At 43.4% G+C, this 72089-nt stretch overlaps 1 protein-coding gene across 4 annotated transcripts; it reads right to left on the reverse strand.

The window, feature by feature from the left end:
• Window positions 1-17278: 17278 nt before the first annotated feature.
• Window positions 17279-55339, reverse strand: LOC147021855 (ETS translocation variant 1-like). Of its 4 annotated transcripts, none has more exons than XM_085892272.1 (12): window positions 55156-55339; window positions 54570-54650; window positions 54180-54276; window positions 54006-54053; window positions 53273-53326; window positions 48618-48738; window positions 48005-48223; window positions 46366-46634; window positions 32089-32166; window positions 21752-21921; window positions 21086-21187; window positions 17279-20094 (listed from the first exon to the last, which is right to left on the reverse strand). In XM_085892272.1, exons 2-12 carry the CDS (start codon window positions 54612-54614, stop codon window positions 19837-19839), a joined length of 1461 nt encoding a protein of 486 aa, XP_085748398.1. In that variant the 5' UTR covers window positions 54615-54650; window positions 55156-55339; the 3' UTR covers window positions 17279-19836. The 4 variants fall into 4 exon arrangements, with proteins under 4 accessions (XP_085748398.1, XP_085748399.1, XP_085748396.1 ...); XM_085892273.1 differs by lacking the exon at window positions 55156-55339 and adding an exon at window positions 55026-55045; XM_085892270.1 differs by lacking the exon at window positions 55156-55339 and adding an exon at window positions 54877-55001.
• Between the last annotated feature and the right edge of the window lie 16750 nt (window positions 55340-72089).

A 72089-nucleotide genomic window follows, 5' to 3' on the forward strand; every position in this document is an offset into this window, starting at 1 on the left:
ATGCCAGATGATAGAAAATAATGCACATTCCAAAAATCTTATGTGCATGCTGTACTACCCTTGTGTTCTTAGGAGGAACCAAGTAATGCTGTAGAAAAGTTCATATAATTTTCTCAACAAATTAATCACACACATGCACATCTCATGCACACATGCACATGCACATAATCACACATCTTATGTGTTTTCGTTTTCAAGGTACACAAAAAATTTAACATCCTGACGTGTTTTAACCTATTACATGTAGGACGCCTTTATCCACTTATCTTATCCAACCAAGATATTCGACTTTTTTATTTTTAATAAATTTTCTGAAATTTGTAGATTTTGTTTTTCACTTGAAAGTTGTGTTACGATGTGTAAATGAAAGTCGAAAAAGTGTGATTTAATGAAATTTAATTCCAGGCTATAAGGCAACAAAAGGTGAAAAATTTGAAAGGGGGTGTAGATGTTCTCCAGGCACTATATATTATTGCGGGCCAGGGTCCGGTGGGGAGAACAACCACGAGGTCGGGGAATTTACGTCGATTCCCACCAGACTCCCCGGAATTGTAGGCCGTCGCTCACGGATAATTCCGTGATGCAGCGGGTCACTTAACCGACCGTGGACGCCAATACCTCAACCGCGTGGCGTAGGGTCCTTCTGCCTAGAATCAAGTTACCTAATTAACCATGCAGTTTCAACTACCGGGGAACCACGCCCTCGGTACGCCTTGCCCGAATCGGATCACTCTACCGACTACAGTAGAGTACCAATTACCAACTCTACCAACTACCTTTCCGGATCGGATGCAGCCGAGCGGAACTGCCAAGGACGTACCGGCTCGAAGTAACGGATTATCAGGAATAAAGACCTGGCTAAACTCAGATCCGATCCATGCTGGACCAATGGAGGAAAAGACAAAGACGAGCTGGGAACTTTTCTACAATTATTTATTTCCACTAAAGCGGGGAAAAGCATGTGGCACAGAAAAAGGTTTATTGGGTGTGTTACGCAGCGGAAGATTAGAGAGATGTGGTGCGACAATTATGCAAGCAACTTATAAAAGCAGACACAGTGCAGACTTGACGTGAGACTAATAAAAGCAACAATTACAACAATAAAGGTCTTAAACAGGCTTATCTAACGGACAGGCCCCACACACTCAGACACACATTCAGACAAAATAAACCCAATGAAAAGAAAAGGGGACCTTTTGCAGCCAGGAAGGGAGGGAGTTGAGGTCACAGTTTCTGGTACATGAGCATTTCGGGGGAAAGGGTGCTCCATGGTGCGGCACCTGACAATGGTTGTGCGGTTCGGTCCACAGCCGCACGTGTGGAGATCGTGTCTGTCAAGGAGCTTGAGTGGAGAGAATGGAGTTCGAGGCAAGAAATGGAGCAGTTGACAGGACCAGGCGAGAGACCCGGTCGAGGTCGGGTGTGCGTGGACCAGCAGTCGGGCCGTCGAGGCGGGACGTAGTCAGAGCCAAGCACACCTTCCCGGCACACCTTCACAATGACCCCGTCAATAACAACTGCAACCTTACAATCCTTCTCCCACTCCAACAAACTCCTTCCCACTCTACTCTGAGGATTGCTTCGTATTTTATAGATCACGGAGCTAGGGGGTGGAGCCATGACAAAGCCGACGTCATCGTTCATCCTGATTGGACCGGGCCTTCATGCGGTCCGCCTTCCTGGGCGGGTCTCACCAGAGGCCGGCAAGGCCCGCCCACACCACGGTGTGTCTGGGTTTGGGAAGGTAGAAGCCGAGATGGAACTGCCACAGCGAACGTCAGGATTCTGACTCGGAAAACGAGTCTCTGGGTAGGCGCTTGTCACGCTGTGGTAAGCGAGGCGAGGGTGCGAGTCAAGCGAGATGAAGGTACCGTGGTTCATTTAAAAGGGGAAATAAAATAAAAGGGGAGAAAATGATTTATTAACCTAACTAAAAGCCCATCGCATCGCACCCTTGTGTTTCCCACTAAACACAAGGAAGGGATGTATCTGCACGTATACTAATGGAATAACTGACTTCGGACACCTGTATGTTGTATGCATACGGTTCCGATAACCGTAACAATATACTGGCTATTGATGCCCCACTGACTGTGATTGATGAGGCCAAATTGCATTTCGACCCAACACGTGCCATCTGCCTCTTGGACATATTAGTCTGGCAGTTATTGGCTAAAGTGTGTTTTGGAGTACATACACAATTTTATTGCAGATTCTGGTAACATAGACTATACTAAACTCAAATCCGAGTGATGCCACTTTGTCACGCTTGAGCAATTTTTTCTAGGAGCAAAATTCAAAATGGCCGCCATCAAAACCGTTTTTTAGCCGTAACTCAGCCAAAAATCGAGATATGAACCCAATTTCAGTGGCAAACCCTATGTTTTTGGGGTCAAGGAATACACTGATATGTTTAAATAAACCATATCATCCATATAAATAGTCCATATTGCAATATTGGTATATCAGATACCATATTTTGACTAAAATTGTAATAAATTATTGACAAATTGTTGAAGTTTAGACCTATAAAGCTTGAGCCAAATAATATCAAGGGTACATACGATGAAGACACTGAAAGGTTACTGATGTGCTTTTATTGCGCTTTTATTGTGTTTATATATAGCTGTAGCATGGTTCCAATTCAGTTTCATGGTAAAGGGAGAAAAGTGTTAAAAAATAATTTTTCACAGACCAGTTTTTCCCCAGTACAGTTGTGACAAAAATGGCTACCATGAAGATCAATGAACTGTGTCAACAGTTCAAGTAAGTTACATATGCTTGGATAGTTTTAAAGAAACATGCCAAATTGTGTGTTAATTAACAGTAAAATATTGTTATCAGTAGACAAATAAACTTTCTTTTGAAAGCAAGACGTTTTTGTATCTTCATATCATGATTGTTTTGATACCATAGCAACCGTTTGTGTTGATGATGTTTAAAGTACACATGGTGGGAAAAGGTTTTCTAATTTTTTTTATACATGTATTTTACAAATAAATGAAATGATGAATTTGTTCATTACCCCTTATAAATATCTTCCATTTAAGAATGCATCGGGGTGTTTAACTTTCTGAACAATTAATATAAGACATACAGTTATTTCATGATTGTCTTGTATTATATTGATCTAACAACAATTGGACATTTCTGCTTGTCTTTTTCTTTGTGACAACGTTCGACAGCTGTGATCTTGAATCCGCTTGAACTGAACGATGGCATCACAGCTTAACATTTCTTGCCTGCTCAATAGTCGCATGAAATGCAGTGCCAGTAAACAGCCAATGAGTGTGGCTGGACCTGAAAGGCTCAACACCATCGTAGAAGCGAGCAAACGTAGAGGTGATGGGTGGCATGTCGCTCTAGAAACCCTGTTATAAGACTCTACTGAGACACTCAACACACACAAGAATTGCGTTGCAACATACACTTCCAAGACGCACATTAAACGTTTGTTGCAGAAGAAAGAAAAAGATGAAGAGCCTGTCGTGAAGAGAACGCACCGAACAGATGCCATATCGTTCAATTTTAAAGAACAATGTCTCATTTGTGGTGAGAAGTGTGATGCCATCCCAGAGCCCAAAAAATCCATCTCGCTGGCAGTGTGTTGTTCAGTGCAGAACTGCTGATCGAGGACAGAATCAGGATACATTTAAAGATGTGATACTGAAGACCTGTAAACTGCGAGATGATGAGTGGGCTCAGCAAGTGCGACTTCGCGTTGAGGGGGGCAGTTATTAAGGTACAACAAATGGTCCTTCTCGCCTCATCAGGAGTTCCGAGTATCCGGGTAATTTCAGACGACACAGATGTATTCATATTGCTGTTGCATTTTTTACCAACTGAAGGAACTGGCATGCAACCTTGTGATGGCTGGTACAAGTCGTGACAGATCGTCTGTTGACATCAAAGCGACAGTGCAGAAGCATGCACATATTGTCACCCAAGTTCTGGCAACACATGTGGTGTCTGGATGTGACACAGTTGCCTACCTGTGGGGTATCGGAAAAGGCACAATTGTGAAACACCTCAAAGATGGTCTTCAAATGATTATCTTGGTGATCTTGATGCAGAATTACCAGATGTCATATCTGAAGCAACTGCCTTCTTTTCTGCTTGCTATGAATCCCAGGAAACAGAAGACATGTCAGCTATTCAATTTGATGTCTGGTCTTCAAAGATGGCTAACAAGAAGCTGACATCAGCACCAGAGATAAAAACTCTACCACCAACCACTGTGGTTTTCATCCAACACGTTCTCAGGGCACACTTGCAGGCAGAAATATGGCGGGCTGCATTAGATCCAGACCCACCATTGATCGACCCAACGAGTCATGGATGGTCACATGAAAAGTGTCGAGCATGTTGCTCCCTGTGTCTCTGCCTCCGGATGTCATCAGAGCTCCTGATAATCTTCTCAAGATGATCAGGTGTGGGTGCAGCTCAGTGTGACCCTGTGCAACGAATAGATGTAGTTGCTCTGCTGCCAGGCTCTCCTGTTCATTGTTCTGTGGCTGCCATGGTATGGAGGAATGTCAGAATGACCAAACATCAGTTTGGCTGTGGAACTTGAGTGATCACTAGTTATTTGATTTATGCAGCTGTCTTGTATGTGAGATTGAATGAAAAAAAGATTGAGTGAAAGCAGAATGAAAGAAGTTCATCAGCAACCAATCAGTGTATTCATAGTTGATAGCATGTACAGACAGACCCCTTTTTGGATTTGAATTTGTGTAAAATTTGTTTATGTGTTAATATAATTAATTATAGTTTGTAGTTACCTAATCATTGTATTACTCAACTGTACTGTTGGAAATTAAGATATACAATACAATACAATATACTGTTACAATACAATACAATATACTGTTTACCACTTAAATCAGGTTCATATATATTTTGGGCATAGTTACGGCTGAAAATAGTTCGGTCGATATTTTTTCAGTCAAAATATTATATCTAAATATAAAAATTGCAATATAGACTATTATTATAAGTTGTATGGTTTATTTGTAACATATCAGTGTATTCCTTGATCCACAAAACATAGGGTTTGCCACTGAAATCGGGTTCATATCTCGATATTTGGCCGAGTTACGGCCAAAAAACGGTTTTGATGGCGGCCATTTTGAATTTTGCTCCTAAAAAAATTGCTCAAGCGTGACAAAGTGGCATCACTCGGATTTGAGTTTAGTATAGTCTATGTTACCAGAATCTGCAATAAAATTGTGTATGTACTCCAAAACACACCAAGGTTAAAATTCCAGTTCTGCATCCAGACTATATTGTGTTATGTCCACCAATCACAACTCGGAAGCACCATTGTTTTTTGTTAAGCAGTTGGAGAATGTATTAATGGAAATACTGAAATTCTCCTAATTTGGCCAAACGCCGTGATGGTGACAAGCTTTCGGGCAAATAAACCTTCTTCTGGTCGAGAAGAACAGCAGGCATGCATGTGAAACAATGGTACGATATCGATTCATTAAAATATATAGTATATACCAAATATATAAAATATATACCAAAAGGTAATGGGCTGCAACGGCCATAACGGCTCTCACCTTCCTCAACAAGAGCGTACATACAATGGGAGCAAATACACACATGCATGTATGCATACACACACTGCCTGCATCTATCAATATGAGAAATGAAAAAGTGAAAAGGATCGTATTCTGAAAAAGTGAAGTGAATGAGTAAAAGTGAACGAGTTGATGTACCTTAGAATTAATAAATTGGAACATGCATTGATCATCAACATTTATACCATGAGGGAACTTTGTTTGATGTTTGTTTATCCAAAAAGGCAGGCGTTTCAGGATCATGGCATGTGATTGATTTGTAATTGATTCGATGGCAGAGATTTTAAGATCTATTGAGTGATCTAGCATATTAAAATGTAATGTGTAGGTTAGAGATTTCACCTGATTGGTCTGAAATATATAGATTGTGATGGCGTCGATGTGACAACATCCATGACACGTCGAGTTCCCGAGTCAGTTATATCATTAATATGTGTGCCCAGTCAAGGCCCCACCCATTGTCTAGAGGAGAGCTGAACAAATGCGTTGTATGGGTTTAGATAGGTCTTCTTCCTCTTCTATGCCCTCCTGTTCTTCCTTTATTCCTTCTTTGAAAAGGAGGCTTTGACTGGTGAGCGCACCAATGAGAAGGCGCTGTCACGCATCAAGGGGCAAGCGGTGACCTTTGCTCCCGGGAAGTCCACTTCCGATGAACTTTGATCCCCGAAGTCTTCGCCCTGCTCGAGATGCTTAAAAGCAGAAAGCCAGACAGATAGTGGCTGTTGAAACGCGCTTGGAACCCTGATGAAACAACCTGCCTGCCTGTTTGTGCTGAGGAAGGAGAGACCACCGTGGGAGTCTGTGCTGAAGCCAGGACCAAGAGAATCAGAATTATAAAGAGATGTTGGTGACTTGCCTCTTGACCCTTCCTGGCAAGGCTATACATACACTCCTCACATTTTCCTCTCAACATACATCACCCACATTGTTAACCTCCGCCATCTTCGAAGATGGATGGAGGTTACTGTTTTCACCCCTTTCTGTTTGTTTGTTTGTTTGTGAACAGTATTACAGAAAAACTCCTCAAAGGATTTCGACGAAACTTGTTGGGGGGGGGTTAGGTATGGTCCAAGGATCATGCCATTAAATTTTGGACTTGGTCCCCCCCCCCCCAAAATAATTGTTGGAGAAAATTTTTTTTTACCCCCCCCCCAAAAAAAGAATTTTTTTTTTTTTGCATTTCTACATGTTTTAAGTTATTTCCAACCCCCCCAAATTGTTACTTCCCCCCCAAAAATAATTGTTAGAGAATTTTTTTTTTTGCATTTCTACATATTTTAAGTGATTTCCAGCCCCCCCCAAAAAAATTGTTTGAAATTTTTTTTTTTTTTTTTTTGCATTTTTACATGTTTTAAGTGATTTCCAACCCCCCTCAAACAAAATTGTTACCCCCCCCCCCAAAAAAGAAATTTTTATTTTTTGCATTTCTACATGTTTTACGTGATTTCCAACCCCCCTCCAAAAAAATTTGTTAGAGAAAAAAAAAATTTTTGCAACTTTTTTTTCAACAAAATTTCGATTTTTTTTTGCATTTTTACATGTTTTAAGTGATTTCCACCCCCACCCCCCAAAAAAAAAATGTTGGAGAAAAGAACTATAAGTCTGTCAGCACTGTTGACATATTTAATGAATAAGATATAAGGTCCACTTGAGTGACCCAGCAGTATTGGCGGTGGAGGTTTTGCACTCTCCCGAGTGCTCCCCCTCTAGTTTCACTTGCATCTACACCATTCTGCTTTCCTTACCCCTCCTTATTCCTCATTTGTTTCCCGTTTTGGGATTGGCACACATGCATCAACATGTGCTGCAATGAGCCAAAGGCCGAATCAATGCCTTGCTCTACCTCCATCTTGTTTTCTTCCTATGTACTTTTCCTCAGTATGATTCTGCTGGCACTATGTCATGTGTATAGCCGATTAAGGTAAGATTGTGGAAGGAGAATAATAGTCCGGGAGCCAACCGATCAAAATTAAAAAAAAATTGCCCGGTCTGCTATAAAATTTTTGTGTTGATTTTCATAAAGAGACACCCTTTGAGTATATGAAAACCAATGTTGGCAATGGTGAAACTCTTGCGCAACAACACAGTCAACACTTTTGCGAGCCCCCTCTGATAACAAAATGTTGGCAAAAGCGAAGATGTAGGATGGGGGTAGGGGTAATTCATATTGTCCTAAAATCATAACCACTAAACCTATATACACAAATGACCCCTCATATTAAAGAGGAGTTCATTTCCTATATCACAATTGGTGTAGATTTAACCTACCTTCAATTGACAAGGTTATATGTCAAACAACAAAAGATTTATGTAACTCAGAAATGCTTGACTATCAATGGGGTCAGGAACAAGAACATACTTTTACATGCCATGGTTTTAAGGAAGATAAAATTAGAAATGGATTAACACAATATTGTGACATGAAACATCCTCTTCAGAGGAAGAGTCACTCTCTGAAACAACTCCACCACATGAACCTCTCTGACCAAGGCATATGCATGTCACTCAGCAAGGCACAGCAGCCTTTTTGCATGAACATCGTTTCAGACATTTGGATAATTTGCACATGCAAGACACCGTTTTGTCTATGTTTGGCTTGGCTGGCTTAGACATGAGAATTGGGACCAGTTTTCCATTGATAAGGGTTCTGCCAAATGTTGTGGCTGGGGGAAGTGCTCGGTCACTGAGATGTGCACGTCTATACAGAAGCAATTGATACAATGCTCTTAAAACAAGGAAGTAAAACGCATCTTCTGTTGCTGGCAGTGACCTAAGGTCTAATTTTGAAGAGACAAACATATGCTGCCTGAGGGTATCCAAACAGCTGAACCCTTTTTGGCCATGCAGAGCAGTCCAGTATACTCTGGCCTCATCAATGACACATTCTGTTGCTGCCATTTCACTATCTCTTCCAAAATCAACAAGGTGGGGAAGGTTTCCTATCAGTCCCAGAGAAACCTGTGCCGCTCTTCTTTTCACAGGAACACAGGCATCATCCCAACTGACTGGAAGAGGGGCCTTGTTGTCCCTCTCTGGAAAGGGAAGGGTCATCGCCAAGACTGCAAAAACTACCGAGGGGTGACGCTGCTCTCAGTGCCGGGCAAGGTCTTTGCTCGGATAATTCTTGATAGGGTTTGCCACCATCTGCTTGAGCACCAGCGTCCAGAGCAGTCAGGCTTTACACCAAAGAGGTCAACGATTGACCGTATCCTTGCACTTCGTGTCCTCACCGAACACAGACGAGAGTTTCGGCAGGGGCTGCTTGCAGCCTATGTTGATCTCTGTAAAGCGTTCGATTCAGTGAATCGGGATGTCATCTGGAGGATTCTTGGTCTTCGTGGGGTGCCACCGAAACTGATCGATCTGATGTCTGAACTCTAATCTGGTACTGAGAGTGCTGTGAAGTGTGGTGGTACCATCTCTGACTTATTTCCAGTTGTTACTGGAGTTCGTCAGGGATATGTACTTGCCCCCACACTTTTCAGCACTTGTATGGACTGGATTCTAGGGAGGATGTCGGAGAGATCAAGTTGCGGTGCATCGTTTGGCAATGTCAAGATCTCAGACCTTGATTTTGCAGATGATGCAGTCATCTTTGCGGAGACTTTAGACATCCTCTTGGGGGCCCTCGAGGTGCTGAATGAGGAGTCGGAGCCGTTGGGATTACAGATTTCTTGGGTCAAAACTAAGATCCAGGCTTTCGGTGACATCTTGGATGCTGCTATCCTGTCTGTGTCTGTTTGTGGTGAGGATGTTGAGGTCGTGGAGAGATTCACTTACCTTGGCAGTGATATTCATGTCTCCGCAGGTTGTGAGCCGGAGGTCAATAGACGTCTGGGTCGGGCCTGGGGAGTCATGGATTCACTGGATCATGGGGTGTGGCGCTGCCGGTACCTGTGCGGGAGGACGAAAGTCTGAGTCTTCAGGTCCTTGGTACTTCCAGTCTTGCTCTATGGGTGCGAGACTTGGACTTTGACCAAGGATCTGAGACGGAGACTTAATTCCTTTGGTACCAGGTCTCTTCGGAGAATCCTTGGCTATCGCTGGTCGGATTTTGTGTCCAACGAGCGGTTGCTGAGAGAGACTCGGATGAGATTTGTTACCTGCATAGTCCGTGAGCGTCAGCTGCGGCTGTATGGACATGTGGCTCGTTTTCCTGACGCTGATCCTGCTCACCAGATTCTCTCAGCGAGGGAGTCTCATGAGTGGGAGGCCAGTGGGCCGACCACGTGCCTCATGGTTGCAGCAGGTTGACCATCATCTCAAGGAGATGGGGATGGGCCTGGCATCTGCCTGGGGGATGGCCAGACGGAGGCCCCTGGAGTACCGGCGGAAAGTGGACGCAGCGACGCGCTGTTCTGGCACATGCTCCCATACCTGACCTGACCTCTTCTTTTCCCCTTCTGAATGGGTAGCTCACTATGTCACATCCACACAACACATATGTGCACAGAAGTGTAGCTGCGACATCAAGAGGATTTTCTGGTACTTCTTGCTCAACACTTCTACCAGCTCATGAATAGGTAGGTATTGATTCTGCCGTTGTATCCAGAGTTCTTGCAATGTGTTCAAGCAGCAGAAGTGATATATACACAGCATAATTATGTCTGTATCTGTTGCATGCACAACAGCTCGATGGTGATCAAGATATTCCACACAATACGCAAGATGAGCAATAATCCTTGTGTCTGCCTCTTCATGTTCTTCACAAGGTAAGTCCAGAACTGAACTTGATGCTGATGTGATGGAAAGAGTGTGACCTTTGTTTTCCATCATACTACCAAGAATGATGGTCACTCCATCCGGAATAGCTTCAGGACTCTCACAAAGGGAAGTGCCAATGAAGTTCTGAAGATTTCCTTTATTTCTTGGATTCTTCATGAATAAATTCCAGTCCGGAATTTCTAGACTCTCGGATGGTGAGAATTGTCTTGCCTGGTCTGTCTGGTTTCTCCTCTGCTGCTCATCACCCTTCAAAGTATGGCTATCATCAAAATCATACTGATCACCAATGATGTTGACACAGTTGCACATTTCAGGTTTCAACTGCAGGATACACCTGCTTGCGAAGATACAGCTGGGGAAGTTCACCAAATGTTTTCGCACCCATTTTTTGGTATTTATTTACAAATGCCATTGTGTCTACCAGATAAACTGTGTATAGGTCACTCTGTGGTAATGATGGCAGCTGTAAAACAACATCCTGCTCAGCTTCAGCAATTAGCACTGCCACGAAATCAGACTCGTTGCCTTTGCGCATTACAACCCCCTGTGCTAAGCGTGGATCAACCTCAAACAGGGATGATGGATAGTCTGTCCACTCATGGGAAAATGCAATCTGTCTTGTGACTGGGTCGGCATCTCGATAGAAACACAGCACACGTGTAGTTGCAGTCTCATCTTGATAGATCCTGATTAAACTCTGTTTCCTTGATGGTTTTGATTTCTTCTGTGAGGAGAAAGTTACCAGCTTCAGTGGTTCAATCTTAATAGAGACCACCTCTTCTGCTTTCATAATGGCTTCCATGCCCTTAGCTTGAGCATGGACCAAGTCTTTTGAAGCATCCTTCTCACCAGTTGCTCTATTGAGCAGATCCACTTGGTTGTTACACTGGAATGGGTTTATCATCTGCTGGCATATCACTTTCTTGATCTCCTCAACATGCATATGTTCTTCTGTTGCCTGCTTCTGTGTTTCTCCATGATGAGTAGATTCCTGTTGGCCTAGATTAGCCATAGACTTTATGTTCTCTGATACAGCTGTGAGAAATGGTGCTGTCTTCACATATTTATCTCGAGCAGCTGGTGCCTGAGATATGCGTTTGAACAGAGATGTCTTCCCTTCATTGTTGTATGTCTGCTCCAGGGCCATGTCACTCCAAACACCATTGAATTTTCCTTTGGAAGAGTGAACTGTGAAGTACCCAACCTGGATCCAACAAACCTCAACCGAACTGTGTTCAATAGAGTAAGAGGATTTTGGGGGTAGGGGTAACTTTGGTTGACAAAAATGTTAATTTTCTCTTTAAAAATTGATAGAACTCAATCAAATTTGCTGTTTTAATTAGCCATGGATACCATGTTCATATCACATTAAGAGAAATTAGTATTCTAATGCAGCATCTGCCTATGATAAGAAAAGTTCTAAAGGCCATCTTCAAAAAACGTTATTTTTAAGGCATTTTTCACAAAATTATGTACTTTTACGAGGTTTACTTTCACAAAGGCAATTTTTTTTTGTCATTTTACAATGCACTGATTGAATTCTTACATTTAGTTCACATTTATTTTTCATGAATGTGATTTTTTAATTTTTTTAGAAATTTTATTGACAATTGCTGTTTTATCAAATTTTTCAAATCTTCCTCAAACAAAAACGGCCGCCAAAATTTTTCGCAAGAGCTTATGAATTGCCAACATTGGTTTTCATGAACTGCAAACATATATCTAAACATCCTGGGGGTGTAAAATTTTATAGCAGAGGCTGTAAGGTCCAACCCTAAAACAGCCTCGTACACAGGTTGGCTCCCGGACTATAAGTGTTAAGGGTTAGAATTCGTTTTTTTGTGCCTTTTCTTGATTGTTTGCTGTGCCTGTGAATATGTGCCTTTCAAGGTTGATTATTATCCCCCGCCAACCAATGAAGTTGGCGGGGGATATAGAAATGGGTTCCGTCCGTCCGTCACATTTCGTTTCCAGAGCTAAACGACAAATCCCCTCAAGATATATTTACGAAATTTGGTACACATATCAAGCAAGTGGTGACCTGGTGCCTTTTGATATTTTCTAATTGATAGGTCACATGGTTTGGCAGCCATGTTGGATTCAAGAAAATATTAAATAATGTTTTTTCTGGAATCACATAACCTAACGAAGCGAAAATTTGCAACTATCATCTTCCATCATGTGTACATACATAGTAAAAATTATGACATCACAAGTCACATGGTTTGGCGGCCATCTTGGATAGAAAAACACACCTCATCCGATTAACACGAAACTTCACACACGTATTGCACTGGAGGATTGGAGGCAGAATGTAAATTTATGATATCATAGGTCACATGGTTCATCAGCCATCTTGGATTGAAGATTAATGAATTTTAAAAATCTTCTCCAGAACGGCTGGACAGATTGAGGCAAAATTTCACATACACTTTCCCCAACACATCCTTTCAGAAGTTTGTTAATTTCTAATTGATAGGTCACATGGTTTGGCGGCCATATTGAATTTACCCTAAAACCTTCAAACATCTTCTTCTCCAGAACGGCTGGTCAGATCAAGGGGAAACTTCACATACATATTGCACACGCTTAGGGAATATAAGTTTATTAATCCTCATTTACTTTGGCGGGGGTATCGAAGAATTTGTCTTCAATGGATGCTAGTTGTGCTTGTAAACACGTTTCCTTGTTTTGGTAAATGGTTTGCTGCCATTCAGCCCGTTTTGTCTCATTCTCTTTATTGGCTCGATTTAGTTCTGTCCCATTGAACATTGCGAAGTTCTGTCCCATTGATTACATCCACAATTAGTCAGTGCATACTCACAGCTTTCTCAGGCATACCTAATAAATATATGGGTGTGCACTGAGGGTATGTACCTCAAATAGCATTGCCAAACCACCAGAAAAGGTAATGCGTTTTACAGTGGGGATCCTGCCAGGTTTGGTGGTATCAATCGGTGTCCATAGTTGCTTGACAACCTGATGGACTGCAGAATTATCCACAGTACGGCAGTGCACACATCTGGGAAGAGTCTGAGAAGTCCTCCTCGTGCTGAACCTCAAATGTTTTGAGTGATGTGGGGTTTGATAAATTATCCACAGTATGGCAGTGCACACATCTGGGAAGAGTCTGTGAAGTCTTCCTCGTGCTGAACCTCAAATGTTTGGAGTGATGTGGGGTTTGACAAACAGCTTGGTGTGCACTGAGGGTATGTACCTCAAATAGCATTGCCAAACCACCAGAAAAGGTAATGTGTTTTACAGTGGGGATCCTGCCAGGTTTGGTGGTATCAATCGGCGTCCATAGTTGCTTGACAACATGGACTGCAGAATTATCCACAGTACGGAAGTGCACACATCTGGGAAGAGTCTGAGAAGTCCTCCTCGTGCTGAACCTCAAATGTTTTGAGTGATGTGGGGTTTGACACAAAAGATAAGTGGTGCAATCTCTGCACAGACAACATTGCTAAAGGCCCAGTCACACCTTGACATTTTAGCCAGCAATGGCAACGTATTAAAATGTATGTAAAACGCTGGCTTACGTTGAACTTTTGATGTTTTTTTTAAAGATTCGGACGTATTCATAATGACTTGGTCTTATGCGCAACATATTAGTAACAGACACAGAACGTTTAGTTGTGTTATAGATAACTTATACCAACGAATGCTTAGCCTGTTGTTGACCTTCACAACCTATGCCCAACGATCGTCTAACTTAGGCATAGCGCGCTGCACACATCGCCGACGATGACGTGGCGTAGGTTATGAAAAGGCTGCTGCACAACGATTCAAATCATAACCGCCACAGAAATGGAAGTGTCAACATCGCAGTCACACCTTGGCGATCTTGCCAGCGTATGCCGACCTCTGAAAAATGCGTCTAAAATGTTGGCGCACGTCTAATAGGGTATGGGTAAGTTTGGTATGCGTGAATAGAACGCTAAAGTATGCTAATAATACGTCGTAGTAAGTGGAGTACATCTTGTAATTTTAAATATGTTGAAAATTTTACGATGTACTTGCCGTTTGACACGGGAATAAGTTGTACGCACGATATGCGGTCGTTGACACACATCGACACACGTTACTTGTAAGGTACTCATAAGTCGAAACACGTCAAGGTAATGGTTAGCGTCAGTGTTCCAGACTCCCGGTTTTTTTTTCTTCAGTATGACGGTGTTCAGTGTACAGTGCGGTTATGATTTAAATCGTTGAGCAGCAGCCTATTAATTATATATTATAACCGCACTAGAAATTAAAGTGTCAAAATTACCATCATACTGAAGGAAGGAAGGAAGAAAAAATAAATAAAAAAAATAAAACCATGGAGTCTGGAACACTGACGCTAACCATTACCTTGATGTGTTTCGACTTATGAGCACCTTACACGTAACGTGTGTCGATGTGTGTCACCGATCGCGTAACGTGAGTACAACACGTTACTCATAGGTTAGAAATAAGTTTCGGGTACGCTAAACATTACCTCGACTTGTTTCGACTTATGAGTAACTTACAAGTAACGTGTGTCAACGTGTGTCAACGATCGCATGACGTGCCTACAACTTATGGCCAGCATTATGTGGAACATGTGAGTCATACACTGGCATAAGTCTTAAAATTTCAAGCATGGAAAATTTGAGGACAACCGAAAAGTACAACGTTTAAAGCCAGCGTACAACGACGTATGGCAGTGTTTTTCAGCGTGCTCTCAATGTTTCCAAAACTTACCCATAACGTATTCGACGTGTACCAGCGTTTTAGACAAATTTTCAAAAAAATCGGCATAAGCTGGCTAAAACGTCAAGGTGTGACTGGGGCTTAACAAAGAACTGGTGAGTGATTCAACAGAAGAGTCTCCAGGTTTTGACCTTCCCTGGAAACAGTGGGCTGCACTCAACAGGATCTGCACACTTCATGCAAGGACATCACACCACCTCCATAAATGTAATTTCAAAGACTGCCCAGCTTGTGAATGTGGTCACCCAGATCAGACTGTCAATCACATTGTGAATGACTGTCATCTCCAGAAATCTGATGAAGGATTTAGGGTAATCCACCGAACAGGCAGTGCTGTAACTTGGTTGTCTAACTTAAACTTAGATTTGTGAGCTTTAATTTGTCATCAGCAAGAAACAAAAAAGAAACAAGAATGATATAAGAAGTAATGTTATTAAAAAAAATTGAGTAGTATCTTATGTCATCATCATCATCATCATCATCATCATCATCATCAACCTGTTTCAGTCCACCTTAGGAAGAAGGCCTTCCTTAACTCACATTGGGGTTATTGGCATACTTGCTACTCATGCCAAGTGCGAGTTGACAAGTGAGTTTGGCCAGGAATTCATCACTTGTTCAGGATGCCGGCAATAACTCACCCACCTACAATTCACGAAAGGCACCGTTGGATATTTAATGTCCACAAACAACCATCGCTGGCAGATGGGTCCCCTGGTTTAACGTCAGCACAGATTGCTACAAAACACCAGGATGAGAGTTAATAGCTGGAAAGACTTTCAAACCCAGGCTGAATAGCTCAAACACGAATGCACACAGCTCTAAGGCCTAAGCGATCCTGCAAGTGCCACATCTCATGTAGATTAATGCAAGTAGTTTTAGTACTTTCATGTGCAGAAATACTCAGATATACCTTACAATAGTGAGAAATAACTTGATAAGCAAGAGGAGTGGGTCATCCATGGTTTTGATTTGCTTAAGGAGTCATCTCTTTGCTTAATGGCCATGTGGGATTTTAACTCAGCACCCAAGTATCCCAAGCTTGCCATCCTAACCATTAAGCCAATGCCAGGCATAATACCCTTGATGTTGCAGAGGAAATCAAAATACTGGGAGTATGGATCCAAGATGACCTAAAATGGGACCCAGCAGGTAAAGAAAATGATGTCCAAGAGCAAGATGAGTGTGCTTGCTGAGTCGACAGTAAAAGTTAAATGGAGCAATTTCAGAGATATAGAGGTGCAACTTTTTTTTTGACTTTTCGAAGTTGGCGCTTGTACCATGTGACCTTTGACGTCATAATTATCATTAAAAAAAATTCTACAGGAGCAGCCGCTCATTCTGAAAATTGTGTCCATCGGACTAACAGTTGGAGGGAATTTTTTTTTAATATACTGATCAGATTAAGCGTTGTACTTGTCGAATGACGTCATAATGAAGGCACCAATGACATCTTCATCAACATATCTATTCCCCATTGGGAGTACTTCACAATGAGTCACGTTTCAATTTTTCCATTGAGCAGTCTGGGAGATGAGGTGTAACGTTTTTCCAAGATGGCGTCTGTACCACGTGACCTATGACGTCATAATTATGAATAAAATAAAAAAATTCTACCGGCGGCGGCACTCCTATGGTAAAATTTCACGTCAATCGGACCAACGGTTGCCGAGAAAATGAATTTTTTAATGCAGACATGCATGCACTCACGTACCGGGCGTAGTGGCATGCACCTGTAATCCGGCTACTCGGAGGCTTGGGTTGGAGGATCGCTTGAGGACGGGTGCTCTGCGCTGGGCCGCGCTATGAGAGGGTGTAGGGCAGCCCGGAATCATGGCGAAACCCAATCCTTATCCCTGTGCCATAAGAGGCGACCAGGGTTGCGTCAAGAAGGGCATCCGGCGTAAAACCTATGCCAAATCAGTATGCGGATCATAACGGATGATCCGCTGTGGCGACCCCTAACGCGAGCAGCCAAAAGACGAACAACAACGACATGTATGCACTCACATATGCCACACGTACGCAAGTTGCTCTGGGGGGGCAGGGGGGGGGAGAAGGTGTATGCCTAAAAAAGGTGTAATAAAAAAAAGAAAGAAGGTGTATGCATGCACAGGTGTATGCCTAACCCTGCATTTCACTTTGTGAGCACAGGGTAACAAGTTTATACCAACGTTTTAAGATAAACCACAAAGTCAACTCCCACCATCCCAAATAAACAGCAACAAAGGTTTCCTTTTAATGTCCTTTAATTTATACACTTGAGAAAAGCAAGTGCATGAACATGAAAGGTGAGGCAAGGGTTCAAACGTTTGAGACATGCTTTATTGCCCACATTTGTGACAATCCACCAGACAAAATCACTTTGATCCAAGTTCTTGCAGCTGTGGAAAACCATGTGAGCAAAACTCTCATCTCTGAGATACTTTCCAATGGGAGGCCACAAGCAGCACTTAGGCGATGTTAAACACAAGGCAAACGCATGCAGCAACCTTCCAGAATACATATCGCCTACACCACGACAGCAAGTTACAAAATACCTTCGGTTACTCATACCTTCGTGATCCTGCAGTCAGAATATTTTAAGATCAAATGCAATCGATACAAAGCTTTTCCTTTGAGATCGTCATCGGTCAAGAGCCCTCCAATGATCGCAGTTATATAGCCTTCACTACTATGCCAATTTAATCTTGAACAAATGTTCTGTTGTAAAAGCGAGCATGAAAATATCTCCACCCTGAACCATCATGAGAGCAGAGGTAACCTTTGTCACAAAATAAGAATGGTACGAATATCCTCTTTGATTCCCTCCTCCTCCCCACACAAACCTTCACTTTGGATCCCATCTTATACCACAGGCCTCAAGAAAAAACACAAAATGGTTTCCAAAACTGTACGTCTTTTTACTCCTGAATTAATGTACAAATTATATTTCGTCAAGGATAGTCATGCCCGAAAGCTTAATTATGAGCAAAAAATAATAATAAAACAAAACAAAAAACACCTGAGTGCAATTAACAATGTACAAAGTATTTTTGAGATGAGAAAGTCATGCTGGAAAGTTTATATAGAACTTAACAAGTGTAACAAGTGCAATTAACAAAAATGTCACAATTGTATTGGTAAGAGCAAGCGGGTCGCAAATGTACACAATCTTGTAAAAGCTTAATATCACAATAAAGGATTTTATTTTTACAATAAACAAATGCACGGTATAAAATACTGTACTGCAAGAGCGCACAGTCGCAAAATTTCATACCCTAATGGAATATTTACAAAACTGGAATGACAACAGGTCAAACGTTCACAATTATTAAAAAAGCAGATGGGTGTGGAATTGCAAGGAATAATATCTGAAATATATTCACCATCGTGTGCTGTGAAGAAAAAAATAATAATAATAAAAGGAAGGAAAACGAATAGGTGAAGGTTGGAGTTGGATATCGAATTAGCACCAATCGTGACGTCTTGCAATTGAGGCACTGAGAAATAAACCGGGCGATCCTATATCCCATTAATAGAGTTAAGTGCACCAAAGTGATCTTTCAAGGTCAGTGCACCTTTGGTGCTAATGGAAAATGGCTTTCGATAAAATATTTGAGGCAGATTCTGATCTTGACTCAATGGAACCAATTGGGAACCTGAACTTTGAACCCCATTTTCTCAGCACGTGTACCGTGTTAGATAGGCCAGTTTACTTCTCAGGAGCTAAGAGAAACTGCTTACGAAAGTCAGCAATAAATCTTTCTGAAGCAAAGACAGATATGCTCCATATGTCAAACAAAAAGGAATAAATGCGATTTGGCATAAGTTTCGATTTTCACCAAAGAACCGTCACAATTAATTGTCAGTCTTCCACCAACTTCCTCGAAAGGTAACTCGAATGCCAGAAGCAGCTTTTTAGCTAAAAAATAAAAAATAAAACAGAAATTCAGGTAGGGGTGGTCAAAATATTGCACACCCATCTTGTCGATTGCATTTTACACTGTTGCATCGCTTCCAAGATGCCAAAGTTGTTCCTTCCCCTTCCTGGGTAACGGCACAAATCCCAAATGATTATTTTGGGATAATCAGGCACAAGCATATCACTTGATAAGCCAAAGCAAAGTATAAAAGGGTTTAACCCGACCATATCACATTCAGATACAATGATTGCCATTTGCTTTCTTGAAATAAAAGAAGAATATAACTTGTGAAACCACAAGGAAAATATTTACCTTATCTAGTGATGACGTTATGACCACTTATATCAAAACTACCAAGGGACTGATAAAAATAATCTACAGATGAGTACATAATATTTCTTGTTACAGTACCAGCAGTTTAGTAGAAACACATCTTAATTAAGTGTCATTAGAAGAGGAAAATGAAATAAATTGTACGTGCATTATAAACACCTTGAGGATGACCTAGGATAAAAGAAAATAATGTTTTCAATGCTACATGCAGTTTTGGAGGGAGAGCAAGAGATTAAAAAAACAAACAAAAAAAAACAGGAAATAGGATTGTCATTAGCCCAACCATATTGCTCTTGTACCCGCAAAAACCGTAACGTGCGTGCACAGAATAAAACATCTATTGGGTGCAAACGACCCACCGCCAGGGTTAACAGTCAACAGGAGAAACAAAATTGTGACTTGGACCTCCTTCCTCCTCTTCTGGAAACACCCATTGGAAGGCAAAGTGTGCCAGCACCTGTCTCAGTCCAGTTTCTGACAGCCAGACAGTGTACCGGGAAGGCAACCCGCCAAGCTTCAGGAAAACAAACAAACAGGTAAGTCGTCATGTTTCAAAAGCTGTAGGCTTCAGCATATGTTGTTTGGTTGGGTACGAAAGATGCTCCAGGTTCAGGAACTGCCTTGCAATAGCGTCCCTGTTCGGTGGTGGGACTGCTGGTGGCACTTGCAGTGTTGTTGGTGTTGGTGGTACAATCATCTCTAAAGCGTAGCTCTGATTTCATCAAGGGGCGTGAGCCTTCTGCAAACGCTAGTGAAAATACCACCTCAGGATTGCAGACAAACTTGTACACGTACCGTTCTCCTGCCACCTGCCATTGCCCACATAAATTATATGAAGTATGCAGCACAGCATTCCTGGGACATGCCCACATCTATCACAACTTAATCAATCCATTTAATTTAGATTCTACTAAATCCCATAAACTACTTATAGGTCAAGGTACCAACTTAAAGGCTTATACCACACCCCACCCCTTTCCTCTCACTGTCAATCTCCTCCACGATTATAAACCATATGAATCATGCAGGCACATGCATTAACTGTTTCCAGCAATCTGCTCCATCCTCTCAAACACCAGTTGAAAGTCAATACTTCAATCCATCAATTGCTACCCTTCTACTCTGCCAAGGAGCACAGGAAGCAAAACGAAATTAGACAATTTTCCAAACACTATTAAAAACATGACCAAATTGTTCAAGATGTAGAATTCCAGCTAAACAGCACTAACATACATTACTAGAACTTAACAATTTACTGCAATATCTGTTTACAGTTCACTCGTAACTCAAATACATTATTTTGAAACAAATGCAACAAGTAATTTCTGTACTTGACAAATGATAATTAATTTGCAAAATGTGACTCGAGAAGTAAGAAAAAAAGTGTGTCCACATGGGGGAAGGGGGAAAGTGAAGATTTCAATATCGTAAATAAGTTTGTATTTTATATTAGTGGGATTTTGGCAATACTGAGTTTTCATGGAGACCGTCCCAAGTTGCCTTGAGGGCAGTAAGTGTCAAATCACAAAGTGTGGATGGACTGGCGTCGTATGTTGAGGAGACAAGGAGGGGGTTGGGCAAATAACCCCACTTGCTGAAGGTCATTACTGAGGCAGATGGGGTTTTTTTCCATCGACAACTCCATTGCAAAATGAAAACTGTTGAGAGCGGTTTGATTTTTTTTTCAGAAGCTTAAAATCCTTATACTTAAAACAAGCACCTCTGAATCCACAACATCTAAGGGACCAGTCCAGTATCAACACCACCACGCTACCAGCATTCCTAGAGATCCATGCTCACCTTCTGCATGATTCCCTTCTCGTAGTAGTATCGCAGTGAACGGCTCAGTTTATCGTAATTCATAGCTGGTCGGTTTTTTTGCATGCCCCAAAGCCGAGCAACCTGGGTGTGATAAACAATTACTACGATGAATGATAACAGCATACCTTTGAGAGAAATAATACACTCAAAATTATTAACTTTTGATTACATTGGGATCTTCCCTTAAACAATCATTTGGGAAATCATTGTTAGGCACCATAGATATGTGACAATGCACAAAATGGCACAAGTTTTAAACACCTCCAGTCTGAGCATGCTAGATGTTGGCTCATGCCATGCCTACTTTAAGTTCATCAAAGCTAAGTTTTCCAGACCAGATCAGTCTTGCCCTTCTGTTATTGTCGTCAAGCCTCCTTCCTCTTTCCCTTCCCCTTCACATTCAAATTTTCCATATATTCTACTTTGTTTTGTTTTATAAAAATACTCCCTTGGCTCTTTTATCATTTTAGTATACAGTATGTAGATGGCCTGTAATATTAGGTCCAAGATCTGTCAAAAATGAATCAATAAACAAAATGAATGAATAAGCAAAATGTTCAAAGGTTACAAGTCCTGTTCTGTTTCCCTTTCTCATTGCACATATCACCCAGGAAAACGTTAGTAAGTCTTTGTAGTAGTCCCCACCTCTTCAGGGTCAAGCAGCTTAAACTCCATACCACGACCAGTCCACACAATGGTGTTTGCATGTGTTGGATCCTCAAGCAGAGCCACCAGAAACTGCCAGAGCTGGAGAGAACCACGTCGAGGAAAGGCAGCGACCTCCCTGAAGGGTCCAATTTCAGGTTTGGTTTCACCTGAGAAGGCAGATACAATAGCTCAACTATGTTTGACCAAGATTCCCTGTGTTACAAGGTTGCCACCACAGTTACTGCAGTAATGCATAGCAAAAAGTTAGACAGGTGTCAAGGAGCATGGAAGAGCAGAACAGCAAGGGCACAGGGTCACAGAAGAGAATGTTGGGTGAGGGGAAAACAAGAGGGCAATAATAAATTGATGCCCTACAACACAAGGAGAGGCATGGGAGGTAAAAAAGGTGAGTTATGGCGAAGTGAGTATACAGAAGTTGAAGTAAAAATGAGAGGGGCCATGAGGTGTTGGTGGGCAGAAGGTTTGCAATCCTGGAAAGAAGATGAGACCAAGTTTTAGGAAGACGGTTTCACACGTTCTAGAATGTGTTATAGAAGTTATAGTTATAGAAGCGGGGTGAGGGTCAGGGGGAGGAGGAGGAGGAATAGAGGAATAAATGGAGGTAAGTGCCAAGCTTAGACCTGGGCAGGGAAATGCAAATATTGCCGATATTTGAGAAAAAATAATAAAAAATAATAATAACCCCCCCCCCCAAAAACAAACAAATAAAAAAACAACAAGATAAAACAAACAAAAAGAAACAAACATGTTTTCATTTTCTGTTTCCTGTAGTCACTTAATAAGGTATTGGGCCACCACATGCGGCTAGTACTGTATGGCCTGTATGCAGTGGCATAGAGTCCACCAGTACCTTAAATTCTGCAGGAGGGATGAGGCACTATTCTTCCACGAGAAAGTCAATCAACTCAGAACAATTTAATGGAGGTGGAAAACGGTCTGAGGCGTCATTCCGGAATATCACTTAAATGCTTGAAAGGGTTCAGATTGAGTGACTGAGAAAGGCCATGACATATGGATAACATCAGTGTCATGCTCATCAAGCCATTGGGTGACCACACGTGCTCTGTGGATGGGATCGCTGTCATGGGTGGGGGCAATGCCATCCTGGAAGCCCTCTCCTGGTAGGAAAGAAATGCTGCAACATTGGGTGAAGATGATCACTCAGTATCATTAACTAGTGATTGACATTGACCTTTCCTTAAAAAGGAATGACTGCATCAAAACCATGCCAGGAAAATGCACGCCACATCATTACAGAACCACCAGAACCGTTTACTGTTAGAACGAAGTACTCAGGGTTGTAGAATTCTTTAAGTTGGCGTGACACGTTCACACCTCCGTTTGTTGAGAACATGGTGAAGGATGATTCATCTGACCAGATCACATTTCTCCACTGCTCACGTAGTCCATCGTCTGCTCTTTGTACCACTGGACTCAGAAACGTGCATTGCAAGGTGTGATAAACGGTTTGTGGACTGCAACCAGACTATGGTATTCCGCTCTGTGGAGTTCTCGGCGGACCGTTTTTGATGAAGCTGGCTGCTCACGCTTCAGGTCAATTTACAGTCAATTGATCTGCAGATACTCGCCTGCTTTGCCTTGTACTTCAAGTTAATGCACAGATATGATCCTGGAGTATGCACTTCCACCCACTGTTGCCCTTTGCTGCTGATGTCTTTCCCTCAGAGTTCCATGCTGACATCACCTTCGACACCATTGCTCATTAAATATTAGCAATTTCAGCTGTCTGTCAATGAAGCTCTTGCCAAACAAAACCCAACAATCACCCCACTTTCAAAGTCACTGAGGTCTCCTCTTGCAGCCATGCTAGCCATAATTATAGGCAACCAGGCCTGGACAGCATTTCTATACATGGCCCTAAGCATGCTGGGATGTTATTTGCTTCAATAACACATGGGCCACACCTGTGTGGAAGCTGTTGCTTTCAATATACATGGTGTATCATTCATCCAGGTGTTTCCTTTTTTTTCCCCACCACACACATAGAATAATAATAAAAAAAAAATGTATGTATGTATGTATGTATATATGTATGTATATATGTATGTATATATGTATGTATATATCAAACTACATGGCGAAAAGTATGTGGACACCTGCTCGTCCAACATCTCGATAAAAAATCATGGGCATAAATATGGAGTTGGTCCCACCTTTACTGCTATAACAGCCTCCACTCTTCTGGGAAGGCTTTCTATGAGATGTTGGAACATTGCTGCAGGGATTTGCTTCCATTCAGCCACAAGAGCATGAGTGAGGTCAGGCACTGATGATGGGCGATTTGGTCTGGCTCGCAATCAGCGTTCCAAGTCATCCCAAAGGTGCTTGATGGGGTTGAGGTCTGGGCTTTGTGCAGGCTAATCAAGTTCTTCCACACCGATCTCAACAAACCATTTCTATATGGACCTCGCTTTGTGCATGTGGGCTGAAACAGGAAAGGGCCTTCCCCAAACTGATGCCACAAATTTGGAAGCAGAGAATCGCCTAGAATGTCATTGTATGCTGTAGCATTAAGATTTCCCTTCACTGGAACTAAGGGGCAGAACCTGAACCATAAAAAAGCGCTCCAGACCATTATTCCTCCTCCACCAAACTTGACTGTTGGCACTATGAATTCGGGCAGGTAGCGTTCTCCTGGGATCCACCAAACCTAGATTCGTCTGTGGGACTGCCAGATGGTGAAGCGTGATTCATCACTCTGGAGAACTTGTTTCCACTACTCCAGAGTCCAATGGCAGTGAGTTAAACACCACTCCAGTTGATGCTTGGCATTGTGCATGTTGATCTCAGGCTTGTGTGTTGCTACTCGGCAATGGAAACCCATTTCATGAAGCTCTCGATGAGCAGTGCTTGGGCTGACATTGTTTCCAGAGTCAGTTTGGAATTTAGCAGTGAGTATTGCAACCGCCAACAAACGATTTTTCCTTATGATATGCTTCAGCACTCGGTAGTCCTGTTCTGTGAGCTTGTGTGGCCTATCACTTTGTGGCTGAGCTGTTGTTGCTCCAAGACATTTCTACTTCACAATAACAGCACTTACAGTTAACCTGGGCAGCTGTACCAGGGAAGAAATTTGATGAACTGACTTGTTGGAAAGGTGGCATTCAATGACGGTGCCACGTTGAAAGTCACTGAGCTCTTCAGTACTGCCCATTCTACTGTCAATGTTTGTCTATAGAGATTGCATGAGTGTGCTTCATTTTATACACCTGTCAGCAATGGCAGTGGCCGGAATAGCCGAATGCACTAATTAGAAGGGGTGTCCGCATACTTTTGGCCATGTAGTGTACGAACCAACCACACATTTATATATATATATATATATATATATATATATATATATATATATATATATATATATATATGTACATACTGTTGCAGTTCTCTGAACCACATGCATCCAAAAGACAGTGGTCCCAAGACAGTTATTCCTTTAATATACGTGAAGATAGTCTGTTTCCTTTTGTCTAGCGGGATAACAGGGGTGTGCATTTGGGATGATCTCATAACTAGGTTTGCTGACATCATTTTCTCTTCATTTCATTTCTACTCAACTCTTCTAATTATTCCTGTGGTAAATCTGAGCCATGTGCGCCTTCGCTGTGAGGTGGGCCCTCGCGGAGGCCAGCGCGTGCAGCGCCACTGTGAGGAAACGATGACGCGCGAGCATTGGCAGCGTAGAGCCCTCGTTCCTGGGCGAACCCTAAACCCAATGTGTGCAGCGAGTCATGCAGTGCCCTTAGCAGTGCGGGGTTATCGACTCAAGCTTCCGATGATCTGGGGAAGATTTCCAGTTGCATTAAAAAGGCATGTGAATGAATACCTCTTAAGAGGCTGCACGAATGGTGTTTTTCACAACACAGGAAACACAGCCATCACGACACCCACGCTGCATGAAATGCGTACGGAGGCCGATAAAGGCAACTCCATGCCATGTTTGCGGGATAGGAGTGTGCGAGGTAGAAGGCGACGCGTTCCTTTTCAACCTCAATATCACACATATTGATGTTTGTCCCGCGCACACGCTAGCGGAGTCGTGTGAACGCGGGCGCTGGCCACGTGCGTAATGGCCGAACTCCGTGCACTGAATAGAATGTGCTCGAAGGCAAAAACGTACGCCGCTCACCAAACGTGCATGGATTTATCCATAACACTGTACCTTCGTCCCTCGCTGGCAGCAGCGGATTCCCCATGGATGGTGAACGTCTTCTCGTCTCTACGGCCAGCGAAGCTGCGATCGAGCCGGGGAATGTACAGTGCAGGCCACGTTGGCGCGCGCGCGGAGCGTGCGCGTTGATCGGCGCTGGTCGGACGCCCGAGCGGGCATGCGGGACCCTCGGCCGGTTGCCGGGGTGTGGCCTGGGGATTTTTGCGGGACGATTCGCGTGCCAATTTCGGTGTGGGTGATTCGTGTCATGTCGTGGGGTCGGAGCGGAGTATTGCCGCTGTCTGAGATGGCCTTGCCAGAGACGAAGTGAGGCGGTTTCCGGCCAAAGTTAGCGGGCCACGTGAGGGGTCGGGGCCAATCGGAGCGCCCGATTCAGGTGATGACGACGTTTCGCTTCGGGGTGGCCCCTCCCCCTGCGCTGCAAGTCCTATAAAGGTCAGAGTGGTCCCTCTGCCTCTCTCTTTCTTCTTTCGCTCTCTCGCTATGGCCTCGCCCTCGATGACATCGCCACGACCCGCCTCCTGCTGCCTGGACTCCGCCTCCTCGTCTCCATCCACATGACGTCGACCCCACCCGTCAACCTGGTCCCGCCTACCACTCCGTCCACGCACCCTGGACTCCGCCCCTTCTCCACTCAAGCCCCTCCTTCACAAACACGTCTCCACATGCTCTGCTGAAGCCAGAGACGATGCGCCAGCTGTCGGGTGCTGCACGACGGAGCACCCCCCCGAAACATATTGGTGGTGCGTTCGTGCGATCAAGAACAAAGGTACCGAGATCGTATTCTCAACTCCTTTCCCTTCTTTTTGCAATACACCCTATTCATCGGGCTTTTCTGTGTTTGTGTGTGCGTGTGTGTGTGTGTGTGTGTGTGTGTGTGTGTGTGTGTGTGTGTGTGTGTGTGTGTGTGTGTGTGTGTGTGTGTGTGCTGGTGCCTGTCTGCTTAAGTAAGATTGCAGAGGATCGTTATTGTTATTATTGTTATTATTTTCGCGTTAAGTCTGCTCTGTGTCCGCTTTTGTAAGTTGCTGGTTTATTTACTGCACCACACCTCTCCCCCCTATCTCTGCACAACACACCCCAATAAATCTTTATCGTACCACATACCTTTCCTCGCCCCTTGTTAATAAATTATTATTGAAAATGTTTCCTGCTCGTTTTTGTCTTTTCTTCCGTTGATCCAGAATGGTCCGAATCCTAGTTTAGCCGGGACTTTATTCCCAAGGATCCGTTCGTTTTAGCTAGTACGTCCTTGGCAGTGTCGCTCGGCTGCATCCGATCCGGAAAAGTGATCTGGTTCGGACAAGGCGTACTGAGGGTGTTTTCCCCGGTAATTAAATCACGTGATTAATTAGGTAACCCGATTAACCCATAGACGGGAGGACCCTGGGTCACGCAGTTGAGTTATTGGCGTCCACGGTCGGTTAAGCGACCCGCCGCATCATGGAATTATCCGTGTGCGACGGCCTACAATTCCGGGGAGTCTGGTGGGAACCGAGATAGCTTTCCCCACCTCGTGGTCTTCTCACCCGACCCCCGGCCCGCAACAATACATACATAGTTGCGGTTTTGAGAAAGCGCTCTTGTAAATGTGCATTCACGACACCTGGGTCCTTCAGCTTAGTTATTTCCATAATAAATGTTGAGAATAGTCCCTCACCTTTAGATGGGTCAGTGGGATCCAAAGTGCATTGGAACATGTAGATTTGGCTTCACCCTGTAGTTTTATTTTGCACATGGAAGGTTGGCGCAAGGCGTTGGCCACCATTTGATGCGGGCGTGTGAAGATCCCTTCCTTACATTCCCTTTATCGTTAATTTCATCTGTCTCTGTCTCTGTCTCTATCCACCACACGTAAGTACACACACTTTTATTTAATACAGACTGTAGTTTGACATGATCTCTTCCTACAAGCACGTAGGCAATGAAGACATTAAGTATAGTTACATAACCTCAAACTCACCCGCTCATGCCTGGTGTTGGCTTAGTGGTTAGGGTGGTGGCTTGGGATCCCAGGGTCCTGAGTTCAAGCCCCGTTGGCTGCTGAATTAACACCAGGGGGTTCACTCAGCCTGTCATCCTTCCGAGGTCGGCGAAATGAGTACCAGTGTACTGGTCCCGGTGTATGCCCCGGTTAGAATAGGTGTACCATATCCCTGTGTGTCGTAAGAGGCGACCAGGGTTGGCGTCAGGAAGGGCATCCGGCCATAAAACATTGCCTCAAGAAAAAGCCCAACCCCTGCACAGCAGGGAAAAATGGCTATAAAAACGGTCAAACTCACCCGCTCGAAAGGAGATCCCTCATCCCACAATCCTCAACCTTTAACCCCATTTTAAGCTTTCGGGAGGGCTATCATGTGCTTGGGCGATGTTTGGTATGCATTGACCTGAGAATTATCGGCTCCGTTCATTTCCCCCATCATCGTTCTTGCACACCTTTGATGCTGTGTGCCTCAAACCATCTGAATGCTTGCTCGCCTTTAGTGGTGGCAAGCGATGTCTGGCTCTTAAAACAGCCAGAAGCCCCGACTGAGAGAACTCACTGCAGAAACTCGAATGGGTGGGGCTAGGGAGGCGGAACGCCAATCCGAGCGCAGACCCCACCCAATGACGCACACATTCTTGAAGCTTCTAGGCAAGCCATATAAAAGAGCGAACCCCAGAGCATTTGTTCTCTCTCAACGGACGCCCGCCTGTTCCCTGAGGCACAATGTCGTTTGCTCTATTTTTTCGACGGGCGCTGGACATCCCTTCTTTCTTCGGGGTCGGACACGCTCGCTCTGTCCTCTCATTGGACCACTATGTTGCTCGCTCTGTGGAGGTCACACTGCTGGTTCTTTGCACTTTTATCCCTTTGGTTTATACCTCATGAACTGTCATCACGAGCGAGGAGCCGAGGCTGCGGATGGAGCCAAGCAGATTAATAGGACCGAAATCAAGCTACACGACAGACACATCTGGTAGGATCTCACACTTAGGCTGTCCCTCACACATCTTTTCTCCACATTTATTTGCTGCACCTTTCCAAGTCTCCCTTTTCACATACACACACACACGAATGCCACTTTTCTTCACACACCCTAGACACCTCAGTCTTTCTTCCCACTTTTCGGCGGTTGTTAAGTTTGCTCTGTGTCTCTTTTCTCTATCTCTGATCTCATTGCTGTACAAATTGCTTTACCCTCATTTCTCCCCATGCCATTAAACTCCTTACTTTCCCTCCCCCCCCCCTTTTCTGCTCCCCACTTGTGTAAATAAACCTGCCCTTGTTGAATCTATTTTCGATCTGTCCGTGTCAGTCTTTTCCACCATTGGTCTCACACTGTCCACATGTAGATAGCTTGGGAAGTTGAGATCCCCAATTGTTCGGTTTGCAGGGTCTAGCATGCCCGCGGGTGCTCGTGGTACAGCTTGGCTGCATTCAAGATCACCAGCTAAGGAAAGAAGCACATTTGCCAAGGATGCACTCCCAGGTCGGGGGGCCAGGGGACCCACAGGTAAACGGTTGTTAGACAGATGGACACTGGGACTCATAATTGCGTTGTAGGAGTCGCAACCTACTGTGGGGTGAAGTTATTCGCTCCCGGTGGCTTCAGGTCTGGGTGAGTTTGAGAGAAACTGGGGATTTCTCCCTAATAGTAGGCTCGAGCCCCAAGACCACAGAAATAAAAAAAAATATATATATATATATATATATATATATATATATATATATATATATATATATATATATATATATATATATATATATATATATATATATATATATATATATATATATATAGTGTTGCGGTTCTCAGAAAACCGCATGCATACAACAGAGAGGTGTCCCAAGACAGTTATGCCATTAATATATGTGTAGATAGTTCCCTTCCTTTTGTTTAGCGGGACAACTGGGAGTGCGTTGCGATGGTCTAATAGTTAGGATTATTAAATCATTTTCCCCTTTTATTTTATCCCCACTATTTTTCTTTTCTTTTCTTTTCTGAGGTGAATCTGCCTGCTTGTCCCCTCGTATCGTCTCGTCTACCAGAACCGTGCATCAACGTCTACCCGAAACCAGACATGTGCGGCAAGTCACGTATACTTTGGGCAGGGTGTACCAACATCTGCCTGAAACCAGACATGTGCGGCGAGTTACATATACTTTGGGCGGGGTGTACCAACATCTGCCTGAAACCAGACATGTGAGACGAGTCACGTACACTTTGGGCGGGGTGCACCAACCTCTGCCCGAAACCAGACATGTGCGGTGAGTCACGTACGCCTTGGCAGCAAGATGGGCGGGGTGCACCGACGTCTACCCGAAACCCGGCCCAGGCTGGCGGACCACTTGAGGGGTCGGGGCCAGTCAGAACCCCCGACTCGGGCGATGACGTCAGATTCGGCATGGCCCCTCCCCCGAGCCTCGGCTCTATAAAAGACGAAGAAGTCCTCAGTGTGTGTCGATGTTGAGTGGTGTTTTCACGTAGTGTGTTCCTGCTTCTCGTCTCTGCCCACACGGCATCAACCTCACCTCCAGCTCCAAGCCTCCTACTCCTAGTCTCCACCCTCGCACTCTGGACTCTGCTCTTATCCACTCAAGTTTCTCCTGCAGAACACAGGCTCTACACGTGCGGCTTGGGCCAGAGACAACACGACTACTGTCGGGTACCGCACCATGGAGCATCCCCTCCCCCGAAACGCCCAGGTACCGAGAGCATAACCTCAACCCCCTCCCTCCCTGGCTGCAAAAGTCCCTTCTCATTGGGGTTTCTTTTTCTGTGTGTGGCTGAGTGTGCTGGCGCTGTTCTGTTAAGCAAGTCTGTCGAAGTGCATTATTGTTGTAACTGTTATTAATCTCACGTCAAGTCTGCACTGTCTGCTTTCGTAAGTTGCTTGTATTATTGTCGCACTCCACACCTCTCTCCTCTTTCCCTGCGTTACAAACCCAATAAATCTTTGTCGTACCATATACTTTTCCTTGCTTGCTGTTAATAAATCATCATTAGGAATGTTCCCAGCTCGTCTTTGTCTTTTCTCCCATTGTTCCAGCAATGTTCGAATCCAAGTTTAGCCGGGTCTTTGTTCCCAACGATCCATTCCTTCCAGCCGGTACGTCCTTGGCAGTGTCGCTCGGCTGCATCTGATCCGGAGAAGTAATCCGATCCGGTTCGGACAAGGCGTACCGGAGGCTTGGTTCCCCGGTAATTAAACCACATGGTTAATTAGGTAACCCGATTCCATAGACGGGAGGACCCTCGGTCACGTGGTTGAGTTATTGGCGTCCACGGTCGGTTAAGTGACCCACCGCATCACGGAGTTATCCGTGAGCAACGGCCTACAATTCCAGGGAGTCTGATGAGAATCGGTCAGCTTCCCCCACTGAGTGGTCTTCTCACCCGACCCCACCGGCTTGCAACAAAATATACATGCATATATATATATATATATATATATATATATATATATATATATATATATATATATATATGTGGAAAAGAAATCACCAAAGAAACTGATCCACCATCTGACAATGACCACAAACGCAAGGTGAATCACCTATCATCAAATACACCACACATCGTAATGTTTTAACAACATTTCACAATATGATTCATCTCAATGTCTTTTTCAGGGAGGTTGTACAATCAATCAGTGACAAATGGTAAACCCAAACAAATCAACCTGCCCAGAGGTGCAGATTAAACAAAGGTGATGGATGACGAAGTACTTGAAAGATAAGAGGATAAACTCCAAATTCCAAGCTGTTTCCTGCCAAGGCCACAAAATTAGCAAGTCCACATGACAAGGCCACAAATGAAGGGACCAGCAGAACAAAAGCCTTGCCTGCATTCAGTGCACAAGCTACATGAAAAAGAAGAAACGTTACATTGCAATCCCAAAGTCTCGCTCAGGAACAGCACTTTGCCCAAAATCAGGCAAGGGGATTAAACTGGTGATTCAGCATCCTTTTTGAAGAACAGTCTGCCCTACAACTTGAGATGGCGTCTTAACAGTACAGAGGTCATGTCATTGAACGACGCAGATCATTCAGCACAGCAGTTAAAGACAATGCAATCAAATATACAGGGATTAAAACTAAAAAAAAAATCAACGACAATCGAAAAAGACAAATACTTGCCTTCTTGTTTTCCAAGGTGGGGCATATACCCATCCCTGACAAAAACTGGCCGTGGTGGAGGTGGACAACTTGGTATGTCTGAAACAACAACAGCAGCCACACTAAATGGCATAATCAGCTCTGTCGATTGAACTCCAAGGCAATCAAATGCAACTTGTAACCATGCCTACTCCTGAAGGCTGAGCATTTGCCAAAAAATGCCTACTATTTGTTACCCCCAATAAAAGATTCTTTAGAACCTCACGCGATTCAGAAAACTCAACGTCCTCACATGCTAACAAATAAGGTATATGCAATTTCCATTCGACCTTTGGCATACAGAGGGTTCACCAAAATATGTGAGATATTGGGCAGTGAATCTTGCAGTATGGGTTGGGCAAAATGCCAAGACTGCACCTTAACCCAATTCTGCATGTAGATAGTTAAGACGGCCACAATGAGAGCATTCATGTGATGGAAGTCATTCTCATAAATTGATGTTGACAGCACGCTTCGAGATGCCAGTGAGGCAAAATGCAAAAGAAATGTAGAAGTGACAAAAACTTGGCTCATGACATATTCAAGCAACCTTGCCAAACAAGTTCTTTGAAGTGTTTTCTGATGTAATAAATATAAATGGTACGTTAATCTGGCCAATGGAATTCATCTTGACATTTTCAAGCTGCAATTCACCATTATGAGGAGAGAGAGAAAAAAATTACAATCACAAAGTAATTTTCACTCGAATGGCAATGACCTTTGATTTGAAGGATGAAGGGTAAGGATTGACATGAGAAGGAAGTGTGAGGTGTGAAGGTCATTTTGCTTGAGGTATATGGCATTTATTTGCTCAAGCAGATGAACATTTATCAAGTCTACTCAAGTCTCGGTGGTATAATGGTTAGAGCATCCGCTCTGAGTCTGGGAGGTCAAAGGTTCAAACCCTGGCCAAGTCATACCAAGGACTAAAAATGGTACATGCTGCTTCCATGCTTGACTTTCAGCATTTAAGATGAAAGCAAAGGGACAATCCCCAAAAGTTGGTTTCTACTGGGAGGAAGAAATTTGTCCTTGGAAAATGCCCCGCTGAGTGGGGTGAAAAAGGTGGTGCCATTGTTGTAATGTCGCTTGTACTCAGAGTTCGCTGGGAAGTGGTGGCACTTCCCAGAGCAAAGTGACTGTTTTTCTAGTCTAACAGTTGTGTGTTTGTGTGGTTGGTTGGTATCTCCACATGCGAGTTTAAGGTGGAACTACTCATTCAAGGGTTTTTCTTAATTTTTTTTTTACTATTTTCTACATTGTACAATAATGGTGAAGACATCAAAACCATGAAATAACATGGAATTTTGTAGTAACCAAAAAAAGTGTTAAAGAAATCAAAACATATTATATATTTTCGATTGCTCAAAGTAGCCACACTTTGCCTTGATGACAGCTTTACGCACTCTTGGCATTCTCTCAACCAGCTTCATGAGGTAGTCACCTGGAATGCTTTTCCAACAATCTTGAAGGAGTTCCCACATATGCTGAGCACTTGTCTGCCTTTCCTTCACTCTGCGGTCCAACTCATCCCAAATCATCTCAATTGGGTTTCGGTCAGGTGATTGTGGAGGCCAGGTCATCTGATGCAACACTCCATCACTCTCCTTGGTCAAATAGCCCTTCCACAGCCTGGAGGTGTGTTTTGGGTCATTGTCCTGTTGAAAAATAAATGATGGTCCCACTAAGCGTAAACCAGATGAGATGGCGTATCACTGCAGAATGCTGTGGTAGCCATGCTGGTTAAGTGTGCCTTGAATTCTAAATAAATCGTCGACAGTGTCATCAGCAAAGCACCCCCACACCATCACACCACCTCCTCCATGCTTTACGGTAGAAACGACACATGCAGAGATCATCCGTTCACCTTCTTTGCATCTCACAAAGACCCCGGTGGTTGGAACCAAAAATCTCAAATTTGGACTCATCAGACCAAAGGACAGATTTCCACCAGTCTAATGTCCATTGCTTGTGTTTCTTGGCCCAAGCAAGTCTCTTCTTCCTATTGGTCTCCTTCAGTAGTGGTTTCTTTGCAGCAATTTGACCAGGAAGGCCTGATTAACACAGTCTCCTCTGAACAGTTGATGTTGAGATGCGTCTGTTACTTGAACTCTGTGAAGCATTTCATTGGGCTGCAATCTGAGATGCTGTTAATTGGCGATTTCTGAGGCTGGTATCTCTAATAAACTTATCCTCTGCAGTGGAGGTTAACTCTGGGTCTTCCTTTCCTGTGGCGATTCTCATGAGAGCCAGTTTCATCATAGCGCTTGATGATTTTTGCGAATTTGAAGAAACTTTGAACACGAACACTTGAAGAAACTTTGAAAGTTCTTGAAATTTTCCGGTTGGGGAAGAACTTCTGCAACAGTGTTGGGAAGAACTTTCCGAACAATATTTGATTTCCATTGTAGAAAGAATGCCACGAGTTTGTTCGGCTTATATCTGCAAAAGGTGGCTACTTTGACGAGTCAAAAATTTAGATTAAATTTTGTTCAACAAAACTATTCCATGATTTCTTTTTTATCTGCAATTGTTTATTTGTTCTATGCTTTAATTTCAGAGTTCATTGAAACATTAAACTGCTTAAATTTCAGTAAAAACTGGAAAAATGAGGGTGTTCTAAAACCGGTTGTGTAATTATATATATATATATATATATATATATATATATATATATATATATATATATATATATATATATATATATATATATATATATATATATATATATATATATATATATATAGTTGTGGGCCGGAGGGGTCGGGTGAGAAGACCACGAGGTGGAGGAAGCTACGTCGATTCCCACCAGGCTCTCCAGAATTGTAGGCCGTCGCACAGGGATAATTCCGTGATGCGGAGGGTCGCTTAACCGACCCTGGATGACAATAACTCAACCGCGTGACCTAGGGTCCTCCCGTCTATGGGTTAACCGGGTTACCTAATTAATGACCTGGTTTAATTACCGGGAAACCACACCCTCGGTACGCCTTGTCCGAACTGGATCACTCTCCTGGATCGGATGCAGCCGAGCGACACTGCCAAGGACGTACCGGCTCAAAGGAACGGATCATTGGGAATAAAGTCCCAGCTAGAGTAGGATTCGGACCATGCTGAACCAATGGGAGGAAAGACAAAAACGAGCAGGGAACATTCCTAATAATGATAATGTATTAACAAGCGGGCGAGGAAAGGTATGTGACACAGTGAATATTTATTGGGTATGTAACGCAGTGAAAGAGGAGAGAGGTGTGGAGTGCCACAATAATACAAGCAACTTACGAAAGCAGACACAGGGCAGACTTGACGCGAGATTAATAACAGTAACAACAATAATGATCTTCGACAGACTTACTTAACAGACAGGCGCCAGCACACTCAGACACACACAGAAAAAGAAACCCCAATGAGAAGTGACTTTTGCAGTGAGGGAGGGAGGGGGTTGAGGTTATGCTGTTGGTACCTGGGCGTTTTGGGGGAGGGGATGCTCCGAGGTGCGGTACCCGACAGTAGTCGCGTTGTTTCTGACCCAAGCCACACATGTGGAGCCTGTGTTCTGAAGGAGGAGCTTGAGTGGAGAAGGGCAGAGTCCAGAGTGTGAGGGTGGAGTCGTGGGCAGGACCAGGCAGGAGGTGGTTCTTCGAGGTGAGACGTGGGTGGAGTTGAGAAGCAAGAGGCGAGGTCTAGGTCGTGTGGTTGGAGACGAGAAGCAGGAACACACCGCGTGGAAACATCCACACACACCACACCACCCAGATGGAGGAGCTTCTCCGTCTTTTATAGAGCCCGTAGCTCAGGGGAGGGGATCATGCCAAATTTGTCGTCATCACCAGAATTGGGTGCTTTGATTGGCCCCGTCCCCTCACGTGGTCCGTCAGCTCGGGCCGGGTTTCGGGTAGACGTTGGTGCAGCAGATCCTCCACGGTGGCACGGCAGCCAGCCCACCTTGCAGCAAAAATGCACGTGACTCGCCGCACACGTCGGGTTTTGGGTAGACGTTGGTGCAGCAGGCAGATTTACCTCAGCAGTGATCGGAGGGAGGGTACCGTGGGTTGTCGTGGAAGCTCAAAGCGACAGTCCAGCACCTGACGCACGTCGCGGATTTTGCCTCAGAAACGAAAAGAAGGAAAGTGGGAATGAAATCGAGGGGAAAATGATTTAATAACCCCTACTATTAGATCATCGCAACGCACTCCCCGTTGTCCCGCTAAACAAAAGGAAGAGGTCTAGCTACACGTATATTAATGGCATAACTGGCTTGGGACACCTCTCTGTTGAATGAGTGCGGTTCCGAGAACCGCAACGATATATATATATTTATATATATATATATATATATATATATATATATATATATATATATATATATATATATCTTCTTCTTCCTCTTTCGGCTTGCTCCCGTTCGGGGTCGCCACAGCGGACCAACTGTCTCCATTTCGCTCTATCCTCCACATCTTCCATTGACACTCCAACCACCCGCATGTCCGCCCTCACCGCATCCATGAACCTCTTCTTTGGCCTTCCTCTTCTCCTCCTGCCTGGCGGCTCCATCTTCAACATCCTTCTCCCGATATACTCCGTTTCCCTCCTGTGCACATGTCCAAACCATCTCAATCTCGCCTCTCTCACTTTGTTTCCAAACCGTCCTACCTGCGCTGTCCCTCTAATACCCTCATTCCTTATCCTATCCATCCTCGTCACTCCCAACGAGAATCGCAGCATCTTTAACTCTGCCACCTCCAGCTCTGCTTCCTGTCTTTTTGTTAGCGCCACCGCCTCCAAACCATACAACATAGCTGGTCTCACTACCGTCTTGTATACTTTCCCCTTCACTCTTGCAGCTACCCTTCTGTCACAAATCACTCCTGCAACTCTTCTCCACCGACTCCATCCTGCCTGCACTCTCTTTTTCACTTCTCTCCCACACTCTCCGTTACTTTGGACAGTTGATCCCAAGTATTTAAACCAATCCACCTTCCCCACCTCAACTCCTTGCAACTGCACCATACCACCACCCTCCCTCTCATTTACGCACATGTACTCCGTCTTACTCCTACTGACTAACATTCCCCTTCTCTCCAGTGCGTACCTCCACCTCTCAAGGCTCGATTCAGCCTGCTCCCTACTCTCCCTACAGATCATGATGTCATCCGCAAACATCATGGTCCATGGAGACTCCAGTCTGATCTCGTCCGTCAACCTGTCCATCACCATTGCAAACAGGAAAGGGCTCAGAGTCGATCCTTGGTGCAATCCCACTTTAACCTTAAACCGGTCCGTCATTCCTACCGCACACCTCACCGCTGTCACACTGTCCTCATACATATCCTGCACGATCCTCACATACTTCTCCAACACTCCTGACTTCCTCATACAATACCACAACTCCTCTCTTGGCACCCTATCATAAGCTTTCTCTAAATCCACAAACACACAATGTAACTCTTTCTGGCCTTCCCTATACTTCTCCATCAACATTCTCAAAGCAAACATCACATCAGTGGTGCTCTTTCCTGGCATAAACCCATATTGCTGCTCACAGATCATCACCTCTCCTCTCAACCGAGCTTCCACTACTCTTTCCCACAACTTCATGGTGTGGCTTAACAACTTTATCCCTCTGTAATTTCCACAGCTCTGCACATCACCCTTATTCTTGAAAATCGGAACCAGCACACTTAATCTCCACTCCTCCGGCATCCTCTCACTTTCCAAGACTTTATTAAACAATCTGGTTAACAACCCCACTGCCATCTCTCCTAAGCACTTCCATGCCTCCACTGGTATACCATCTGGGCCAACCGCCTTTCCACTTTTCATCTTCTTCATAGCAGTCCTCACTTCATCCTTACTGATCCACCCCACTTCCAGATTCACTATCTCCACCTCTTCCAACCTTCTCTCTCTCTCATTTTCTTCATTCATCAGCTCCTCAAAGTACTCCATCCACCTTCTCAACACACTCTCCTCGCTCGTCAGCACATTCCCATTTGCGTCCTTTATCACCCTAACCTGCAGCACATCCTTCCCAGCTCGGTCCCTCTGTCTTGCCAATCGGTATAAATCCTTTTCCCCTTCTTTTGTATCCAACTTCTCATACAGCTCGTCATATGCCTTTTCCTTGGCCTTAGCCACCTCTCTTTTTGCTTTTCGACGCCACTCCTTGTACTCCTGCCGACTTTCTTCATCTCTCTGACTATCCCACTTCTTTTTCGCCAACCCCTTCTTCCTTATACTTTCCTGTACTTCCTCATTCCACCACCAAGTCTCCTTATCTTCCTTCCTCTGTCCAGATGTCACACCAAGTACCTTCCGAGCTATCTCCCTCACAACTTCTGCTGTCGTTGCCCAATCATCCCACCCATCTTTACCACCATCCAACGCCGGTCTCACCTCCTCCCTAAATTTCACGCAACAGTCTTCCTCCTTCAGCTTCCACCATCTGGTCCTTGGTTCAGCCCTCGCTCTCTTCCTCAACCTCACCTCTAAAGTCATCCTACAGACCACCAATCGATGCTGTCGAGCTACACTCTCCCCTGCCACAACCTTACAGTCACTAATCTCTTTCAGGTTGCATCTCCTACTTAAGATGTAATCCACCTGTGTGCACTTTCCTCCACTCTTGTATGTCACCCTGTGTTCCTCCTTCTTCTTGAAATACGTGTTTACCACTGCCATTTCCATTCTTTTTGCAAACTCTACCACCATTTGCCCTTCCACATTTCTCTTGTTGAGACCGTACCTCCCCATCACCTCCTCATCCTCTTTATTCCCTTCCCCAACATGTCCATTGAAATCTGCTCCAATCACCACTCTTTCATCCTTGGATACACTCTCCACCACTTCATCTAACTCACTCCAGAAATCTTCTTTATATTCCATCTCACACCCCATATGTGGGGCATATGCACTGATGACATTCATCATCACCCCTTCAATTTCCAACTTCACACTCATCACTCGGTCAGACACCCTCCTCACCTCCAATACCCTCTTGACATGATCTTCCTTCAGGATTATCCCGCCACCATTTCTCCTCCCATCCACACCATGGTAGAACAGTTTGAAACCACCTCCAATGCTCCTCGCCTTACTCCCCATCCACTTGGTCTCTTGTACACACAGTATGTCCACCTTTCTTCTCTCCATCATATCAGCCAACTCTCGCCCTTTGCCAGTCATCGTCCCAACATTCAGAGTTCCAACTCTCACCTCCACACTTCTACCCTTCCCCCTCTCCCACTGCCTCCGGACTCGCCTTCCCCGTCTCCTTCTCCTCCTTCGCCCAGCAGTAGCACAATTTCCACTGGTACCCTGTTGACCACCGGTCCCGGTGGCGGTCGTTGGTAACCCGGGCCTCGACTGATCTGGTATGGAAATTCGTTTTGTTGTCCGAATAATGATTTGGCATAGGTTTTTACGCCGGATGCCCTTCCTGACGCAAACCTGGTCACCTCTTACGACAGACAGGGATATGGTACACCTATTCTAACCGGGGCATACACTGGGCCCAGTACACTGGTACTCATTTCGCCGACCTCGGAAGGATGACAGGCTGAGTCAACCCCCTGGTGTATTCGACTTGGTTTATATATATATATATATATATATATATATATATATATATATATATATATATATATATATATATATATATATATATATATATATATATATATATATATATATATATATATATATATATATATATATATATATATATATATATATATATATATATATATATATATATATATATATATATATATATATATATATATATATATATATATATATATATATATATATATATATATATATATATATATATATATATATATATATATATATATATATATATATATATATATATATATATATATATATATATATATATACATATATATATATACACATATTATATATTGTTTGGTTGCAAGGTGCTGTTGTTGACTGCCATCTCCACACTTGGATGGGTTTCAGGAGATGGAACGGAGATCTACAAGGTCCTGAAGTATCCACCTCTGTTAGCGTGTGTGTATCATATTTGTCACGTATAATGTGTATAATGACATATCAATATGTGTGTAATGTGTACAATATATCATATTAATATGTGTGCGTAATATAATCACACATCAAGATGTATAATATTATGTTCATGAGTGGGGGGGGGGGGGGTTAGATATTCTCATGGAGAAGATAGGAATGTATCGAGTAACATCGTTTGTGTACAAGTAGTTAACCATCTTAATGTGCAAGTGGGGAATCGTCAGCTTACGAATTGTCTTGGTTGCATGTGTGCCATACATGGGGTAGTGCGTGGTTACAATTAGTTGGGGATTGTGGTTAAGGAAAGTGTGTGTATAACTTCTATGTCAACTTCTACTGGGGTGGGAGAGGGGGTGGAGGGAGGAGGGGCGTCTGAGGAGAAATGGAGAAGAGGACTGTTGAGGTCTGGAGAGAAAGTGTTCTGAGGGAATAGAGTGAGGAAAAGAGGTCTTCCTGCCTGCCTGCACCTCTCTTTGCCCTGTGCCCGTTTTGTCTGCCCATGTGCTTCGTCTCCTCCTCGTCACTCTTCATCACCTGGCTCGTCCCCGCTGCTGCCAGAGCTGAGTCCCCTGTTTCCCCCCCCCCCTTTCCTCCATCTGAGTCTGTTCAATATTTCGAATTGAATGGAGTGAGGTGCCTTAGTTTCTTTCGATTCGTTTTACATAATTATTTATTACATGCATTCCCTTCCTTCCCTCCAAACTCACCATCATCCTCCATTGCGATTACATCATCCCAGGTCCCATCATCCCCATCAGCGAGCTGAAAGGGAGTGAGCCGGGTTTGGAGATTCGTGAGGAGGTTAGAATCGGAACCTCTCATTCCTGAGCGATCGAGCCAGGAAGCGGGTGCGTTGTCTATCCAGGCCATGTTTGAACAATTTATGGTACAAATTAATAAAAGTAGTGAACGAATGGATAAATTGCGTGAAAAAAATAGGTGAGACTAAAACAGAAAATAAAGAACGAAGAGATAGAATGGAAGAAAAAAATGAATAAAAATAGTGAGAAAAAGAATAAAATGGGTGAAGAAATGAATAAAAATAATGAAATTTTAGTGGTGCAGTTAGGGCCGAGGGGCATGGATTAAAAATGGAATGGTAGGTTGGTTTAACTTTGGGGACACAGGAGGGAACATGTTTGATAAATAATAATGGCCTGGAAGAACATCACGCCGTTGTGAATGTCGATTTGTTCCAGTGGAAAGAGACTGTCCATGTGACGTGCAGGTTTGAGGAGTTAGGCTCCATGGTGTGCGAGGCTACCTCGGGGGTTTGCAGTATGGCACTCCTGGGTGCATGGTTCGACCTGGCAGGGGTTCTTATGGCGCTCCGGGGACCGTCAGGGTGCGACGTGGCACCGGCTCCGAGGTTTGTGCAGGCGTCCGAACCTGAGCTGGCGAGCCAGGTGTCTGAGCCTGTGACGTGTGGAGCAGTGGGCAAGCCTGCTCATGGTGGGAGCGAGGCCAGACCGCTGGTGTGCGGGTTCAAGCTTGCCCTGGAGAGCGAGGCTGATTCCATCGTCGGATGTGAGCTGGTGTCGGCGGAGGATGTATCGGTTTCCGGGGTGCTCGTGATGGACCCTGTCGGGGTCGACTCAGTGCCTGGAGTTGTCACTCCGCGGCATGCAGGGTGTGTTTTGGCTGCCATGCGGAAGCGGGTAAGAAAGAAGTTTAACGGTAGGGCATTGAGAAAGACACAGGCCAATATGGGCCTGTGTCAGTTGGAGCACCAATTGGAATTTGTTGATGCACGTGCTTGTTCATGTCCTGGAGGAGCTGTGAATCATGAGCAGCTGGCGACTCATGAAAAAGGAGAAAAGTGGGAGGAGCAGGAGACTCAATGCCAGCAGCAGCTGAAGGAGGGGGGGGGGCAAAAAAGCCCAATAACAGGGTCAGAGTTATAGAGTGCAGCTGTGTTTGGAAATACGAGGCCAGGAATTTTAATTTAAAATTTAAATGGGAAATTATTTTAAAGCAGCTTTCTTGGGAGTTGGTATCAAGGCTGCAGGATTTGGACAAAGGGAGGTTAAGGGGGTTGGCCTTGTGGGAAATTGCCCCCTTTGGCGATTGGGTTGGGCCAGGCAGTTGGGGAGCTACACTGGCAAAATTTGGACGTGGGGTCTGACCACGAGTGCTGTGGCACAACCCGGGCCCCACGGGCAATGTGGCGGAGTGTGGCATCCTCCATCCATCGGGTGCCATCCGAGCGAGAGTCTCGGGCCGGTGGGGTCAGTGAGACCTCTGGTGCACCATGAGGACCAAGAGGGGGGAGTGTGCAGGTTGCGCTTTGGTGGCGGCACCACTCAGGGTCAGTGAGAGCCTGATTAAGTGACCGGCCACACATGCAGCCTGACCCTCTCATTGAGGCTCTGGGACAGCCAGCATGTGGCAACCTGCCATGCTGTGCTGGTCTATGGACGTGGGTCGATCTTCATGGACTGGGTATGAGTACAGCCCACCTGACAACACTGGAGCATCTGTGGGACGCTATGGAGTGTTTGGGAAAGGCCCGGAGAGGCCTGTATAACCTTCCATAGATGGTCCACTATGATTTATGGGCTTTCACTTTGGGAAGACAGCCCTGGGTTTTAATTGGCAGCAACAGGCACTGCTGGTATTTAATGTGCTCTCTGGTGGTAATTTGGATTTAATGAATTTACCCTTTCCCGATTGTCAGGACTTGCCAGGTTTTGCTATTGTGGGTATGCAGGTGAGTTGGGGAATTGGTATGGGTGACGGCAAGAGTGTACATGAGAGCCAAGCATGGGGATTGGGTAGAAAGGATTAAAATGTGTGTCTTGCAAATTCAGAATTGTGTTTTGTTTGATTGTATGTGATTATTTGTGTGGACGCAGTTCGGTGCACCATAGAGTGTATTGCAGCTGTTGGAAATTGTATGGCAACTGGGGAGGAATCATTGCACGTCAGGTTTTTGGGTGGGGAAGTGGTGTATGTTTGCAGGTACAGTAGATCAGGCTCTCAGGGAGAGTGAGGGATGTGAAGCTCCGCTTTGCCCTATCTCCGGTAACCCAACATGTGACTGGGTATGGGAAACCCGCAGGGTGGAGGGTCGGTTAGGTCGGCCATGGGACAGAGGACTACTGAAAACCATGGAAAGCTGCAGAAGGGCAATGGGTAATCCCCTCCAGCAGGGTTGTGTAGAAAAAGGAGCTGTTGTGGTGCGGGTGGGGGGCGAGGGGGGGCAAGGATGGGGAGTCCATGGTTTCCCTCAATTTGGGACTTTGTCCTGTGGGCACGCACACACTGCTACTCCTCCACCGTCACAGTTTCGGACCTCCTCACTGTCGAGTTGAGGGCCACACCTGCAGTTTTTTTAAAGACGAAGCCATGGCGTTGCAGAGAATTTGATGATGGTTGTTGTTGTTGTTGTTGTGACTGAGGGGATGGTGTATGAATGTGGGAATATTCTACTCAGTCCCATGCGACTTGATATATGCTATGAAGGACAGGTAGCCCATGATATTGGCTAGGTAGTTGCTAAATTGGGTGTTTGGGCTCAACTGACAGCTGGAGCAGGTAACATCCACTGGGGGACGTGGTCAGGGAGTGTGCGGTTTGATTGGTAAACTGAAAGTCATTAAAGGTAGGCCTGTTTGTGTTTTAGCCAGCCAATTCTCTCCCCACCCCAGGATATCAGAGCGAGGAGTCAAGAGGGAAGACGACTGAACATATAAAAAGTGTAAATTTTTGAATTTTCCTTGAAACTAATGGGTAAGGTGAGTTAGCTACGGCTTGCTTCCCACAGCCCTCCTGATTTATTTTGTTCAGGTTAATTAGATGCGAGTCTGCAAGAGTGAAGGCTGGGGCTGTTGCCCCTGCAGTAAATCTTGCAGGAGCTGTGGGGTTTTTTTTGGGGGGGAAGGGGGCTGTGTTACATTTCTGTGGGTGGGGGGTTAGATATTACCATAGAGCAGATAGGAATGTATAGAGTAGCATGGTCCATGTACGATTAAGTTTGCCATCTCGATGTCAAAGTAAGGAAATATCAGCTGAAGAATTGTCTTGTTCGCATGTGCACCACACACTATACAGGGAGTGTTGCATGGTATCAATTAGTTAAGGAAAGTGCGTGTATAATTTCCATGTCAAACACTACTTGGGGGGGGGGTGCCAGGAGACTCGGCATGAGAGCAAGGGGAGGAGCGTTTGTCACCTCCCAGGGGGCGAAGCTATGGATCTCCTCAAAGGGACGGAGCGTTGCTACGAGAGAGGAGAGGGAGGAGCCTAATCAGGCAGTTGGTAGGGGGGTTGGTCTGAGGAGAACTGGAGGAGAGGACTGTTGAGGTCTGGAGAGAAAATGTTCTGAAGGAAATGAGTTTGAGGAAAGGTGGTCATCCTTTCCTCACACACTTTCCCACCCTCAAATCTCTTAATATCAGTTTTAATTTCCTCATTTAAACCCCCCCTTCCCCTGAGTGGGGGAGGCCAATGGGCCGACCACATGCCTTGTGGTTGCAGCAAGTTGATCAGCATCTCAAGGAGATGGGGGATGGCCAGGCGGAGGCCCCTGGAGTACCGGCGGAAAGTGGACGCAGTGACACGCTGCTCCGCGCATACCTTATCTGACCCCCCCCCCCCCTTTTCCCCAATTATTTTGCAAATGCCATCAAAATTGGCAATCTCAACCACAAGCAGCAGATTATGTCTTCCACAATTCAGTTCCAGATCAAATTACCACACACAACATCATTGTGATTAAAACAGGATGCAAAATGCCCCACTGGAATAAACACACACTGACACATCACATGAAAATAAACAGGATGTGATCAAAAGTAAAAATGTGCAACTTAAATGGGAAAGAACTGCAAAACAAAAGCGCAAAGAGAAGTCACACATGGGAAAGAAGTAAGAAAACGGAAGAAAATAGAAAAAGGTATATGTTTTTTTTAGAAGAGGTCGGGGTGGAGGGGGCGGCCCTTGATGTGGGAAGCAGTACGAATGCAGAGCTGTTTGGCTTGTGGGGCAGAAAACATTATTTTGAAGAATGAGCAAGTTGACAGGAACACTGTGTGACAGGACAAACACCCCCTTTCCACGACTGCACAGATGCAGGACACAGTGCAAGCATGCAGGCACTTTGCACAAGGACAGACATGAGCACGAGGAGTATGTTCGATGAAGGAACAAAAATTACAACATCAACTTTACACGAAGAGTCCAATTTCACGATAAAAATCAACTTTATAACAACATTACAATGGGTAAACTTCAATGCATAATACGAACAGCTACTGGGTTATGTTAACAATGAATTTGAGCAAAATATTACGATCGTGAGGGTGCAGCGATCCATATCCAAAAATGCAAATTTTTACGAGATAGTAAAACTATTATGTACTCAGTGGGTTACACAAACACGTTATGTGGACAAAGTCACACATGCAAATCAGCACTTTCCAACACGTAGAATCTTCTTAAACAACCGTCTAGTTTTTGCATCCACTATTCTTGGCAAGGGACGATTAAACAATGCAGGTGTTAATATTAATAATAATGGGTACATAAACCTCCAAAGCATTTACACGCATTGACAAAACAGTTTGAACTAGAAGGGCACTCGAAAGAGCGCATACCTCCGCCACGTAATACCTGATCCACGAGAACATACGGGGCCCAATCAATGCATTATTGAAATATCCTGCACAGAGACAAACAAACAAACAAAGACAGAAAGGGGTGAAAACACAACCTCTTTCACCTTCGGTGGCGGAGGTAATAAATTGCATTAAGAATCCACCAGGAAACAAGAAATTGGTGTTTCATTATCCCCAAGATCTTTGCGTCCAGCTGAAGATGAGTGATTGGGGTGTCACCAACATCGAACATCATGCATTAACAATGAAATGCAATGAAACAAACACCCAGACGAATGATGAGAGGGATTCAAATCGTTTCTGATACAATTACACCAAGCAGCTTGTATCCAACAGTGTTAGTCTGCACTGCATTACGGACTGTTATGACAGATCCCTTTGGAAAATGACAACCACATGACCAGGCCACAAATACCTTTTTTTGTAATAATCACCTGGTCCAAAACAAACATGCATCACATGTCAATACTGGCCAACAATAGAAAACAAAGTGAAGAAAGATTTTGAGATCAAAACTGAAGGCGACTTGCTCAATAATAAAACATCAATACCACAACGAGCAAGGAATGCAGGGCAAAAATCTCACCGATGTTGTACGAGCAATCATTCCTCTCCTGCTTGATGCAAAGAGATGGAATCTGCATCGGTGACATAGGTGAGCCGGAACCGACGAGCATCGGGTGATGCTGAACTCCTGCCACGTAGCTCGGATCGTGAAACTCCTGCTTGAAGGTTACTGGAGAGGGAAACGAGCCGGGAAGAGGCTCAGACACCTGGCGGTTAAAAGGTGATCGGGGCTCACGAGGCTGTCCCAAAGAATAGGCTGAACAGGGCTGTGTTATATGCCGCTGGAACCTGTAAGACAGAAACCAAAATCAATTGGATGAAAGGCACAACAGGAATAAAACAATGCTCTCTTTACCACTGCTCCATGCCAAAGGGATACATCAAAGGGCAACAGTTTACAAATCATATGATGGAGCCTTATGGACCAGGAATGACAGCATTGCTGTGGCACAAATTTGTTCATTTGTGCCACAACTAGGCTGGAACAACGCAAGTCAATAGATTCTCATATTGAATGAGATATAAGAGATACTTGCACAGTTAACATTATGATACATATTTTGCATTCCTGAATATATAAACAAAAATGGTTCCAAGTTGATCTGTCACCAAAACCACCAACAAAAACCAATACAAGATACAAGCATTTCATCAAATAATGTAAATAATCCAGAAAAGTACAAGACATTATGACGATATTATATGTGCTTCCACTGTGAATGAAAATAATACAAGTACATCACAGCATGAAAACCTTATAGATTTGCATAACTATTGAAATAACCTGGTGGCATAATGGTTAGAGCATCCACTACGAGTCTGGCAGATGGAAGGTTGGAATCCCGGCCAAGTTATACCAAAAACTAAAAATGATACATGCTGCTTCCCTGCTTGACGCTGAACATTTAAACGAAGCGAGCACGGAAAAAAACCCCATCGGTTGGCATCCCTGGAGAGGAGGAAATTTCAACATTACTGTATTGGCATAGTCTGTCAACCCCTCTATGCCCCCCCCCCACCAAAAAAACTTCTTGTTCATCAAGTTAAATGCCATAATGGTCCTAGATTGAGCAGTTTGGTGGTACAGCAGGTAAATCCATGTTGAGTAGTCCTAAATTTAAATTGCTACTCGGGGTGCAGATTTCTGCACCCTGGGTTGGAATGGCGACCTCTCCAGTGTAGATTCTTAACCATTCATGACTTGTCACGAGTTCCACAATGCTGACAAATTAGACGGGGAATCCACCATCGCCACCACCCAAGGTTTACCTATCAGTGACATCTTCACCCAGAAACAGTCTTTAAAGGTGCAGTTACAAAATCAAAATATTGGGTTTATCTCGAATAATTTTAAAACTGTATAGAAGCAGTGGATGAAAAATTAAGTTGCACAGCGCTCAAAGGCAGGACAGCAAAGCAGAATAAAGGTCAATACCAAAGAAGCAATCGTATTTGTTTCATCCCACACCCCCTCAAAAGAGTATGTCAAACAAACAAAAATGTAGGTAGGGTTTCATGGGAGGGGGAGGGGAGTAGGAGGATTGAGAGTTCAATGTGGAGGAATGAAGCCAGAACAATGTGCATCACAGGGAAAAGATGAAGTATAGCATATGAAAAGGAAGCATTAGAACTTGTGCAATGAGGGCACAAGTACATACCGTCTGTCCTGAAAGAACGCATTCTCAGCATGTGGTAGGACTGTGCCAAAGGGTTGAGAGACAGGCCTGGGACTTGGCTGCCCTGCTATGGGACTGGGGGCAGAATGCAGCGGCCCAAGAGCTGAACAGATGGTATTGGGCTGTTGATGGTGGGTTAATGGAGAGCAGGATGTTCCACAGTCACCACCGAGATTGTCAGCAACACCCTGCTGGTAGGCGCTGGTGGAGGAAACAATGTTCACTTCAATGACGCTTTGCAAGAAGAGTCACAATGGAAGCAGAACGGTTGAATATGTCTCACCGAAAACGATTTACTTTATGGCTCGAAAAATCTGAACAAACGCAAAACAACCAGAACGACCAAACAACCACAAAATTAATATGGACCATTTACATATGGAAGCAACAATAACGTCACTAACTGAGATATATTGTCGTGCAAGCATGAGAGAAGTTTGTTATAAAATGAGACATATATAAGCATTTGTTTTTCTTAATCTTTTGCCAATTCGGATACTTTTATATCGAAAAATAAAGAAGATTAGCATTTCTTGAACTATTGCAAGTATCCCATTCCAATTACTTTTTGAACTACCTCGTAGTGTTGGCCTACCTAGGGCTATAGAGGCAGGGCTCACTGTAAGACAGGCTCTGGGGGCTGCTGTGATTGCAGGCTCTAATGGCACCTTCACAGTCACCCTCTTTCTTGACCTTGACTGGGACATAGAAATCCGCTGCAAATCACAAGACGGAGACACCTCGTCATTCTTTCACAAATATTGTCACTTATTCCCAATTCCAAAGCATATCCGAAAACTACGCCAAAGTAGGTCTTAGTTTTATTCGAATATGCTATAGATGATAATCTGAACAAAGACGAAGGCAGACATAAATAAAAACTTATTCGCCCAGATCTTGAATTTACAAAAATAAAAGTCACTAACCTATCATTAAATAAATAAATAAATAAATAGATTAAAAAAAAAAATTATTCTCTGATTGCATAGAAGACCAACCTATCTATGGTCTCATTTATGGGACCAACAAGGTAAACAGCAACATGTTTATAAACGTGCCATTCCGTACCGTCATGAAGTTAACTTTTCACAAACTAAGCTGTCTGCATATGGAAGGCAGGCCGACATACCCTTACAGATGCCTTGGATGAAGAGGGAAGAATGTCGAGCAAATAGAGTTATCAGACTTGAAATAAAATAATAAATTTCGACTTTTAACGGCCTAAAATTATCGAGCTTGAAATACGACTTTTGTCTGTTTGCAATCAATTTCTACATAATTACGCAGAAATACTTTGCAAATTCTTTAAATGATATATAGTCAGCTCGTATGCATTCATTGCAATAAAATGGTTTGTTTTTGCTCGAGATTTTCCAGCTGGGAAATGTCATCTGTGTCTCGAGGGTTGGCAAAAGCACTGCCAAATGGCTGCAAAAATCCTTTTTCAGTGGGATACTAATAAGCAATTCAAAAGGACTGCCTTCAAAATGTAGGCCAAAGAACCAATACATTTCAACACCGGAGGAGAGATCAGACTCATTTCAAAGACTTTCCATACTTGTCCAGTCGATCGAACGGATGCTTATAATTGTTTTTGAACCATCTGAAGCCACATTACATTTTATCGGTGACACCAAGCAAAGCCATATTATCCACACAGAACAACAGCACAATTACCGCAAGCATGGCCCCCCCAAGAATATTACGTCATGAACATGTAATATCATCGAGAACTGTGTGAAGTTAAGAACACGATGTAAAATGAGCCAGTTTTGTTTAAACTTTTCATAATTTGCTTGCCGCTTAATTATGATAATGATAAATGGTAGCATTATTACGACTCGATGATCATTTATACCACCACTATATCAATTAAACCAGAAGAAACCAAGTTGTGCAGTTCGAAACCAATAAAGGTTAAAACAAAAGAAACAACTAAATTACACCAATAAATTATAATGATATAAATAATACGATTTCCCTTCTACGGAACTTCGATGCAGGAGGTGGTCATTCGGGCCATCCATTATGCACGATGGTTGCCAACATATTACATATATTTTTTTAACAACCACCACCATAATTTTGTTTGTACATAAGCATCGAGAACCATGACCATTGCAATTAAAATAAATGAATAAACTAAAAACCAAGTGATGATCAATGAAAAAAGTGATGATCAAAATAAAAGCAAAGGAAATAATAATCAATATATATCAACAGCAATGAGTAGGGGGAGAAATGATTTGGAATAAGGATCAAATACAGCTATTATTTTCATTCCAGTAATCGACTTATTTCCAATATAACAGCTAATGGTTCAAAGCAAGTCAAATTTTGAATCTGAATCGACAAGATATTAATAGATAATGAAAATGTATTGAAATGGGTAAAGAATGGAATGGATAAACTGGTATTATAGTGTTTGTGAGTGTTCAGACTTGGCTGATTGCTGGTTTTCAAACAGCGATGAAACAGCCACATGCGCAGCAAACAAACACGCCTTCTCAAAGCCACCATGGCACAGCAAACTGCAATCCTGAGCTCTACAAAGCGGTGGGCATTAAAGGAACAGTGAATGAAAGTACTTTTGAAGAGGAGAACGCTGACCGCGATGGGCCTTTGATCGACACGGTCCTCAAACGCGAACGCACAACTGGCAACCAGACCGCCAATGTCATCACAGACTGGGACAACACTACAGGAAGCAATTTTAGCTTTCAACACAAGCACTCATTCAAAACTTGATGACATGAGCACCAAACCACTACATACACAAATCACTATCCGCCATTGAAAGCACATCATGCCCGATTATATTCAAATTCATGGCCGCGACAAGCCGTGCTCACGCATTCAGAATTGAAATACAAATTGCAAACAAACCCACATTATTAGCAGTAGAAACTGCACAAGCTTACCAATTTGATCTAAAGGCCAGTATTGTTTCACTTCTGGTACAAATGTTTTAGATCCAACTCAAGTTAAGCTCCACACACTCCATATGCTTCTGCCCTGCTGACCTGCACTTAAGAGTTGTAAAAAGTAATACTCAATTACAGCTTACGAGAAAAGATACAACTGTGCAAGCTTCACTAAGCCATCATGCCTTAATCACTTCTTACAGACATGCTCCGAAAATCTCCGAGATGAAACACAAGCTCCAATTACAGTAGTTTTAAATAAATCAAGTGCCAACTTCTAAAAACTCTGAACAGGTTCCTGTTTCATTATGCCAGCAAGCATCATGAAAAAGAATTAATAAGATTATTCCATAATCCGAGTTATAAAAAGGCTCACTGTAATTAATATTTTTCTTGCAGTTCAGAACGACAAAGTGCTCAAAATGCATGCACGACAGCAAACGCCTTACATCAGCCGTTAACAAGGCCACGACAGACAGGCCCCAGATAAGCCAGTCCTGAAACACCAGGCATCCCACGCTCCCGCGCGGCGCTGTAGTGCGTGCGGCCATTACGAGCACTCATTAAGTTACAGTGACGGGAATGCTTCGTGGTCTCATCGTAACAGAGCTGGTGCAGAACCGTTTGAAGAGAAAGCATACAATTTGTCAGTCTTTTGCATTGGCCAGGAAAGAAGGTCAAAGCCTTGCAGGAAATAGATATCATTTTTATACAACAGTTTAATCTATCAATATAATTAGAAATCATGATACGTGATAGAGACCAGAAAAATGGACTAAAAAATTGTCTCTGGAGGCCACAAAAAGCAAATGGCAATTGGAAATAATTACAAGTGAGGACTTCAGGTCAACATGAGCAAATTTGGGTCAGATGTAGATAGATCTGTGTTCGCAACAATTAAAATGTGAAGATGAAGGAGGAACACTCAGCACCATCAAGGCTGGCCTTCATTGACAGACAATTTGAATAGATTTTCTCAACTAATAGATGGGAAAACAATGCATGATAACCACATTGGCAAGCAAAATAAAGCCGACATTTCGGGCGTTAACCCTTCATCAGAGCAAGGGCCTTGGGTAAACACGAGTTGCTTTTGTCGTCCGATACATATCCTTTCAGGGTCAAAGTAAACCATAAATGAAAGTTAGTCTTCGAGTTGTATATTTAGGCAAAACATCAAGGGGGAGGGTGGGATTGGGGAGAATATTTTTTGCAGCACTTTCAAGGTCAGCATGTGCACGTGGGGCACATTAGCATCACCTTCATGAAATAACTTCAATGTGATTTAAGTGAAGATAGAGAAAATTAAAACGACACAATCAAACAAACCAAGTACCCAATAAAGCTGCTGTCATTGTAACCATCTCTGGCACTCTGGGACTGTTTTGCAGCCAAGGAAATGGAAACACATCGCCATGGGTCATTAACCCTGTAGCACAATCACACTAGAAAGAACACTGTTACAGTATTCCCAGAGCCCATCAAATTGCTGGCTGTTGAGCAATAATAATGATAATAATAATAATAATAATAGTAATAATAATAATAATGGAATAATAAAAATGAGCATCCGTGGATACAAACAACGTGTGGCCTACACAAAAGTTAAAACAACTTTCTTACTCTTTTGCCAGTACCAGGAATAAGAGCATCATATGTGTGGCGCCTACAGCAGGCTGAAAACCCGGTTTATGAATGGGTTCTAAGAGTTGTGAGTTTCAAGCCCCGCAGTGAATTGAGCTGAGGTACTCGTGTTACAATGAGTTCATTCACAGCCCTGCTGGCAGCAAAGACAGAGTTGGAGGGGGGGGAGGCCCTTGCTCGTGCAATGGCATGAACACTGCCTGACAAAATGGTCAGGAATGGGGTCGGTTTTAAACAGCATCAAAACTGAAACTCCATTCATTAAAAGCATTCCTAAAGGAAATACAGGTAGAAGGAGCACATTTCACTTCTTTACAGCATGACCAATGTTGAGTGACATTTTGGGATCAAAATGAATGACAAACTGAATAAAAGTAGATCAGAATACCATTTGTGTTGTCCTCTGAAATAAACTGGTTGCATTCAATTACACTTACAAGGAGGCTTCTTGGAATGCTTTGACAAAGCCAAACTGTATCCAACAATCATGCTCGTGTGACGACACACACGCCTCACTTTCACACGCATTCATGTCCCAGATATACACAAGACAAAATGGCGGATATGGAGAAAAATCAAACTACCAACAACATAGATTGTATCACTGAGGAGAATGTGACGACAAGACATGGGGAATATAATATAATATAATTCAGGCAAAACAACAAATATCCACACTTACAGTTCTCAGCTTGGAAATCAGGCACAAACTGCTCGTCTTCATCTGGGACTTTGGCTGCAAAATGAGGGAAAGAACAGCCCTGTGACATTGCTGTGTGTCATGCCAGCACGAGCCCCACATCCCACCCACCCCACGTACGTACCGACTCGGAGAAAAAAAAATCCTAACCACCAAGTGCAAAATTACTGAATCAGTTCAATCCCTCCCCTCTCTGTGCAAATACATTATTATTATTATTATTATTATTAGTTTTGCATCGATTAATAAAACTGCACAACAGCTTTAAAACAAGCAAACACGACATTGCTTCATGTGGGAAAAGTCTAGGAACCAAAATATCACGGTATTGTAATAAAGGTGTTTTTTTTGTTTGTTTGTTTTTTCTCATCACTCATGAAACAACATTTCAAATTCAAAACTTGAAGTACGACTGGGCTCATGAAACATTTCCATTGTAATCTGAACAAACTGAGAAAAACAAATAATAAATCACGAGCCATTGAGATTTTATTAACTCATTTTCTCATCACTCATTGGAGTCAGACCAAAAGAATGAAGACAACAACCCAAAGGGGCAGCACATATTGAAACACCCAATTTAAGGGCCTGGTGATGCAAGATGCAGATAAAATAAATGACAAACTGTGAGGAGATTTAATTAACAGATGGTTGGTGTGTTCGCAGCAGAAACGTTCGAAAAAATCCAGTCAATGTCAGAAAGACAAACGCCCACCTTCGGCGAGCCAAGCTTCTTGCAGGAGCCTCAGATCTTGGAAAAGTTCTGAGTACAAAGAAAATAAACGGAAAGCAGCATGAGGGGCACAGAGCACTTGGCTTCGTTAGTAGGCCAACCTTTATGAAGGGTTGTGTACATCTACCGAGAGCGTAGTCAATATATCATGCCAACCTTCGGAGTCGTGTGCCAAATCGCTGTGTCCTGAATCTACAAACATCTTCTTGCGCTCCGACAGCGATGACCGCTCTTGCAAGGCGGGTTCTGGAATCTAGAACCGGGGAGGAATCATGATGCGGAACCAGGGGAATGGGGACATCAATATTGACTTGGGAATCGACTCATCTTTTCTACCTCGTTAACCCCATCACTTGTAGTTTACAGCGTTTCACCCCCTCCTCTGCCCTCTTTTACCGTCATTCATTTCCTTGGTTATTGCGTCCAACTGTCAGTTCGCTGCCCTTTTTACTCCGTCACCTCGCTCTTGCGGAGTAAATAAATTTAACCAAGACCTAAATGTACATTCTTATTCATCGGCGCACAAAGCACACTTAGCACACTTACCACGACTGCCACGTAAGGCACTTCTTGATCATAATAACCATCCATCGTGTCCTCTCCGGCGTGGGCTGGCCGGCTGGAGCCCTGCGGAACATGGGAGCTTCGTATGCCATCGGCTCATCGACACGGCGCGACAATAAGTACGTGCGCATTGGAATCAAGAACGTACACGAGTCGAATACCCGTTTTAAACCCGTCGGTGATATATTTTATTATGAATGGTCGCGCGCGCGTGAATGAACCTGACGCTGACGCAACGAGCTCCATTCACAAAAAAAAAAACAAATAAATAAATAAATAAATAAAATACATTCACAATGACTCCACAATCAGCACCGCGCCCCAGGGCTCGGTCTGTCATTCACGGGCTGCCTCTTGTCGGATCGCCTCGGAGATCAACACGGGACATCGAGAGCCGTAACATTGGGTAGAACGACGACGCCATTTGTGAAATCTTACGGCGCCTTCAGCCCTGACCACGTCCTGAAATCCGAGCAGAGCCGCGCTGCTCGGTCCGGCGGGGAAGGGAGCTCTTTCAACAGCATGCGACGCTCTGGGTGTGCGAGGTGTGTGCTCGCCTTGCACGTACCTTGCCGGGAAAAGCGCGATGCGTCAGCTCCTCGGTCGCGCACTCGCACTGAGGCGACGTCAATGCAGGAAAAAGAGCGAAGGGCGGCGAAAACGGAGTAAACTAAATAGTTCAGAAACGTTAGCTCTGAGCGCCCCCCCAAAAACCACCCCACCGAGACCCGCGCTCCAGGATGATGCACAGCCGCATTCCCATTGGCTGCGTTCATGACCCCGCCTCCGCAAGGCGTCACGTGACCGGCGCAGCCCATTTAAAACGTCCGACAACACTTTGAAGGCGTCACTTTCCGCCGATGATCGGTGATTGGTGTGACGTTGGTCAGTGTAATGATTCGGCCAATCGGTTTCAAGACTCCTTGGTACAACTGATCCGATTCATTCACAAAAAGTAAGGGGTGGGGGCCTGACTGAACGTCATTGATAAATATGTTGTTGGTTCAGCTCGTGTGAGCGACGCAGCGCCCGAGGGGTTCTGTAAAAGCGATGTTGTGCGCTTGTGCATACTATTTGTATTCTTTCAGTCCTGCCAAAACAGTTTTGTTGCCAAGGCCGACACTGGGTGGTTTGCCATTGCCTTCCCGGCAATAGCTATAGCAGGAATTTTAAATTAATTTGTCTTTGCAAAGGACACCGTGGGATCTTCAAAATCGATCAACTAATTCCAGCAGAAGGGACACAGTTTAACGCCTATCCAAGGGACGGGACATCCAGAGAGGTATCACTATCCAGTTTAACGCCTATCACGCTGCTTGACAGTCTACAGCTAGGTCGGGACTCGAACCCAGTCTAGAGAGCTTCGAGGCGAGAGTGGATACCTCGTAGCCATCCTGCACATACTGTGTGAAGTTGAATTTGTTCCATTTAATGTTAAACTATAGATCCGGTATGGTCCCTGCACTTTATGTATTCGTTGCGCTGTCCAAACAGGTTCAGATCAGCAATACGCTGGGCTGTTTGCGGTTGCGTTCCCAACAGTAGTCGTGGATAAGCATTTAGCCCTCAGCCTGGTGTTGGCCTAGTGGTTAGGGTGGTGGCTTGGGATCCGAGGGTCCTGAGTTCAAGCTCTGTTGGCCGCTGAATTCATACACCAGGTGGTTGACTCAGACTGTCATCCTTCCGAGGTCTGCGAAATGAGTACCAGTGTGTATTGGTAGAGGGGCACTGCATCAGCGACCCAGTCGTGCTTCCAAGAAATGATAGCTACCTTGGCAGCTAAGCTGCCATACGCAAGAAGAAGATTTGGCCAGCCATTCTATGAGCACCTGAAGATCCAGGGCTGGATTTAGGCATGGGCAAGCTGGGCAGTTGCCCAGGGGCCTCCACAACCAGGAAGCCTCCACATATTTCATGAAAAAAATTGTAAGGAAAATGTATTTGTGAGTGCCTGAATGGTAGTTGGTAGTTAGTGGAACAGATATAAGATATTCATCTTATCTCATTCTCTATTTTATAAAGAAGTTCAGATTCTTTGTTCTTGAAAAATATACTATATGGATGACTGTAAATATGTCTTGTCACCTTTTTAGTATTCTAAGGGAGGGTGGGCCTCCACTACTGAAGGCTGCACAGGGGCTACCACATGTCTAAATCCGGCCCTGCTAAGATCTTAAATTTATATAAACGAGTGCTAATATATGAGACTTCCAACTTATCGTCTCTGTCATGACGATGGACTCGAATGAATTCACATTGCCGGACCAACTGTCGGATTTATTAACGCATACGCACAACATGTACAAGCCAGATGAATACAACCAGTATGAGGAGCAATACACTGAGAATAGCTCAAACAAATTTTGTAAGTGGCTCACGAATACTCAAATGGCACGTCATATGATTATCAAAGAATATAGTCCTTCAGTTTTGGGGCAAGGCCCTGGTGCGCTGTGATCTGCGGCTCAGAGGTTGAGGAGATGGGGAGTTCTCAGCACTTGAAGGTTGTGTTAGTGCCATGCCCACAGTTCTCTGAGCTTCCTCTGAAGGAATGCTCAATTCTCCCAACGTCCGGAAGTGGGAGAATGGTCACTGGTTCAGAGGAAGATTTCCGCAGATATCGCCTGTTGTGGCGGTAGGATCTACCATTGGCTGCGGTAAATAGGTACGACCTTGGTGCAGAACGTTTCCTAGATACGACAGGTATCCAGCCCTGTCTGGTCTTGCCATGGGCATCACCTATTGGAGGTCCATGAAAGGTTTCGCCCCTCTATCATATAATTTGGTTTACAGATTCTGATGGTCCTGGAGCTGCTGACGAGCATTTGACATGACACCTGGCTGGATGGAGGCTTTTACTGTACACAGGTAACTTATCCTTCAGCCTGCTGTTTATCAAGAGTTGAGCTGGAGAGAGTGTCACTGCTAATAGGAGAGTTGCAGTCGGCAAGGATTGCTGGTTGAATGTCAGGCCCGTGTTCATGTGCCTTTCACAAAGCCTGTTTCATTTCCTGAATCATATGCTCAGCTTGACCGTTGGATTGCGGATATGTTTGGGATGAGGTTGTGAATGTTACACCTCATTCGTGTCCAAAGCCATTAATTTCTGCGCTACCAAAGGGAACATTGTCAGCGAATACCTCATCCGGAATGCCATGGCAGGAAAAGTTCGCTTTCATTTCTGAAATGACTGAGGTAGCTGTGAGCCCATTTCGCTGTGACACCTCAGAATGTTTTGAGAAGTTGTCCACCAGGATGAGATAGTCTTTTCCACTGAGGTGAAATATGTATCAACACCCAGCTTCTGCCATGGGTGGTCAGGGACGCTGTGCGAGCTGAGTGGCTTTTTCTGATTGGCAAGCTGAAATCTTGCGCAGACCCCACACTCAGCAACACGTGATTCCATGTCTCTTGACATGCCTGGCCAGTATAAGACAGGTATTGCACGCGTCATGCACTTCCCAGGTCCTACATGCCCTTTGTGAATTAGAGAAAGCATGTCATGTTGCATCGCAGTTGGAAGGATGATCCACTCACCACAGAACAACAAACCTTCAGACTGATTGATTTTCTCCATAACAGGCCAAAATGGTTTCACCATCAGAGCCACTCTGGCTCGATGTGCAGGCCAGCCTTGTGTGATGGTAGTGCTGAGCTGTTGAAGCGCTGGATCACATGATGTCTCACGTTGCAGTACCCTCATTCTGCTAGTGCTGACTGGAAGCTCAGTGACCAAACGATGTATGCAAAGGTGTATGTCACCTTCCAGTGTCTAATTATGCAGAGGCAAACTATATGACACTGGTGAGTGTGTCTGCGATGTATAAATTCTTTCCTTGGATGTACTGCAACGACACAGTGTATCGGAGAAGGCGAAGCATCATGAGCTGAAGTCTGGGCAAGAGCAAGTGCAGTGGCTTCTTGACTTTCGTCACCAGCGGCTTGTGGTCAGTGTGTACGGTCATGTCAAACCCGTAGATGTCCTGATGAAAATGCTCTGCCCCCAATACAAATCCAAGAAGCTCCTTCTCTATCTGGGCATCGTTCTGTTCATCAGGTGTTAGAGACAGAGAGGCATATGCTCCAGTATGCCCTTTCTGCACCAGACATGTGCCCAACCCAGCTGAGGATGCATCAGTTTGAAGGACTGACAGCTTTGCAGGGTCAAAGAACTGCAACACGGAACACTTGGTGATTGAGGTTTTCAACAGCTGGTATGCTGCATCATGGTCTCCATGCCACTCACAGGCTTCCTCTTTCTTTAGCAGCCAATGGAATAGCGTTGTGATGGTTGACATGTTGAGTATGAACTGACCGAGGTAGTTGACTACACCTAAAACTCACTGCAGCTCCAGCCATTACTGAGGAGGAGGCAGTTCCAACACGGCTTGCACCTTGTCTTCATCCGGGTGGACACTAGCAGAGGTGAGGACATGACCCATGTATTTTACCTCTGCAACCTTCCACTGGATCTTGTTTGGGTTAAATTTGACCTTTTTTCGTGCCCGGTCTAATACCATGCGTGCAATGGTGTCGTGCTCAGCAGGGGTGGGTTGCAGCAAGAATCATGTCATCTGCGATGCAGAAGACTCCATCAATATCTCCAAATGTGCTCTCATTCCTCTTCTGGAGTACTTCACTGGCTGATATGACACAGAATGGGAAACTGTTAAAACAACTATGCCCCAGAAGAGAATTAAAAGTGCACCTGAAGGCACTCTGCTGATCTAATTGAACCTGCCAGAAAAAAAGTCCTTTTGGTCAAATATACTGAAGACCTTCTTTCTGACGAGTTCACCCATGACTTCTTCTGGTGTCGGGATGGTGTAGTGCTAATGCTTCATGGCCTTGTTGAGATTCCTGGGGTCAAGACACAATCACGATTTATCTTTCTTCTCGACAATGACTAGATTATGCACCCAGTCGTTCAGTCCACCCACCTTTGAAATTATGCCCTGTGCCTCTGTGTCAGGCAATTTGACCTTCAAGTGCTTGTGTCGGCTGAGAGGCCCGCGATGAGGAGGCTCGATGACTGGCTGAATGGACGGTTCCTCCTCAATGTGGTATGGTGTGTCAAACTTCCCAAGGCCAGTGAACAAATCTGCAGTCAGCCTGGAACTTGTCTCGTGTAAGGTCAGACTGCGGTGAAGCCACTGATCTCACAGCCTCATCAGACAGAAAGTGACTGTTGGGGCCCTTCTCGATAAGACCCATGCATGTCGACGCATGAAGACTGAGAATTGAAGGCGCATTGGTGTCGACCACATTGAAGTCGAAGCACCCCATCGAAGACCCCGCAGTGCACTGTAGCTTGGCCACTCGATGATGAGGGGCAGTGCTCCCACTGTAGCTCTTCAATAGGATCGTCGAGTCAATAGTTTTAACTGGTTTCTCCATGAAATCCAATATTCAGCAAAGAAGTCTTGATACCTGTGCTCGGGAGTCACCCTCCACCTTAATCCTATGGCCATTGATGTTGATGTTTGCAAACCAAGACACATCTGGCTTTATGACCTGCATATCTCTACCAGCAGCATGAACATACCATCAATGTACAAGTCACTAAGAGACAGCAGCTCGGTCGGCACAGCGCTCGTTGCCAATGCATGAACACTCATGGATTGTTGGCAGACCTCTGCAAAATGGTTCTGCTTTTTTACGGTTCCTGCAGCTTTCCCCAAAGGCAGGACATTGGTGAGGTTGATGAATACTCCCACAGTTCTCACAGTTTTGGGTGTCCTTCTTGTCTATGGTCGACCCAGGCTTGGGCACAAAGAGACCTTTGCCAACAGACTTGAGACTGCGGTGCCCTTGGCTGCGAATTGAGCCAATGACTTGGGAGAGTCCGGTGGAAGCGGCCGATGTGGTAGTCAACCTCATGGCCCTGGCATGCGACCTACTCGACTCAGCAGCCAAACAGAGGTTATCGCTTTTTTATAAAGTCAGTCTCAGATGCTCTTTTAAGGTGAAGTTGTGCATCCAAAAATGATTTTATCCCTGATCATGTTATCATTCTCGGCGAATTCATATACCTTCACCATGATGCGCAGCTTGTTCAAGTATGACTCGAATGACTGACCTTCAGACTCAGCAAATTCACAGAACTTGAATCGCTCATGGACAAGGTTCTTCCGCTGGTTGCAGTACATGTTGAATGCCTCTTTGTTGGTTTTGAATATCTTCGAAGCAACCACTGACTTGAATGGGAGGGTTCTCAAATATATCCACAGCCATGGGCGTCCGCAGAAAAAAATGCAGGGGGGGGCAATGTTATCCTGAGATCGCCGTGTGAAGTGTGAAGACATCTTTTTGCTCAGATTACTGTAAATAACAGAACAAAATGTTAACAATTCTTCAGGTAGAAGACACGATTGATCGATTGTCATGATATTTGGCGTAGAAGATAGTGTTTTTTCGTTCATTCCTTCTTTGTTGCGGCTATTTATTTTATTTCATTAACAAAACATGCTAATTTTCTACGTTGGATTTTATACAAAATAATCAAACTAAATGCTCTTGATTTGATTGTTATAGAGTCTGGGGAAGACCAGTGTATTAAATTTGTATTGTTACGTTAACCTCATTTTTCTTATTTTTCAGGAATGTGAAATGGATATCAGGAGGTTCTTTAGAAAACGTAAGTCTGATGACGCTGACAACAATCAAGACACCCTGGGTACATCGGAGACGCATGTTGAACCAGCAGAGCAGCGCAGAGGGGGACATTACAAGCAGTTACTCACAGCAACCAATCAGATGCCATCCCAAACACCACTTGCGAAAGTGGCCAATGACTTGCCTCATCATCTGGACATTGGATCATACGTCAAAACCACAGAACATTTGACCAATAATCGAACATATGACCTCCTGATGAACACATACGTTCCACCAACTGATTACAGCTATCAGAACGATTCACAGGGCTCCCGCTGTTTCCGCCACACGTGGATAAACCAATATTCTCCATGGCTGGCCTACTCAAGTCACTTGAAAGGTGCTCTGTGCAAATACTGTGTGCTGTTACCTCAACCAGTGCACCGAGGTCTAATGGGTGTGTTCATTGTGACTCCTTTTGTTAAATACAAAGACTTCAATGAGTGCGCGAGGAAGCACATGCTTTCCTCCTGGCACAAAGGTGCACTGCAAAATGCCAACAATTTCCTCACCACCGTGCAAAGGCCAGAGTTGACCATCGTGAGCCAGATGGACCAAGCAGTCACTCAAAACTGAGAGAAACTGTTCCCCATACTATCCAGCATTCTGTTCTGCTGCAGCCATGACATTGCATTGAGGGGGAAGGAGAGTACATCGGGGAACCTCTGTGACTGACTGCGATTCAGGATAGAAGCAGGGGACACGGTCCTGAAGGATCACATGGAAGGCGCAAGCAAAAATGCAAGATACACAGGAGTTTGTGTACAGAACGAGCTGATAGTTCTCTCCGAAGAAGTAGTAAGAGACAATATTGTGAAAGCTGCAAATGAATCAAATGGATTCTCTATCATTGCAGATGAAACTGCTGACATATCAGGCACCGAGCAACTGTCCATTGGAGTACGATTTGTTGCGCTGCAGGAACAACGGAATGACTCAGCCACCATACGTGAGGAATTCCTTGGATTCATTCCACTGGAGAGGGTGGACGCTGCAACAATTGCAGATACTATCATCGACCAAGAAAAAAAAATTTGGTCTTAACCTCGACAAGCTCCACGGCCAAGGCTACGATGGATGCTCAACCATGGCAGGAAAAGACAATGGTGTACAGGCCCGTATCAGGAACACCTATCCCAAAGCTATTTTCGTGCACTGCTCTTCACATCGACTGAATTTGGTGGTTCATGATCTGAATTCTCTCGCAGATGTGAGGAATACGACTGGAACTGTGAAATCTATCATTAAATTCTTCCATGACAGTCCCAAGCACAGGAGACTGGTTCCAAATATACCTTTGTTGTGTGAAACCAGATGGAGCGCAAAGTACAAAAGCATCCGCATCTTTTCAGAGAACTTTTGTGATATCTATGCACAACTGGAGCAACTGGAGGCAAACCAGCATGAGTCACAGAGTACGCGTCAGACAGCGTATCAGCTGAGGTGTGCTGCAGGAACCACAGTGTTCCTCATCTGTCTGAAGATCATTGCGAAGTACTCAGCGATGTTGGAGCCAGTGACCCAACAGCTGCAGGCAGTCGACATGGACATGATGGGAGTCCGAGATCACATCTACCTGTTGATGAAGGCTTTCCGAGCTCACCGGGATGGTACAGACCGTGTGTTCTCAGAAGATGTCATCCCTGAGGTGAAAACCTTGGCAGAAGAACTTGGCATAGACTTGACTATGCCTCGGTGGTGCGACGCCAGGTCCACCGGCCGAATGTAGGAGGCTCCATTGAGGAGTACTATCGCTGCACTATCTATGTCCGGTACATGGATTCCTTGATCCAGTCTCTGGAAAGTCGCTTTGGTGAAAGTAACACCCCATATTTACACATTTTCGCACTACATCCGAGAGAAATGCAGCAAACAGAAATAGATGAATTCAAGCACATCGTTTCATCTGTCAAGGAAATGTATGACATCGACAACCTTGTAGAAGAAGCTCTAGCGTGGTATGACGTGCAGAAGCATAAGCCACTGGATGACAACTCTCTGGGTATGATCGAGCTGGTGAAGCAGACCACTCTTTTCCCTGCTGTGCGCAAGGCTATCCTCATCGCACTGACTCTGCCTGCAACATCATGTACAGTGGAAAGGTCCTTCAGCACACTGCGCAGGGTGAAGACCTGGTTAAGATCAACGATGAGTGATAAACGTCTGTCCAGCCTCTGCATGCTAAGTGTCCACCACGACAAAGTGAACAGCCAGAAGACTGAGCTAATGAACAGGGTCATTGACAATTTCGGAAGAGATCCCCGATGGCTCCAATTCCTGTTCCAAGAGTAGTAACCTGCTCTAACTGAATGAACTGTTGAGAAATGTTTATGTTATTTATTCATTTTGTATTTTCCATGTAATTTTTTTCAAATTTTTGATTTTACAGATTCCATGTAATTTTTTTCAAAATTTTGATTTTACAGCAAATGCCCCCCTTGCCCCTCCCTGCCGACGCCCATGTCCACAGTGGAATGGAATGGAAGAATGGAATGGTCTTCCATTATCGACAATGGAAGACCATCAATCTGCAGTCAATGCACTCATGACGTCACCGTCAAGGATGTCATCCTGCCACATCATCACATACCTTCAGGTCAGCTCTTCAGGAGATCCTGCGACTACAGAGCTTATGACGATGGGGTCGGCAGTGATGTGTATCAGTGAACAAGGAATGATGACAAGCCTGGTTGCTCCTCAGAAGACAACCGTTTTCTCACGATCATGGAGAATGGATTCATCAGGAATGACAATGGCAATCGCGTGGCTCCATTGCTCTTCAGACATGATGTAAAACTTCCAAACAATTGACCCCTTGTAATCAACCGCTTAAAGTCCCTTTGCAACCTTCTGGATAAGAAACTAGACTTCATGGATAAACTCTTTTCCAAAGGACATGCTGAGCCTCTTGAACCAGGAACAGAGGCAAATGACCATGATGGTATCGTCCTCATTTTGTTGTATTCAGTCCAAGAAAACCTGACAATATTTGTGTGGTTTTCGACGGCAGTACTACCTATCGTGATGTCTCACAAAATAAGGTCCTCCTTATCCAGACCTCGTCAATAGTCTACTCAGGGTATTAGTACGATTCAGACAGGAATCCATTGCCATCATGGCCAACGTAGAGCAAAGGTTCCATTTTTTCTATGTGCATGAGGATCACCGAGACTTTTTACCATTTCTTTGGATTAAAAATGTTGACTCCAAAGCGAACATCTTCGAATTTTGTATGAAGGTGCACTTATTTGTGAAAAGTTATAGTACCACCATTGCTGCCAGTGGGCAACATGGAACTGCGTCGAACAATGAAGAAAAATACAGACGCGACACAAGACATTATGTGGAAAGGAACTTCCATGTCAATGAGGGGAGGATAAGCTGACCTACTCAGGCATAGTCATCTTTTAGCATCATACATAATCATGTTTTACCTCAGGAATATTCATGTTTTAGTTTCATACATAATCATGTTTTACCTCAGGAATATTCATGTTTTAGTTTCATCCAGAATCATGTTTTACCGCACGCATATTCATGTTTTAGCTTCATACATAATCATGTTTTGCCGCATGCATATTCATGTTTTTTTTTAATGCATATTCATGTTTTGCCGCATGCACATTCATGTTTTTCTTCATGCATGTTCATGTTTTGCCGCCTGTATATTCAAGTTTTTCTCATTGCACATTCATATTTTGTCACATGATATTCATGTTTTCTGAATGCACATTCATATTTTGCCGCAAGTATATTCACGTTTTAGCTTAATGCACATTCATGTTTTGCCGCATGCATATTCATGTTTTTATGAATGCACATTCATGTTTTGCCGCAATAAAGCCTGGTGTTGGCGCAGTTGTTAGGGCAGCCGCTTGGGATCCAAAAGGTCCTGAGTTCAAGCCCCGTTGGGCCACTGAATTAATACACCAGGGGGTTGACTCAGCCTGTCATCCTTCCGAGGTCGACAAAATGAGTACCAGTATACTGGGCCGGTGTATACCCTGGTTAAAATAGGTGCACCATATCCCTGTGTCATAAGAGGCGACCAGGATTGCGTCAGGAAGGGCATCCGGCATAAAACATGTGCCAAATCACGATGCGGATAATACGGATGATCCGCTGTGGCGACCCCTAACGGGAGGAGCCGAAAGAAGAAGAGGAAAATTCATGTTTTGCCGCATGCACATTCATGTCTTTCTTAATGCATATTCATGTCTTGCAGCATGCATATTCATCTTTTTCTTAAAGAACATTCATATTTTTCTGAATGCACATTCATATTTTGCTGCATGCATATTCATGTTTTTCTTAATGCACATTGATGTTTTGCCGCATGCACATTCATGTTTTGCAGCATGCATATTCATCTTTTTCTTAATGCACATTCTAATTTTTCTTAATGCACATTCATATTTTGCTGCCTGCATATTCATGTTTTTCATAATGCACATTCATGTTTTGCTGCATGCATATTCATGTTTTTCTTAATGCACATTCATATTTTACCTCAGGCATATTCATGTTTTTCCCGCATGCACATTCATGTTTTTCTGGAGGCACATTCATGTTTTACCTCATGCATTTTCATGTTTTAGCTGAATACACATTCACATTTGACCTTCGGCATATTCATATTTTGCCGCATGCATATTCCTGTTTTTCTTAATGCACATTCATGTTTTGCCGCATGCATATTCATGTTTTGCCGCATGCATATTCATGTTTTTTTTAATGCATATTCATGTTTTGCGGCATGCACATTCGTGTTATGAATATGCATGCGGCAAAACATGAATATGCATGAAGAAAGTTTTTCTTATTGTACATTCATATTTTGCCGCATGATATTCATGTTTTGTGAATGCACATTCATATTTTGCCGCATGTATATTCACGTTTTAGCTTAATGCACATTCATGTTTTTGCTTCATACATAATCATGTTTTACCGTGTGCATGTTTAGCTTGCTTCATCTTTTATGAAGCTTCATATGTCTTCATGGTTTAGCTTCATACATAATCATGTTTACCGCATGCATATTCATGTTTTAGCATCATACAAAATCATGTTTTACCGCAGGCATATTCATGTTTTAGCTTCATACATAATCATGTTTTACCTCAGGCATATTCATGTTTAAGGTTCATACATAATCAGGTTTTACCTCAAGCATATTCATGTTTTAGCTTCATACATAATCATGTTTTACCTCAGGCATATTCATGTTTAAGGTTCATACATAATCAGGTTTTACCTCAAGCATATTCATGTTTTAGCTTCATACATAATCATGTTTTACCTCAGGCATATTCATGTTTAAGGTTCATACATAATCATGTTTTACCGCAGGCATATTCATGTTTTAGCTTCATACATAATCATGTTTTACCTCAGGCATATTCATGTTTAAGGTTCATACATAATCAGGTTTTACCTCAAGCATATTCATGTTTTAGCTTCATACATAATCATGTTTTACCTCAGGCATATTCATGTTTAAGGTTCATACATAATCAGGTTTTACCTCAGGAATATTCATGTTTTTGCTTCATACATAATCATATTTTACCTCAGGCATGTTCATGTTTTACCTTCATACATAATCATGTTTTAACTCATGCATTTTCATGGTTTAGCTTAATACACATTCATATTTTACCTCAGGAATATTCATATTTTGCTGCATGCATATTCATATTTTTCTTAATGCACATTCATGTTTTTCTGAATGCATATTCATGTTTTGCAGCATGCATATTCATCTTTTACTTTTTGCACATTCTTATTTTTCTTAATGCACATTCATATTTTACCGCAGGCATATTCATGTTTTACCACATGCATATTCATGTTTTTCTTAAGGCACATTCATGTTTTGCCACATTCATATTCATGTTTTTCATAATGCATATTCATGTTTTGCCGCATTTATATTCACATTTTAGCTTAATGCACATTCATGTTTTCGCTTCATACATAATCATGTTTTACCTCAGGCATTTTCATGTTTTCGCTCAATACATAATCATGTTTTGCCACATGCAGATTCATGTTTTTTTAATGCACAATCATATTTTTCATAATGCACATTCATATTTTGTCGCATGCATATTCACGTTTTAGCTTCATGCATAATCATGTGTTACCTCAGGCATAATCATGTTTTTCTTAATGCACATTCATGTTTTGCCGCATGCATATTCATGTTTTTCTGAATACATATTCATGTTTTGCCGCAGGCACATTCATGTTTTTCTAAATGCATATTCATGTTTTGCAGCATGCATATTCATCTTTTCCTTAATGCACATTAGTGTTTTTCTTCATGCATATTCATGTTTTGCTGCATGTATACACATGTTTTTCTTAATGCACATTCATGTTTTGCCGCATCCACATTCATGTTTTTCTTTATGCATATTCATGTTTTTCCGCATGCATATTCATAATTTTCTTAATGCATATTCATGTCTTGCCGCATGCATATTCTCGTTTTTATTAATGCACATTCATGTTTTTGCTTCATACATAATCATGTTTTACCTCAGGCATATTCATGTTTTAGCTTCATACATAATCATGTTTTACCTCAAGCAAATTCATGTTTTAGCTTCACACATAATCATGTTTTACCTCAAGCATATTCATGTTTTAGCTTCACACATAATCATGTTTTACCTCAGGCATATTCATGTTTTAGCTTCATACATAATCATGTTTTACCTCAGGCATATTCATGTTTTAGCTTCACACATAATCATGTTTTACCTCAAGCAAATTCATGTTTTTCCTTCAGACATAATCATATTTTCCCTCAGGCATGTTCAGGTTTTAGCTCCATATGTAATCAGGTTTTACCTCAAACATATTCATGTTTGAGCTTCATACATAATCATGTTTTACCTCAGGCATATTCATCTTTTTCTTAATGCACATTCATGTTTTGCCACATGCATATTCATGTTTTTCTTGCTGCATATTCATGTTTTCCCGCATGCACATTCATGTTTTTCTTAATGCATATTTATGTTTTGCAGCATGCATATTCGTCTTTTGCTTAATGCGCATTCTTTTTTTTCTTAATGCATATTCATGTTTTGCCGCATGCATACACATGTTTTTCTTCATACACATTCAAGTTTTACCACATGCGTATTCACGTTTTTCTTCATGCATATTCAGGTTTTGCCGGATGCATATTCATGTTTTACCTCATGCATATTGATGTTTAAGCTTCATACATTATCATGTTTTACCTCATGCATATTCATGATTAAGCTTCTTACATATTCATGTTTTACCTCAGGCATATTCTTGTTTTAGCTTCATACATAATAATGTTTTACCTCAGGCATTTTCATGTTTTCGCTCAATACATAATCATGTTTTACCTCATGCATATTCATGTTTTAGCTTCATATTGTTGCGAATTCGCGCCCGTTGGCGTGCGAGCGGCCACGTAATTCGAAGCGCGGCACGTCGCCCACCGGACGGACAATTCTGTCATGACCCTCTCGGACTAACGCCGGGAACTAGTCACGGGTGGGCCTTTCGGCCTCACCACGATCGTGCCAATCGGCCCCCCGCGTAGGATAGGGTTGTTCGGCAAATTCGACCTACCTAACTACCCACACGGAGGTTAGACCGGGCGATCGCACCTCACCGCAGGTCGACTCCGGACACGGGCCACTTAAGCGACCCGTTCCGTACTATCAGGATAACCGAGCGGTGTTATCGTCGGCCTCGACGGTTCCGATTAATTATCGGGCGTATTAAGCCCACTACCAACCCTTTACATGAAGCAAGATGGAGATTCAATTAAAGAAAAGACGAAGCGAAACGGGAAAAACAGTTCAACATAATTCACATTTATTACGCGGCACACGGAAGGCACACATATACAATTACAACAATTATGCACCAAAAGCAGATGTTACAAAAGAAACACAACAATGCAGATCTACTACCGACTACGCGAGCACACGGCAACACTTACACAGTTTTACTTTACAGACGGTGCCGACAACACATTTACTCAAAAGCAAAAGAAAAGGGCCACCCTCAAAGACAAGGGGGGCAGAAGGGGCCTGTGGGCCGCGAGACCGGGTGGAGCCTACCCGTGTCTTGTGATGAGCCGCAAATGTGGCGGCGGTGCCCCGACTCCGCGCTCCTTTGTGGGTTTCGTTGACACTGCTTGGAGTGGGGTGGGAACGGCGCCCCCTTTTCGCACTATCTCAGCGCGGTGGGGGGGGCGGAAAGGGGGGAATTGTTAATGCTCTGGGGAAAGAGGATAGCTAGCTTGCTTGGGTCCCGCGACGAGCGACTCCACTGCGACCTCGTCGCCGACCGCCGTCTTCCTTGCCTCGGACCCGAGGTATCCGGTCCCCTCCGCAATTCTCCTCAGCTGACTGCCTCCAACCCTTCTCCAACTCAAACTCCAACTCCTCTCCAACTCCGACTGCCTCCAACTGCTTCCGACCCAAAACTGACTAAATTCGCCCCGTGCTCAGCGCTTTATAGTATGGCAGGAGAACCCATATGCAAATTTCTCGATCAGAACGAGCTCGGGGGTGGAGCCACGCTCGCCCATTGGACGGAGAAAAAGGGGCGTGAATCTCCCCTGATCCTCGAATTTGCATATATCGATTCTATGGCGGTGATGCGATGTTTGCGGGAGCGAGCTGTGAAGGTAAAGGTCGTGGCTGATGGCGTTGTTCTTGTTGTGAAGCGGCGTTGCGGTTGGTGGTTAGTAGGTAAAGAATACTGGTTCTGGCTCACTTTTCCCCATGTAAATGAATGGGGGATTTTCAGCCATGAAATTTTTCTTTTTTTTCCCCTAAAAAAAAAATCCCCTTTTTAGCCCAAGGTATATTTATTTGTCTCCCCTTTTAACCTAGGGGCTCTCTATTCAAATAACCCATACAACAAGATAAAGATTTGTTAAATATCTGAAACGTCTAAGCCCCGGGACACTCTTTATCAAATAACCGATGCATATTGTTTAGCTCACTCATTGAACCTATAAACATTTGTTCATTCTCAAATTCCTTCAATAGTTTAATTTTCTTTGCACAATAATCCCCATCTAAAATATTGAAAAACAAAACATTTGAATCTTTATATTTTTTAAGATACCCCTTTTGTGCCATTACGAAATGATAAACTTCTCTTAATGATCTCATCTGACCACCTCCTGAGTTGCATATCATTTTGATATTGTAGTAAATTATTTTTCCATTGTTCAATTGATAACCATCAAATTTTTCAGTCCATTCAAACATATTTATTATTTTCTTTACATCCTCTAACTTATTGGTTTTTAAATTGATTCGCATATTTGTTTTATTTACCTTTGTTTTAGATATTTTTCAATAAGACTTATTTGATATTTTTCACATTCATTATGTTTTCCATTTATATACCAAGACTGAGATTTTCTCCACTCTTTAGTTTGACTAATACTTGGTTCGGCCATTTATATATTGTGAAAAACGCGGTGGTAGCCCTTAAAAACCCTAACCCATCTTCCCATCGTTAAAACTTGTGTCCATATGGAACACAATCTATTCTATTCACTCTATCATACAATACCCATATGGAACACAATCTATTTTATACACTCTATCATACAATATCCATATGGAACACAATCTATTCCATTATCTAAAATAAATCTCTTATCATCAAAGGCTCCTAATGCCTTTTTATTTACTTCTTCACTATATATCTTATGTTTATAACTTCTTATTGTATTCATTTTCCTATATTCTTCTTTCTTATTCATCAAACAATTATAATAATTTCTAAAAGTTATTGATTTCTTTATTACATATTTCTTTATTCCCTTTAACCTTTTATCAATCTGATCACCATACTTATAAGCATATGCCTTTGCTCTCAATCCAATAAACTCACTCATTACTTTTCCACCCAACTCATCCTTAAACTTACCAATAACCTTTTCATTCTTTTTTGAAAATAACTCACTCTTCTTACTAAAATTACTTGTATCATATACTCCAATGTTTTTCTTCACATCTTTATAAACATCGTCAGTTTTTATATCTAGAATAAAACTATCAGTGTCCATATACAACAATGAAACATTTTCACCATACTTTTTCTTTAAATCATTATACAAATAATCATACATCAATATCTTTGATAAATCAAGAACTGCTGTTCCAATATAAATTGGTTTATCCATGACAATACTTTCCTTTTTCATATGAATAGCAGAAAAGTTCTCTGAAAAAACCTCTTCTCTCTCAAAACTTAGTTTATTTTTCAATATAGAAGCTTCTTTCCAAGATGTTGCAAATCTAATGTTTTGCCTGTTTCTAACATTCTCCATTGTCTTTCCAAAGACAGCATTATTCATCAATTTATAGAATTCCCCTTCAAATTTTACTTTTGTATTTGTTCTCATATCTGTATTGAATTTAATATACTTTTTCATCCAAGGACTTTGTTTAAATTTTAAAACTCTATGAATTTTAGCTACTCTCAACCCAGCAGATAAATATTGTCTCAAGTTCCTTTGATGCAAAACATATCCCTCTTTATCATAGAATGTTGTTAAAAACTTTTCTGTTGATTTGCCTTTAATATTAAAACTTTTATGATAATCACTGAACCATTCTTTCTTTGGGGTTTCTTTCTCACATGCAAAAGGAAGGTCTTTATGCTTATTATGAAGATCACTCGGGTACTTCAAATCAACTTCAAAATAATAACCTTCTTCTTCATCATTCAATTCCTCTTGAGAAGAAATAACAATATTCATCAAAGCCTTTGAGACATTGCCCATCCATACAAATTATTAGCATCAAAGTACATCAA

This window comes from Eptatretus burgeri, chromosome 8 (genome assembly GCF_056783735.1).
Source record: "Eptatretus burgeri isolate ZD-2024b chromosome 8, Ebu_testis_v1, whole genome shotgun sequence".
Classification (NCBI taxonomy): Eukaryota; Metazoa; Chordata; class Myxini; order Myxiniformes; family Myxinidae; genus Eptatretus; species Eptatretus burgeri.

What these genes read in the sequence shown, in the direction of transcription:
- LOC147021855 (XM_085892270.1), bottom strand. Translation starts at nt 54,927, where the DNA reads ATGACAGACCGAGCCCTGGGGCGCGGTGCTGATTGTGGAGTCATTGTG. An exon ending in AGAAGCTTGGCTCGCCGAAG is followed by an intron (nt 53,327 to 54,005) that starts GTGGGCGTTTGT and finishes CTCATTTTGCAG; the next exon opens with CCAAAGTCCCAGATGAAGAC. An exon ending in TGATTTCCAAGCTGAGAACT is followed by an intron (nt 48,739 to 53,272) that starts GTAAGTGTGGAT and finishes TGTGATTTGCAG; the next exon opens with CGGATTTCTATGTCCCAGTC.